This window comes from Dendrobium catenatum, unplaced genomic scaffold, assembly GCF_001605985.2.
Source record: "Dendrobium catenatum unplaced genomic scaffold, ASM160598v2 fragScaff_scaffold_1125, whole genome shotgun sequence".
NCBI lineage: Eukaryota > Viridiplantae > Streptophyta > Magnoliopsida > Asparagales > Orchidaceae > Dendrobium > Dendrobium catenatum.
The window spans coordinates 1200655-1272326 of record NW_021319587.1 but is presented as its reverse complement, the minus strand read 5'-3'; the positions used below and the strand labels follow the sequence as shown (position 1 = coordinate 1272326).

The 71672-nt window shown below is 35.5% G+C and overlaps 8 protein-coding genes and 1 long non-coding RNA gene across 15 annotated transcripts in view; 5 read left to right on the top strand and 4 right to left on the bottom strand.

The window, feature by feature from the left end:
• LOC110095560 overlaps window positions 1-17842 on the bottom strand; it is a 26301-nt gene extending 8459 nt beyond the window's left edge. Inside the window, exons 1-5 of one of the 5 annotated variants that reach the window (XM_028698701.1) lie at window positions 17631-17842; window positions 17291-17527; window positions 15418-16377; window positions 14515-14793; window positions 14305-14396 (exon numbers count right to left, since the gene is read on the bottom strand). In XM_028698701.1, the coding sequence (XP_028554534.1) occupies window positions 14305-14396; window positions 14515-14793; window positions 15418-16341 (1295 nt within the window). In that variant the 5' untranslated portion in view covers window positions 16342-16377; window positions 17291-17527; window positions 17631-17842. The remainder of the gene's footprint in view (window positions 1-14304; window positions 14397-14514; window positions 14794-15417; window positions 16378-17290; window positions 17528-17630) is intronic. The other 4 variants (XM_028698702.1, XM_028698700.1, XM_020821154.2 and 1 more) reach the window with 4 other exon arrangements.
• A 5310-nt stretch (window positions 17843-23152) lies between these two features.
• Window positions 23153-32475, bottom strand: LOC110095585 (60S ribosomal protein L38). The gene is made up of 3 exons (XM_020821187.2): window positions 32333-32475; window positions 26163-26346; window positions 23153-23420 (listed from the first exon to the last, which is right to left on the bottom strand). Exons 1-3 carry the CDS (start codon window positions 32333-32335, stop codon window positions 23398-23400), a joined length of 210 nt encoding a protein of 69 aa, XP_020676846.1. The 5' UTR covers window positions 32336-32475; the 3' UTR covers window positions 23153-23397.
• Window positions 32476-40905: 8430 nt separating this feature from the next.
• Window positions 40906-41536, top strand: LOC110095587 (polygalacturonase-like). Its single transcript, XM_020821189.2, has one exon. The coding sequence runs from the start codon at window positions 41039-41041 to the stop codon at window positions 41513-41515; it is 477 nt and encodes a 158-aa protein (XP_020676848.1). The 5' UTR covers window positions 40906-41038; the 3' UTR covers window positions 41516-41536.
• A 683-nt stretch (window positions 41537-42219) lies between these two features.
• On the top strand, window positions 42220-43129 carry LOC110095586 (polygalacturonase-like). Its single transcript, XM_020821188.2, has one exon. The coding sequence runs from the start codon at window positions 42255-42257 to the stop codon at window positions 42807-42809; it is 555 nt and encodes a 184-aa protein (XP_020676847.1). The 5' UTR covers window positions 42220-42254; the 3' UTR covers window positions 42810-43129.
• Window positions 43130-45811: 2682 nt separating this feature from the next.
• Window positions 45812-49351, bottom strand: LOC110095555. Its single transcript, XM_020821146.2, has 4 exons — window positions 49194-49351; window positions 48316-48614; window positions 47118-47354; window positions 45812-46176 (listed from the first exon to the last, which is right to left on the bottom strand). Exons 2-4 carry the CDS (start codon window positions 48559-48561, stop codon window positions 45910-45912), a joined length of 750 nt encoding a protein of 249 aa, XP_020676805.2. The 5' UTR covers window positions 48562-48614; window positions 49194-49351; the 3' UTR covers window positions 45812-45909.
• A 5698-nt stretch (window positions 49352-55049) lies between these two features.
• LOC110095550 lies at window positions 55050-55598 on the top strand. The gene has a single exon (XM_020821142.2). It carries the CDS (start codon window positions 55050-55052, stop codon window positions 55596-55598), a length of 549 nt encoding a protein of 182 aa, XP_020676801.1.
• Window positions 55599-59136: 3538 nt separating this feature from the next.
• Window positions 59137-61625, top strand: LOC110095551 (carbonyl reductase [NADPH] 1). Its single transcript, XM_020821143.2, has 3 exons — window positions 59137-59664; window positions 59741-59926; window positions 60684-61625. Exons 1-3 carry the CDS (start codon window positions 59392-59394, stop codon window positions 61074-61076), a joined length of 852 nt encoding a protein of 283 aa, XP_020676802.1. The 5' UTR covers window positions 59137-59391; the 3' UTR covers window positions 61077-61625.
• Window positions 59449-70181, bottom strand: LOC110095552. Of its 3 annotated transcripts, none has more exons than XR_003702107.1 (6): window positions 70045-70181; window positions 63718-63842; window positions 63533-63643; window positions 62578-62713; window positions 60791-61011; window positions 59449-59579 (listed from the first exon to the last, which is right to left on the bottom strand). It is a non-coding gene; the product is annotated as an uncharacterized LOC110095552 (long non-coding RNA). The 3 variants fall into 3 exon arrangements; XR_003702108.1 differs by having other exon boundaries at window positions 63718-63834; XR_003702109.1 differs by lacking the exon at window positions 62578-62713.
• Window positions 70182-70293: 112 nt separating this feature from the next.
• LOC110095559 lies at window positions 70294-71100 on the top strand. The gene is made up of 2 exons (XM_020821152.2): window positions 70294-70440; window positions 70606-71100. Exons 1-2 carry the CDS (start codon window positions 70362-70364, stop codon window positions 70833-70835), a joined length of 309 nt encoding a protein of 102 aa, XP_020676811.1. The 5' UTR covers window positions 70294-70361; the 3' UTR covers window positions 70836-71100.
• The last annotated feature ends 572 nt before the right edge of the window (window positions 71101-71672 follow it).

The window sequence follows — 71672 nt, the reverse complement described above, 5'->3', positions numbered from 1 at the left end:
TAAATTACCTCTCATGGCTATGACGTGATTTGGTGTCACTAACAAAGGTGATTGTTGAAAAGTGGTCCATTTAAGGTGATTTAACATTGTTGAAAATTTTCATCCCCCCCCACCCCCCGCGCCCGTGGCCCACCCTTTTAGCACGAGTAGAGAGCGGAGGATGGAGTGTGGAGTGATTGGAGTTCTCGCAGCTCGTTGGGCCATCTAAAGTTCTCAACTTCTCGTCATCTCGTGATTCCTCCGACAATCTGACTTCCCCTACGGTCTGTAATCTCATGAATAACTTCGATATTTCGGATGTTTCAGATTTCCATTGAAGGTGTGAAAAATTTTTCTTTAAGATTTCGAAAACAGGTTTTTGATTGAAGATCTATTCTTTCAGTTTGCCATACTTTGCCCATTTGGATTTTGGGATTTGAAAGTGAAGTTGAAATGCTTTTGGAGATAAGGATTTTATGATTTTACTATTTTAGATGTTTCAAACATTAGTTAATCTGTTATTAGGGAGTTTCCAGATTTGTTGTCTTGTTGTTTAATATGTTGTTGAAATGTAACATGTTAGTCTAGAGATTAGGGTTTGTTGTTGTGACCTTGTTATGTTGGTCTGGAGATTAGGGTTTGGTTATTTTCTGTTATGTTTTGTAGTTTTGACTTGTGAACTTGTTATGTTGGTCTAGACTCTGAAGATTAATGTCTGTTGTTATGTTTTTCTGTTATGTTTTGCACATTTGTTGTCGTGAACTCGTGATGGCTATGTTTTTATGTTTATAGTGAGCTGCTCTATTACATAGTTATAGTGTGGTGTAGTGTTGCTATTGAGATTTGGGTTTATTGTGATGTTTCTGTACTAATACTAATACTTGTTTAGTATATTAAATTCATTCTTGCAATTGTCTTGTGTATAGAAGGATTTCATTGGGTCGTTTGGCGGGTCGTGTCATGACCCGGGTTGGGTTCGGGTTGAGCAAGTGGACCTGTATAGTTAAATGGGTCCGGTTTGGGTGATCCCGTTTAAGCCCGAGTCAGTTCATATTGGACTTGAACCCCGACCCGTTGATCCGAATTGACATCCCTATTGGACATATTAATGGCAAAACATTTTCTTCCAACCAAGATGATGACTTAGCTAATACATTTAACCAAAAGAAAATAATACCATAATCAACTAAGGATTGTGCTTCTACCTAGAGCAGTTCACTTAAAGGATGTCGCTTCTATTCTTGTTGTAGATCAAAAAGTTTGTAAAGGATGAAATCCTGGTGTAGCTTACTCCCAACTCCATCATCCTGTAGGGGATTATTGACCTCTTCAAGGCTCATAATGCCATTTTTCACGGTGAAAGTATTTCATTTCTTAAACCTTTAGTAGTTGGAAGGCTTATGGTACCCTACCCCACACCATCGTAATATGTTGAAGACTGTGGGGCAATGGTATTCAGTGAAGAAATGACTTGACAATTATTCATCATCTCTAACAAGAGGCGGCCAATTCTAACCTCCTCAAAGAATTCAACTTGAATTTTACCACATGAGATAAGGGACAAGTCTGTCTCTTGTTGTTGAAGACCCATTAAACCATTTCCACAGGTTACTCTTTATAGAAAAATCCAATAAAAGGAAGGAGAACCTTGGGGTTGCCCAGAATTTCTATAGCCTCCTCATCCAATTGAGTGTTATTCTCCTATACCTCTACTATGTTAATCACCCGATCCAATTGTTCTTTCACCATGCTAAGGTAGAATCACCTATAGGTCACCAAGTCTTCCTAAACTATTGTTATGTAGCACAAGTGGAACATAAATACCAGTTGTTGAGCAATGGGTAACCGAATATGAATTCTACCACATTGACGGCCGACATAGCAAAAAGAATGCCCTTCAAGAAACAAAGTACTTATCATCCCCAGCAGTTTGAGCTCATCAACAAACCTAACGAGACCACCTATGGCACCAAGAGGTTCCAAATATCTAGCCATCTAGAAAGCTTAGTATGAGAAGATGACATTCATTGAGCTACTCGTATCAATTAAGATGAGAATCACTACATAGTTGTTCATAATAGCTCAGATGATGATGATGGAAACATCATATATATTATGGGTGAGGGGGAGGCCGTCATCATAAAAGAGATATTAAAAGATGCAAGAGAATGAGTGAAATGTACATAATAGCTTTGAAAATGGTGCATTAGATAATCGTATCAACCACTCAATGATGTGAATAATATTGTGATTCTATCATTCTATGGGCGGATTTGACGATCAGCCTTTATTCAATATTATTGGCTTTAGACAGATGAGATACTAGCCATGCCAAGAAATTCTTAAATGGCATTCCTCCAACAATTTCTCCAAAAGTGCTTTAAGCCTCAACAGTCCATCTCATGACAACTTACAGTAAACACATCTTTGAGTGACTAGAATTTCTTTATGAGGGTGACAGGATGATGTTAGCAAGCAAAAATACTCCTCTTGAATGTTTAAAAAAATTGCAACGCTCTCACAGTCAAACATAGGAAATGACTGATTAGAGCTCATAGAAGTCAAGGTCCTCTGGGCCTTAGGGGCTGTCAACTAGGAAATAAAAAAAATAGTGACGAAATGCCAATGTAGCACATAAAAGACAAGTTATCAGGTGGAAAGTGAATGAAACATATTAGTGTTGCATCCGAGTGTACAACATGATAATTTCTTAGTGGTCAAAAGTCAAAATTAAAGCCAAGGCATCATCAAAATTGTTTAGATGCTCAATTGGGTTGCTTTGACCGCTTGAATAAGTTGAGTGTCATCTCCATAAATTTTGCAAGCAAAGACCTTTCTAGAATCAACATTTGGAAAGGTGAGAAGTCCGTCATGTAGTCAGTAGGCAGAGAATAACATTCAGATTCCTCTTAAGGATGCCTGTCTAGTTGGTCGAAAAATAGAGAGAAGCGAAAAAAAGGTATTTGTGAACTATATTGTTAGAGTTGTTGGAGTCATCAGTAACAATGACATAAGGCCTGAGTATAGCTCCGAGGCAAGGTTATACTAAGATTACTAATATTATAAATGCTTATACTTAAGTAGAGATTTGGATATGCGTTAAAAATTTTAATTCTGGAATGACTTAGAAGAATTAATAAATTAGATATCTCTTGAATAAATAACTTTTTAAAAGATTTAAATAGACATTTTAGTAGATTTTAAAAATATTCATGGTGATTATGAGTTTGGAGCGATTAATAAAGGTGGTAGGACCATTTTAGATTTGCTCTAACTTAAGATTTTGTAATTGTTAGTACCCTATTTAAGAAAAGAGATGGACATTTTATCACTTAAAAGAATAGATATAGTAAAACACAGATTGATTATTTTTTTATAAGAAATATAGATCGTTTAAAGATTGTAAGTTATTTCAAGTGAAAGTTTATGTACCCAACATTGATTATTATTTTTGTACTTTAAGATGAAGTGGCTAAATATAAAAAATAAAATAAAATATTTTCCTAGAATTAGATAAGGGTATTTAATAGATACTAAAAAAATATTTTTTTATAATAAGATTTAAGTTCTCAAGATTTTGATTGTGCATAATGAAACTAATGTTATATGAAAAAAGTAGCTAATAATATTAAGAATGTTACAAAGCATATGCTTGACAACAACAACAACATCAAGCCTTTATCCCACTACGTGGGGTCGGCTACATGAATCCTTTTTCTCCATTTTGTCCTATAAAAGTCAAATTCTAGTTTAAATCTAATAAAGAAAGGTCATTCCTAATATTTTCTAACCAAGTCTTTTTAGGTCTACCCCTACCTTTCTTAACATAAGTCAAATCTAATACCTCTACTCTCCTAACCGGGTCATCGAAAGGCCACCGTTTTATGTGACCAAACCATCTAAGGCGACTCTTTCTAATCTTATCTTCTACTGGAGCTACATCCAACCTTTTCACGTATATGCTATTTCGTATCTATCTCTAAGGGTAAAGCACTCATCCACCTGAGCATCCTCATCTCTGCTACACTTAACTTAGATATATGTCTCTTTAATGGCCAACATTGCACCATAAAGCATTGCAGGCCTCACTACCATCTTGTAGAACTTATCCTTAAGTTTGAGGGGTACATTTCTATCACAGTAACAAGCCCGATGCATTCCTCCACTTCAACTATCCAACTTGAATCTGCTGATAATATCCCCATCTATTCACCATCACTCTGAACATAGATCCAAGATATCTAAAACGTGTACTCTTATTAATGAATTGATCGCCCAAAGTCACAATCCCCTCACTAGGTCTATTACTACTAAAATTACACTCCATATATTTCATTTTAGATCTACTAAGCGAAAACACCTTTAGACTCAAGTTGACCTCCATAATTCAAGTTTACATTCAACTCTCTCTCTCTAGTCTTAATCAACAAGAAGAATATCATCAAAAGCATACACCAAGGTACATCCTCTTGCAAATGTCTAGTGAGAACATCCATGACTAAAGCAAAAAGATAATTGGTGAAATAAAAAAGTACAAGAAAAGATAAAAAATTAGAAGTTTTGCTATAAATATTAGTTTAAATGTAAAAGCAACATGCAATAGAAAGAATTTAGGTTTTAATATTTTTATAATAGATCAGATATCAAGGAGGGTGAAAAGTGTAAGTTAAATTAGCCAAACAAAGAGATAAGAGAAGTAAGGATTTGGTTTAAGTGAAGTGCATTAAAGATTAAGATCAAAAAATATTTTTATTAGAAGAGAAAATTAAACAATAGGTACATGAGACATTTAGATAATTTTTTCAATGAAGATTATGAGAATAAGATTGACTTTAGCGAACTTAGCAGCCTTAACATGCTAAAAAAATAGAAAATTTATTTTATAGTTGTATTAGTAAAATTGAAGTTATAGAGATTTTAAAGAAACTGGACTATGAAAAATTAGTTAAACCTAATAATATTTCAATAAAGTTGTGAAAATATCTTAAAAGATAGAAAAACAAATTTTGGCTTAGTAATTTTTTTAATATTATTTTGAAGATTAAAAAGATGTCAGGTCAAAAAGATATCAGATCAGTAAAGAATGAGTGTGTTAATTTTATTTTTAAGAATAAAGGTGATGCACAAGAGTGTGTGAATCAAGGAATTAAGTCAATGTGTAATACATGAAAATTATGGGAGAGAGTGATTGAGCATAGATTACGATATGATACTAAGATTTCACAAAGTCAATTTGAATTCATACTAGGTAGCTCTAATATAGAAGCTATATATTTGTTAAGAGGTTTGATGGAAAAGTATAGAGAGTATAAGGAGGATCTACATATGAAATTTATTAATTTAGCAAAATCATATAATAAAGTTTCAAAAGAAGTGCTCTTGAGAGTTCTAAAAAGGAAAAAGAGTTAATAGCGTTTATATTCAAGTCATTAAGGATATGCATACAAAAATTGTTTCTTGAGTTCAACTGATGAGGGCATCGATAGACATTTTTTACGAGTATATCAGGCGTAGATCGATGGCTATGATCCACGACCTTTATTTTGATGCTTAATTTTTATTTTGATGTTTTATGTATTAATTGCTATTTACGGTTGTACCCTTTCTTTTGAGTCGTCTTGAGTTGTAGCCCCAGGGGCATTTGCGTCATTGTATTTTTATTTCCTTAGGCCTATATATTGTGGCCTCCTTTACTGTATCAGATGATGAAGATTGAAATGAGATTTTAGTTTTATTTGCTTGATCTCTAAGTGAGTTCATAAGAGGAGAAACCCTAGGTGGGTGAAAACAATACCTGTCAACCTTGGTGGATTCATTGGTTCGTGGTTCTTCTTCTTCTTCTTTTACCCTACACCACACTCCCTCAATTCCCCATAGCACCCATCGGCCTCTCCCTTCCACCACCTCTGTTTTCTTTTTTTTTTTTATCAAAAAACTAACCTCCTCCTTAAACCCCTACCGCTACCCCCACCCTGGCTCCCAAGCTGCCAGCCTCCAGTCAGTCAAGGCCCAACGGCCGGCCAAAATTAATACTCCTTAAATCTCTCCTAAAATTGTCACCCCCATCAGCCCTAATTTTGAGATTAATTTGAATTCAAATTACTTTCATTCCCCTTTAGGAAAATCTAAAATAAAATTCAAGATTTTCGAATTAAAGCTTTCCCTCCACTAAACCAAAAATAACCTCACCATAATCCTAGTTCTAGCCGACCCTTCACTCCTCTCCACCCATCACCTTTTTCCCCTTGTCACCCATGGCCAAACCCCTCTCCCCAAACCGCCACCCCTCCCTCTCTCATACCACTTAAATTCCCCTCCTCCCCTCCCTCTGAAGGCAAGTATGTATGGCCGATCATGAGATCGACCACGGCCTTGCTTACAACGCTCAAGGGGAGATAGATATCTTCCGATCTCCTTTCTACAAACTAGATTGGGAGTACGATGGCTCGGTGGAACGCTACGTCAACCGCATCGTTTACTGCCTTGCCGAGATGATCGAGCTTCAACGACCAAGAACACCTTGGCTCCTCCTCAGACGATCCTTGCCTCCTTCACCTCTGGCTACTTTCCCAATAATCAAGCTCCTTGGCTCTTTCTTCATAGTGGTTATTTCAAGTCTAGTGTGAAAGATCTTCATCCGCTAAGCCCTAGAACCATAGAGAGTGCAAACCTTCAAGGTGAACATCTCGTTAAATTTCGTAATGTGCCTTTGTATTTGATTAAGAGCGTTTTGGTTAATCTTCATGTGCTTCTTTGCCTAAGCAAGTGGAAGACTACGAATTTATAAAATCTTATTTTGATTTGACGCATAATTTTATATCGGTTCACTTTTAATAGATTCTCTTGTTAATCTCTCGTAAACTCCTTGCATGTATCACATCATCAACACTCTGTGGTTTGACAAAATATTTTCCTATTTCAATTGGAATACAAGAATGATCAATTTTAAGCTTGTATATTTTTTCTTTACTCATGAATGTTTTTACTAGACATTTACAAGAGGATTTACCCAAGTATATACATTTTGCTAATAATATTATTTTGTTGATAAGACTAAAGAGGGAGTAAAAAGAAAACTTGAAAATGCCAAAGAAGCCCACCTTGTGACACCCATGGGAAATTAATATTCATGGGAGAAATAATTGGAAAAGTTTATTTAGAGAAAGATGGCTAATTGAATTTAAATTGGAGATGAAATTAGAAAAAATTTATTTAAGAAAATGGGGTTGATTTGAATTCATAATTGTGTGAGAATTATGAAGGTTTTATTTAGAGAAAGATGGCTGATTTAAATTCAGATTTGGGAGGGAATTAGGAATGTTTTCTTAGGTGAAAGAGGGTTGATTTGAATTCAGATTTTGGAGGAAAATATGATAGTTTATATATAAGGATAATTAGGTTGTTTTATTTTCATTATGTGATTTGTGTTTGTTGTAGTTTATGTTTTGTGAGTTTCCTAGTGGCATCTAAGTTTAATGGGAGAGTCGATCTACCTCTCGAATATTAGATCACTTGTATATTTCTTTCTTATTAAAAAGATAATAAAAAATAAACCCCTTTTGTATTACTACAGTTTCTAATTGTTTCTTCCATTGTCTTTACTTCTAATACATATCAAATTGGTATCAGAGCGAGGTTTGTTTAGAGATGACAGCAAAGAAGGTAGATGCTTTGAAAGGTAAAATGGAGAAAATAAAATCCATGGTGGAGGAGATATTCTCAACCATCGAAGAAAGGTTTTCAATCATAAAAAATAGGATGGAGAGACAATTTAGAGGATTGGAGGAGATGTTGAAGAGATGAAATCCAAAACTCCACCAGCTGTTCCGATTGCTAAACCCCACCACGATTTGACCGGGATTACTTTGGCTAAATCTAAAGGGAAAGTGATCGAACGATAAGAGTTCAAAGAAGAGAGCTCCTTTCAGCAAGAATCAACTCCTAGAGCTCCGATAAGAGGCATAATAGGGTTTTCGGATGGGGGACAGTAGGAAGGGAGTTTTATGATGAAGGTGGTTGGGTGACCGACCACTATGGGAAGCGGTTTGGACGAAGGGAGTGGAAAAACGAAGAATAAGATGGAAAGTCGAGCCATGGGGATCAAATCATGGGAGGCAAATTGATGTAAGGTGGTATTCCCACCCTCGATACACAAGAGAAATATGGATGGATCACAACAATCGCTACACTAGAGGAGGTTGAAGCTATTAGAGCGATAGGGATCCTTGGGTGGTAATCATAGGGTCACTGCATCCTAGTCCTAATGAGAGTAAGTTGAATATCTTGTAGCAAGAGCTACACCTATTAATCCCGGTTCTCGAGAATTTAGTTCGTATGTTTTACCCATTCTCAGGAATTCTCAATATGGCACACCACAGTTAACTTAAAATTTAGGAGCTCTAAGGCTGAATATTGATGATCTCAACTATACTCAAGGGTCAAATGTAGCAAATGGCATAAGTTTACCCCCAGGGCATGATTATATGTCAAGGAAAGGCTTTCATGATTCTACTAAAACTGACTAAGAATGGAGCATTATTCATATGATCATCTAAATCTTGAAGTTCCAATAATTGTTGAACTACCTAGATAATTCATGACTTTTATGCAATCAGAGATACTAGAGAGCTCTTTTACAACTTCCATCGAGATAATATCCCAGCCAAGTCTATTATACACAAGTGCATCGTACATTTTTTCCCCTTCATAAAAATTATCCTATATCTACTTACGATATTATGGTGGTCAAGTGGAAGGATTTGGTCATATTAAACGAAGGCCTTCTGATGAACTGATTAGGAAAGTTGAGGTATTAGATTTGACTTATGTTAAGAATGATAGAGGTAGACCTAAAAAGACTTGGTTAGAAAATAATAGAAATGATCTTTCTTTATTAGATTTAAATGAGAATTTGATTTTGAACAGGACAATGGCGAAAAAGGATTCATGTAATTTGCCAACCCCACGTAGTGGTACAAAGGCTTGATGTTGTTGTTGTAATAAAAGTTGACAATTCGTTCTCAACATAATGGGTTTATTGTTTATAAGGTACTTATCAAGTGGAAGGATTTGCCAAAACACGAAGCCACATAGGAACCTTACAAGCTAATCAGGAGACAATTATTATCCTTCCACCCATAGGAAAATATACTTTTTTTGTGGGGGAAGTATTTATACACTAGGGGGGCCACCTTGTGGGGCCCAAAGAAGTTAATATGCACTATGTAAGGAGGCGAAATCAAGGGATAAATATTTAGGAAAGTTTATTAAGGAAAAGATGGTCAATTTGAATTTAGATTGGGAAGGAAATTAGAAAAGGTTTATTTAAGAAAATGATAATTTGAATTCAGATTTGGGAGGAAATTAGGAATATTTTATTAAGGGAAAAATGACTAATTTGAATTTAGATTTGAGAGGGAAATATCCCTTTTTTCACATTTAGTGGATTGGCATACCATGAACTTCCTCATCACCTCGAGATATGGGAGAAAAATATGATGGTTTATGTAAGGGTCAATGTTTAAAATTGCATATTCGGGTATTGAGGTGTTTTTCATTCGTGAGGCGAGGCGTAAGCTTCAAGGCGTTTTGATGCGTAAGCCTCAAGGCGTTTTGATGCATAAGCCTCAAAATCAAAAATTGCGTAAACATAAAATGATAAATTTTTTATATACTAATGAGTGCATAATATAAAACATAAAAAAGCATAAGATATGAAGTGAAATCAAAATATCTCAATAATAAGACAACATGAAATATAGTTCAACTCAAAATTATATCATTCCCAGATCCCAGTATTCTTTTCATTAACATATAATTCCAAATTCTAAAAATAAATAGCAATGACATATCACATAAGAACTCATAAGTCATTATGCCTCATGCCAGTGAGGCGAGGCGGGCCTTAAGCTAGGCCTCAACCAAGTTGAGGTGCAAGCCTCATAACAAAAACTCGAGGCGTAAGCATCGAGGCGTTTTTTACTGGAATTGCGCAAAGGCGGGCCTCAAGACGAGCCTCATATTGTGCAATTTTAAACCATGGTAAGGGTAATTAGGTTATTTTATTTTGGGAGAATGTGATTTATGCTTGTTGTACTTTTCTTAATAGTTGTTCCTAACGATGTCTAGGGTTTGTGGGAGAGTTGATCTACATCTCGAATAATAGATCGATTGTATCTTTCATTATTGTTGAAGTATTATTCAAAATTAGCTCCTATCTTCAAATTCATACAATTTTATACTTACTACCTTGTTTTTACTTCCAAATGCATCAGTCAAATTTAAACTCTAACAATTTTCATTTGAATAGATCTAAAATTGAATACATAGAGTGAAATTTTAGTATTAATAAATCTAGTGGTGGGATTATTACTTTGGGTGATAAAGTCGTTAAAAAAAGTGCATGTTTTAGACATCTCTGGTCTATTGTTCAAAACAATGGTGAAATAGATGGAGATATTATTAGTATAATTCAAGTTGGATGGTTGGGGAGGAATGCATCGAGTTGTTTGTGTGATAGAAAAGTGTCTCTCAAACTGAAGAGAAGACTTAATAAGATGGTGGTAAGACCTGCAATGTTTTATGACATTGAATGTTGGCCATTAAAGAGAAGCATAAAATTAAGTTAAGGGTTGCAAAGATGAAGATGCTTAGGTGGATGAGTAACTTTACACTTAAGGATAGAATGTGAAATAAGTATATACGTGAAAAGGTTGGAGTAGCTCCAGTGGCAGTAAGATTAAAGAGAGTGACCTTAGATGGTTTGGTCACATAAAAAGTCGTCTTTCGATGACCTAGTTAGGAGAGTAGATGTATTAGATCGGGTCTATGTTAAGAAGGGTAGAGATAGACCTAAAAAAGACTTTATAAGAAAGCATTAGAAATGACATTTGTTTATTACATTTAAATGAAAATTTAACTCTTAATAGGACACGATGGAGAAAATTGATTCATGTAGTTGATCCCACGTAATGGGATAAAGGTTTGATGTTATTTTTGTTGTTGCATGACTATATATATATATATATATTGCAAGTCTCATAAATAAACTAAACTAATTGAAATAAGAAAATGCATGGTCGGACTCAAAGAGATCCTATAGGAGTGGGAAGGGGTTGTGCTCTACTTGAAAAAATAATCAAAGATGAAGATAAATTCTTATGCTTACTTCTTATTGGGTTGTTTTGACATTTAGTCAATAACAAAAACAAACAGAAGCTCATGTGTTTAGTTTGAGATAAAGTTGCTTTCTACATGGAGAAAATTGAAGACAAAGAGAAGCTCCTATCTTCAGCTTAGGATAGGGTTGTGCTTGCCTCATAGAGGATATAAAGATTTGGAAGAGAGAGCTGAGCCATTGAGATCGTGTGGCTTTCATAACGCCATTTACACTTTTCACATGAGAGTTTGCTAGAGAGATTGACTTAGGAGAAGGTAATACGAGGAATCAAGCAAGAAAAGGAGTTTAAAGGGGTTTTAAACAAAAAACTAAGTTTAAAAAAAAATCATTCAAATAGAAAAACAGAATATGATAGCTTTTATTTAATTTTAAAAAATATATATAAAGCAAGAGCTATGAGTAAAATGTGTTATGCGCCATACCGCATCAATAATGATCATAGCATCTGCTATTTGACTATTTACGCATTATTATGCCAATAGAAAAGACATGTGCATCGTTACATGATGGGCCTATTTAATTCTATTGACATGCATACCAAATATATAGCTTTGAAATCTTAAATAAATATTTTTTTAAGTTATTTATGTGTCAATTTAACTATACTTTTTACCCACACGCATAAAGCATGTGTGTTACTTGTTATTCTCCTAAAAAATCATTGATAGGTTCATTAAATATATCAAAGAATTCATAATAGTTATCTTCCATTAACAAGACCAGTAAAGCATAATAAATAACCAATTATCGTTCTCCAAATGCTTTAATTTTGATCTTCTAAGTTAGCAAGCACTCAGTAGATTATTTGCCGACCAAAAATTCACTAATATGACCCATAAGTTTTTAGAAGTTTCATAAAAATAGTTAACAATCAAAGGTGTTTTACGGTTATAAAAAATAGAACAAGCCATAAGTCCAAATGATTTACTAAGCTCAAGCCTTCCCCCTAACCTAACTCCCCCCTTTAAAATATTTGTGACACTTTCCTATAAGTAAACATTTGTGGCATATTGGTGTGTGACAAAAGAGATAGTAATGGAGGAGACTGTGTGATTAAGCCATCCATTCGTCTTCACTACATTACTTTATCTTTTCCATTCTCTACCCTCTCTTGCTATTCAATGAGAAACACCTACATAATCCTTCCCAGGTCTTCCTTGGCCCGAATGCCACAAGTCCAGTGACAAAGCACATGCACTGGGATAATTTGACAATACTGGAGTGCTGTCAGGGAAAACTTTATTGAGGTTCTATCGAAAAAACTACAGTGAAAAGATGGAAACCAAATTAAATATTTCTATAGAATTATTTTGTCCTTGCATTAGTCTTTAACAGCACAGATAAGAAGTTCCTGAAGAAGCTATCTAAACCTTCTTATGAATTGTTAAAATCCAAACCATACCTTGGACCTTAATCCCATGGGGATCCATGGGAGGCTCACCTGGATCATGCTGTTAAATCTCAGTCATCCCTTGACCCTTGATCCCACGGCTAGCATGGGGACCCATGGAAGGCTCACCAAGATCACATCGATCTCCTTCTATATTTGGATGGCTGATTTAGAAAGGATTACATTAAGGCAATTATACATGATTCTGAAGTTATTTGTTTCTTTATTAAAACATCTTGTATATATCAATAAATAGAGATAGTTTTGTGTAATAAAATTAAACATTCTCCCTATCAAATTCTCTGAATTTAACATGATATCAAAACCAGATTCCCACCACCAACCTTCATTGTCGGAATTCTAAGGAATATAGGTTTTCACCACCAGTCATCATTGTTGAAATTTTGAGGAGTACAGGCTCCCACCATCTACCGTCATTGCCAAAATTCTGAGGAATACAAGTTCCCACCACCAGCCTTCACTGCTAGAATTATGAGGAATATAGGTTCCCACCACTGACTTTCATTGCCAAAATTCTGAGGAATATTGGTCCTTCCACCGGCCTTCATTGCTAGAATTCTAAGGAATATTGGTCCTGCTTCTTCCTTCACGTGTCCAAGACTAAGGAGAGATTAAGTGGGAGGGCTCCTCTCACATGCAACGTCCAGAGTTGACTAAGCAGAAATAAGAGAAGTCGAGCGCAGGCCTCCTCTTGTCTACGTATGGAAAGAGCTGAGAGTTCCCTCTTGTGAGGGTTTAGGGCCGAGACAAGCAAGAGTACAAGACTTGCACTCCTTCCTGCGATCAAACCAAAGGGGGATCAGAGGCCTTGTATGTGCATGCACGAGGTTGATCGAACAAAAGTGTTCAGGTGGTATCAGATGATTTATTTGCATTGGGCTGAAGACTGGCTCGATCGAACAGGAGGAGATTTGCGTGCCAAGTCCTGAGCCGATGGGGACGTATTTTTCTGCTGATGTCCTTGAAAATTTTCGCAACTCTAAAAACATTTTTTTCCTATTGTTGTGCCTTCATTGTCAGCCTTCCCTTGTGGTTGTTATCCTATCAATAACCAATGTAGTCTTCATTACTTAATGCTTAATATAGCTTTCATTGCTAACATTTGCCACTGCAATGTCGGAAGTTAATTTTTCCCAAAGTTTTGATAAAATTGAGGACTCTAAAGGGACTTGATAACTCTATTTTTCTCAGACTAATTATCAAGCTATGAATGACAAATTGTATTCCCCAACTTGAGGGAAAGTGTTAAAATCTCAACCATCTCTTGGCCCTTGATCCCACGAACGACATGGGATCTGTGGGAAGCTCGCCTAGATCACACTATTAAATCTCAACCATCCCTTGGCCCATGATCACATGGCTAGCATGGGGATCTGTGGAAGGCTCAATTGGATCAGACCGATCTCCATCTATACTTGGGTGGCTGATTTAGGAAGGATTATATTAAGGTAATTATGCATGATTCTGCAATTATTTGTTTTTTAATTAAGACATCTTATATAGATCTATAAATAGGAATAGCTATGTGCAATATAATTAAGCTTTTTCCGTCTCAAATTCTCTGAATTTACATGAACTTAAGACACCTGCCGTTGGATTTTTAGTGCAGGAGTTTAATAATGATCTTTCCAAAGTTGAAGGACCTAAGTGTAATATAACTCTTTATTCAAACAAAAAAGTAAACTTAACTAGCTTAAGTAAGACTTCACTTTTGGATCGCATTTAAGCATATTACCTCAAGCATCGAACTAAGCTCTCAGCTGCAGAAGCTTCTTGTAGTGCCTCAATAGCAGCAAGTTGTGCGGCATCCCTGTATCTCATAACTTCCTAAAACAGAGAATATTTGTTAAAGAAAAGAAAATGTTGAAATAGAAAGGCATGGCAAAATTCGGAAAAATTATATTTATCAAATTAAAGAGCATATATATAATGGTACATGTTAAACCTTTCCAAGTTTCACTAGGGGCAGTGGAAGAGATGCCCAAGAAATGCTTCCATCTGACAATCTCTTGCTACTGGAGGAAACCTTAACCAAGCCACCAGGGGAAATATTATTAGTTATTGTAACATCCGATGTCTTCTTTACATTAGAAATTCGTGTCTTCACTGATTTGTTCACATCTTCCAAAGGTTCATTCAGGTTGCCCTTCTTTAATGGAGTTTGAGCCCTGCTATCTTCTTTTGGTAGTTGCCTCTCAACTGGCATTGATAGCCTTCGAGAAAACTGCCAACCAAATGGAGATGACATAATCAATGAACATTCAAGGTATTTTTAATATTTATTTTAGTTATCTGTTCCAGTCTCCTTCTGAAGATCACATTAAAATTAAAAGCTCAGATAACAGGCATAAAATGTAATAGTCCACCTACAACCCAAATGGGAAAGGAAAAGCCTAAAACTTACAGCTACAGCTAATACAAAGAAATTGAATGAATTTCCCCACTATAAAAATGGGCCTATTATAGATTTATCACGCATTCCATATCACTACATCTAGCATACCATATGACAGTTCCTGCATTTAAGGTTCTTGCTGCAATCTTTGCCCTGTTCAACAAGAAATTTGATACAACTCAGATATTAACTTTTCATATTAGATTCAGAAAATACATTCTCAACCAGATGTGCATGGCTGTCCAGAAAGCAAATGTTCATAAGAACAAAAGGATAAGAAAACAAAATGAAGGAAAAGCCTATAAGGCATCAACAGAGCCAAAGGGCAGGCTGGCTGCCAAAATTTAGCAAATCCTAACACCTAAAGCAAGCTATTGTACTATTCGCATTATGTCAATGTAACTGTTAATAACCTTCAAAGTTAGCAAAATCATAGACAGGAAGGAGACTGACCGTAGAGCTGCATGCTTCAGATTTCTTTTCTGTCTTTAATGGCCTGGGATTCGAGCTATCCCTCCCCTTTGTCTCTACATTACCCTCCCAACTCTTTCTCAAAGACTTGGGCCCTGGATCAATCCCTGGCACCAGATTTACTACTGAACTTCCAGCAAATGATTTCCTGCCAGCAGCAGTTGCCCTTAACACAGATGCTGCTCTTTCTAACAAGTTCATTCTTGTACTAGATGGCTTTTCTGGCACTTTAGCCTTTGAATGTTGTTTAACTCCATTAGTTAGCTTGTCAAAAGATGATGGTACTGAATGGCAACTTGTAGGGGACGAAGGAATCGACCTTGAACTCATTGAATTTGACTTTTCATAAATTTTATGCTTCTTCCCCACAGAATTACTCAAAGACAGATTTGACAGTGATGAACTAGATTGGCTGAGAGATGCTTTTTTCTTTTCCATTACTTCAACTTTGGTCGTTCTATCTACCTTCACTGAATTGGTCTTCTCTTTCCCCAGTGATGGACTCACAGTATCCTTAGAACTATTAAGGAAAGTGAGGGGGCGAGTAGCCACAAGATCCTCAGGGCTTCCCACGCAAGGATGGCGTCCGGGGACTGGCCTCACACCTCGAAGGACAGGTACAGGCATAGCTGCCTCGAGTCTATCAACATATATGAATTGGCCTAGCTGTATCTTATCACTCAAGATGAGGTCATCGTGCTCATCAGGAATGGAGACATAAGTAGCATGGGAGGAATCAGAAACCTTAAGATAGAATCCCTGATTTGAGAAGAGCTCACCACCAGCAAGTGCAGGAACTATGCTAACAACCTGGAGGAGAGATGATCTATGTTCGCCGGCAATTTTCACATCTGTATTCATGTGCTGGAGAAGCTTGATGAGAACACCTGGGACCAAAGTGGCCATCTTCTTTGCCTTCTACAGAACATTACTCTGAAAAAAAAATGCAAATCTTATTTTTTGCATGAATGCTTCAGTTATAACTAATGTAACACCAAAAAAAATGGTAGGTCCCAAAGAACTTTGCCTTTTGCTAAATTACAAAAACTAAGAAGTAGAATATGAAAACAATAAAACAAAAGCAGATCCAAAGAGAACAGAGTTAAAATTTTCAGATAGCTTAGGAGGTATATTCTCTTCAGATAAAGGACTTTCGACTGCAGAGAGAACTTTATAGTGAAAACTTAGGAAAAAAAACTTCAAACTCGAGCTGTTGCTGTTAGCAAAAACTGTAGAGGGATGCTATACTGGATTCTAACAGGTCGTACCAACGTATACACATGGGAAAACATTAGATCTTTCCGTTAATTAGCAAGAAATCAACACATTGAAGACAGTTTCACAATAACAGGAATTTAGAGAGAGAGAGAGAGAGAGAGAGAACCTAAACCAAATTCTATGCAATAATGGCTTTGAACAGTTAAACTAATCAATCCATACGAAGCAAAAATACCATGCTTTTCGCGAAATCCCTGGTAGATTTATGACCAAAAATGGACATTTATTAAAAAAAACCTAGCTTTTCAGCTCCAATACCTAATATCCCAAATTGCTTGTAGATTTGTGGGAAAAAGACGGGCATTTTGTCAAGAAAGCCAGCTCTGGATCTCCAACAACTAAAAACCCAACCGACATTTCTCAAAAAAAAAATCTAAATTTACAGGAAACAACCTAAAAAAACTGAATCTCTGTATCTCACTCCGTGTTTCCATACTATCAAGGGTCGAATTTACAAATAATCCATCACAAACAAAGAAGTCTATTAACCAGATGCAAAGCAAAGTTTAACTAGTACTGCGAAATCATACATTGGCCAAAAAAAAGAAAAAAAGAATCATCGCGTCTCCGAAAAAAAGCGCTTAGAAATGATATGAATCCAACGGAATCACAGTCACAGAAAACCAACTACTGGGCCTTAAATGTACACTTGCTTGAATTCCGCCGCAGATTTTCCTCACCAACTAATCTCTCCGATTCCAAGATCTCCTAAGAGGATGAGCACGCGGTCCCCGCCCCCAAGCCGCCAATACAAATCCGCAAACAGAAGCTGAAACGCCTGATAGAAAGCCAAAAAGAAGTAGAAAATCCCCTCCTGCCCGACAAAAGGCCAACCACGGATCACATCAAGAACCTTATAACAAACAAAGGAAGAACAATTTATAAGAGAGAGAAAGAGAGAAAGATGGATGCTTTACCTATGTTCTACTTTCGCCTCACCAGTCGCTGTCAGTCTCTCTGTGCGGCAGAGGTCGGTCGTATAGAGTGGCTGACACAAGCAACGATATATCTATATCTGTGGACTCTGACGCCAAACTTTCTTCTCTCTCCTCTCCGTCTCTCTCGCTGAAGAAGAAGAAGGAAAGACTACAGTGCACGGCTAGGCGATTAGGCTTTAATGGCCTGGTCATGTTATAGAGAAAATTATTAATTAAATATTGAGTTCAGTTAAGAGAAGGTAGGAGCTCCAAAGTTAATTATTATAAAACTATTTTATAAATTTATGTTTAGAAATTAAAATTTAATAGAAAATCATTCCAATAATAAATACTTCCACAAAAACGACTGCACTGTGTTTTTTTTTCAACTTTTTATATTTGTTTGGATGAAAAAGTAAATTCAAGTTAAAATAAATACAGTATAATTTATTTTAGCTTATTTTAATTTGATCAAAAATGTTTTGTATCCAAGTGCTTCCTTAGCAAGTCATGGTGACCACCATCTTCACCACCACAATAATTTCGTCAGTCCTCAGCCCGGTCACCGATTATCACTAGAAATTTTGTCAGACCTCCGCCCGGGCACCTATTGTCGCCAGAATTAAGCCCGGCCACCGACTATCACAGGAATTTTGTCAGACTATGTCTACCACCAAATATTGTCGGGATTTTGTCGGACCTCAGCCAAGCCACAAATTGTCGCTGAAATTATGCCCGGCCACCAAATGATGCTGGATTTATGTCCAACCACTGGTTGTCTCCAGACTTCCGTCTGGTCACCAAGTGTTGTGAGACTTACGCTCGATCGATTATCGCAAGATTTTCTCCTGATCACTGTCATCGACTACTATCCTTCCAACCTCTGTTATTAGACAACAGTCTTTCTGATCACTGTTGTTCGCCAAATACATTCCTTTCGATCATATTTAGAAAAAGAAATTAAGCCCGACCACCACCACAATAATTTCGTCAGTCCTCCGCCCGGGCACCTATTGTCGTCAGAATTAAGCCCGACCACCAACTATCACAGGAATTTTGTCAGACTATGTCTACCACCAAATATTGTCTGGATTTTGTCGGACCTCAGCCAAGCCACAAATTGTCGCTGAAATTATGCCCGGACACCAAATGATGCTAGATTTATGTCCAACCACTGGTTGTCTCCAGACTTCCGTCTAGTCACCAAGTGTTGTGAGACTTACGCTCGACCAATTATCGCAAGATTTTCTCCTGATCACTGTCATCGACTACGATCCTTCCAACCTCTGTTATTAAACAACAGTCTTTCTGATCACTGTTGTTCGTCAAATACAGTCCTTTTGATCATATTTAGAAAAAGAAATTATAAAATATATATTAGATAGAAAAACTAAAAAATAAAATATATTTCATTTTAAAAAATATTTATAAAATATATTTTATTTAATGATTATAATTATTTTATATTTTTTATTAAAAAATTAATTCTTACTACAGCATCACACATGTGTGTGCCCGATAATGAGCGCTCATGTGCAACAATAATTGATATCGCTTGCAGCGACAATGGTGATCGTTGGTCAATCGATCAACATGACCCATTTTGGGTTTGATTTTGGGCTAAATCATGTCTATTTTTTTTATGTTCTAGACTCAATTTTTTATATTTTTAGAGCCCTTTAAAATCTTTATGATCATGAAATTAGAGTAACTAGGTAAACTTTTTAATAATTTTTGTTTCCATTGATGTGCCGACTTTAATAAAAGTTGAGATTATAATTTTAGAGAATTTATTTGGTTCATATCTCGAGGGGATGTTCACGTTAATGTCTAGGGAACAATCGCACCTCCTCGTATTGTTTTTTAAAATTATAATTTTATACAAGAAATTTTTTTTTTAAGATTAAATATATATTTTTAAACCACTTTGTATTCAAACAAAGCACTTGAGATAAGGCTAAAAATTTTGGAGAATTGATTAAAGGATTAAACGATCTCCAAAATTCACATGCTTATAATCAAATGGAGCAGCTCGATGAGATTAATCCAATAAGCTAAATATCACTCAAATTTTGAGGCCATTATAACACTTAAATGCTGAATAAATTATTTAGTAATCAAAGGATTTGAGATGAGCTATTCTATGGAGTGTTATGAAATTTTGATTAAAATTATCAAAATGTTAATCTTCCATATTAGACTTGATAATGGAGAAAGCTTTGAGATATAAAGAACTCTAATGATCTACCCGATGTTCGAAGCTTACAGTCACTATTAGCTATCACTGAACCACTGTCATTGGACCAAGTCGTTGTCGGACTACCATTGTTATCTAACCACTATCACTCATCTATGATATTTCATTCTCTATCATTTGAGAGTCGCCATTAGACCGCTGTCTCATGATCATCATCTACTGTCATGCTCCCTCTGCTTCTTCTCTTACAATATCTACTATAACTATAGGAGATTAAACAAGTGCTCTTAATTTTATAATCACATCTTTTTCAGTTGTAACGAAAAATACATTGCAACCGAGTGACTACGGTTTGAAGATGACAATCAAACAATGATAGTTTCAGGATAGAAAATCAATCGATGATGGTTGAGTGAAAATTATCGGGCGATAACAATCGATTGCAATGGTGGAGCAAAATCACAGTTGAGCAAAGATAGTTGGACAAAGCTATAGTTGGAGGCAATCATCTACATTGAATGTTACACTAAGCTATAAAGTTCTTTAGATCTTCAAACTTTCTTCATATTCATGATCCCTTTAATATAAAAAATGAGAGTCTATTTATAATTTTGTGAAATGGCATTTTGATAATTTTAAACCAAACCGTCAAACACTATTAGGTGAACCTTATTAACTCTCTTAATTATATAACGTTTTTTACTATTTAAGTGTGTCTAAAACATTAAAACCGAGTAATCTTGAGTTCATTGGATTATTCTTGTCGAGATGCTCATTTTTATTATAAGCACACATAATCGAGATACTCATTTTTATTATAAGCGCACATAATTCAAAGATCATTAATTTGATCCATTAAATAATATCATAAAATTTCCAATTATGTTTTAAGCGTTTGATTTTGGCTCATTTGGACTGATCAAAAAACTTTTTTTTTTTTTTTTTTTGTCATTGGGATTTAGTTAAAACATTTGTTTTTATTATAAATTTACTCATGCTTCATTTGGGATAACTTTTTTACTATTTTCTAAACAACCTTTTAGTATAAAAAATTTTAGAATAATAAATTTTTTTACTTGAAAGCTGTTTTAGGCCTAGTTTGGGATGACTTTCTTATTACTTCTTAAAACAACTTTTTGGTACAAAAATTTCAAAAGTTGTTTTACGAAGCAACAAGAAAGCCGCCCCAAACAAAGCCTTAGAAAGTAGTAAGAAAGTCATCCCAAACGAAGCCTTAAATTTGCATTTTGTGAAACTGAATTTACTTTTAAAAAATTTCAATTCAAAATTTGCATTTAATTTTGTGGTTGATCAGATAAATTTTTGTAGCATATCAATTTATAATTTAAAAGAAATTTTAAATTAAAGAATGCTTATTAATAATTTATGTTTTAAAAAATAAAATTTTGAAACAAAATAGTAATACTGATCAAACTTTTGCGTCAAAACGAATTAGAAAGCTTCTTTTTTTTTTTAAATTTGAAACGAATCCAATTAGTTGAAAGATTAGTTTCCACCTACGACCACAGTGGAGAAATCACAGCCGTACAAAGGGTGTCTTGAATAAAGTAAACGTATCACCATCGTCAAAATGTCGTCGGTGGCCGAATGGCTGGATTTATTGACGCGTCAAACTTGTCCGGCGGGGAAGAAATTTAACGTCTTTTTTTTAATCAAATTTTTATTTTATATTTTATTTAAAAATTAGTTATTTATATTAAAAAATGTATTTGTTCAGCAGATTTAGGTTTGATTTGGGACTATTTTTTAACAGCTTTATGAAGCAACTTTTTAGGCGCGCATTTCTAATATTTTAGCATTTGGCGCGACACAGAGTAATGTTACGGTATTAGAATAAAGATTCTGAACTTGCTTGGCAAAATATTTGCGGTGTATTCAAAACCCGCTCTAAATACACTGCAACTTTGTTGTTTGAAAAGGTGTGAAATTCCAACTGCATTTCTTAGTTGATGTTCGACTTTGCCTCATTCATTTTTGGCAAGCCTTCGCTCTCGCGTCCTACTCGCCCAAGAATTTCCCACCAGGCAAGAAAGAGGGAACAACCCGTGGGAACACTTCTTCATTTATTCCTCTTGCTTCACGTGAGGAGTCGTTTTACCCCGGATTTGCTATTTCTCCAATTCCGTTCGGCTCTGATACTTGGCATGAGGACGTTCACTTGATTCTGCAAACAAGAAAATCCACTCCCTGCACGCCAATGGTAACATATTTGCGGTGTATTTGAAACCCGCTCAAATCAAGCGAATTCTAAATATACTACAACTCTCTAGCGTGAAAAGGAGTGAAATCCCAACTGCATTTCTTCGTTGATGTTAGACTTCGGCTCCTTCGTTTCGGCTAGCCTTCGCTCTCACATCCTACCCACCCACTAGGTTAGAGGGTTAGAGAGAGAGAGAGGTTCATTTATTCCTAAACCCTAAACATTTAAAATTTTAAATTTAATCCCTTGACTTTTTATATTGATACCCATATAATCCCATAAAATGTCTAATTTAATCCATATTTAAAAAAAAATCAAATTGATACTTTAATATAATTAGAAAATATTTTGATCATTAAAAATAAATCAAAATCAAAATGACCAATTCACCCTTTTTCTCATCATTAAAATATCCAAACACAAATAGGAACAAAATCAATTATTTTCATCAACATCAAACATCATTATATGTAAACAGGCACAACTTTTATCTCTGTATGTTTTAACAATAAAAACCATCAGGCATTTATTCCCTAAAAATATATATATGAATAACGCATTTTCAGGTTCTATAATGCTTAAAAATACTGAAAAATGTGGAACTTTTCTTCCTGCAATCAAAACCATCAAAGATATGCATGCAAGAACAAAATTTATGTAACTGGGAAGGCTACATACAAATTGAATTTGGAAAGCTTAAAAGAATTTCATAAGCTACGACTGTTAATTACTATTATTATTGTTATTAAGGCTTCGTTTGGTACGGTTTTCTTGCTACTTCTTAAAACAACTTTTTAGCAAAAAAAATAAATTTTATGTACTAAAAAGCTGCTTCATGAAGCAGTAAAAAGCAATCCCAAATGAAGCATAAGACGTCATTTGGGATGACTTTTTTTTTCTTAAAGCAACTTTTTAGCGCACACATTTTATTTTTTGTACTGAAAAGCTCCTTTTAAGAAGCAGTAAAAAGATCATCCCAAACGAAACTTAAGTTTAATGAACAAACAATATGAAAGTTTTCCAACAGTTTTGGCTCACTTCCTCCTGTTCTTATTGCACTAAGAAACAAACTACATTTGATGGTTATTTTAACAAACTAAAAAATAAACAAAAACCATAGGAGAATCTCATTAAAACAATTTGAAACAGATAGTCTCTAAGCAAAGCATAGTAGGACTGTGATCTATGAGTTCAGCATGATTGGGTGGATGAAGAATAAACCAAGGTCTCATTGCAAAAAAGACGAATATAAGTTTTACAACTCCATTGAAAAGGAAACAGGAACATGACAAGGAAAACTTAAAACTTCTGCCAGATGTTAACTAGAAAGTAAGATGATAGACTCATCCTTACAGATCCTGCACGCTCAAACCTGCAAAATAAGAGAATTAAAACCTTGAGATCTATATTTCGGAGAAAGAATAAAGCTATATAATGTGCTGTCTATACAAATCTTCGAATGAAAGACAATGATACTTAGACTTCGAAAAAAAAAATTTTTGCTACTTGAAGCAGCTTTTTAAGTACAAAAATTTTAAATTTTTAACTAAAAAGCTACTTCAATATACAGTAAAATAGCACCATACAAGCATGTTTGGCAACCTTTCTCACAAAATCACAATAGTACTGCCAGAGAGCATTCTTGTCCAACAAGAATGCCGAAAAATATAGCATCTCAAAGGGAGCGTAATAGAGTCGAGCCAACTTAAGCTTTGCTCTACAAATAACTAGTGAGCAAAACTTGATAAACTAATAAATCAAATTTGAGCTAACCTGAACTCAATTAGTAAGCTGAATAGTTTAAAAATGTTTAATATAAAATACATTTAAAATTCATTAGAATTCAATAGTTTAGGTATAAATTTATTACAATATTGTAAGAATTATATATTTATACTTTTTTTCAGGTTGATATTTAATGATTTCTCCTTTTTTTATTTTTTATTATAACAGTTATTTAAACCAGATTCATCTTCTATCTTTTATAATAAAAATGAGCCAACTCGTTACCCAACTGAAACCCATGGAATTGAGTTCAAGGCCAAACTAGAACTCATTTAATTCGTCAAGCTCAAGTTCAAATTACGAGTGGCTTGATATCAATTCGACTCATTTACACCCTTATCCAAAACTAATAAACCCATTGTGGTATACCACACCACTGACAAATAAGAGCCTTAAAATTCACATGAGAAGCAAGCCGAAATGGAGTGCAACTATATTATCAGATCTAAGTACCAAGAAGGCCCGTTTAGGTACCGGCGCTAGGTGCTTGACAACTGCAGAACACTCAGGCCTGCAAGTATATTCTTGACTATCTAATTCATTCACTACAAAATGAATTAGTCCTCACTAGCATGCCCCAAAATATAAAAACATACGTAGTCGACGATGATATTTGAGCAAAGCAGAGGTGATGTTCTACCCTGATGCCAATTTGGCCCGGTGTCAAGAGAAAAAAATGGCATAGTTAGTTTCAAAAGAGAAAAAGGCCTCTGACTACTACTGCATAATTCTTAGCAAGGTTGGGTTGCTTCCTCTAAGTACCACCATTTTTTTCTCTAATTAATCCTACATAACAAATCAACAAACAATTTATTGAGTGGAGGAGCCGGGATTTAGAATGAGAGAACAAAAGAGTTTATCACTGGTTACGAGTGAGTAATGTTTTCATTCCAAACATATCTACAATAGAATTTATAAATTGTTTAACATAATCATCAAGGCATAACTTGATTTTATGCGCACACAAAATGCCTCAAATGTGAGCTGCAATGTCGCCAAAAAGGCTTGCCGCTTTTGTAACTGAGGCCTATGCTTTGAAGCTTTCTGCATCTAGGCATCTGAGGCATGCCTCTCAATGAGTTATTGTAAAAAATAATTATAGTAATACATTAAATATCTAATATATCTTATATTATATCTAATATAAGTTATATTAATATAATATCTTATATTATGCCTAATATATATTCCATTAGGTCAACCGCCCCTCATTCGCATCCCCCCATTTGCATATTTAAATTTTAAGTGTGCGCTTACTTTGAATCTTATTTCAAACTTTCATTTTACAAAGAATAGAGATTTATTTTATATGCGATTTTGTGATTTATGTTTTCATGATATGGAACTAAGTATATCTCAATAAAGATTATGAGAATACTATTGGATTTAATGACCTTAGCACCCTAAATGAAAATAGAGAATTTTGTTTTTATCATCATATTAGTAAAACCGAAATTAGAGAGATTTTAAAGAAAATAAAATGTAGGAAAGCAGTTGGACCAGATGTATTCCAATAGAAGTGTGGAAATGCTTAAGAGATGGCTTACAAAACTTTTCAATATTATTTTAACGACTAAAAAGATGTCAGATATGTGGAGGAGTGTGTTGATTCCCATTTTTAAGAATAAATGTGATGCACAAGAGTGAGTGAATTATAGAGAAATTAAGTTAATGTGACAATTTAAAATAATGGGAGAAAGTCATTGAGCATAGTTACAATGTCACACTCATGTTTCTCACAATCAATTTGAATTCATGCCGGGTAGGTCTACTATGGACAATATATATTTTGAGAGAGGTTTGATGGAGAAGTATAGAGAGAATAAGAAGAATCTACATAAGAAATTTATTGATTTAAAGAGAGAGCATATGATAAATCCCAAGAGAAGTGCTATGGAGAGTTCTAGAAAAGAAGTGAGTTAATAATGCTTATATTCAAGTCATTAAAAATATATATGCAAGAGTTATTACTTGTGTTCAAACATAAGGTTGTTTGACCAAGTATTTTTCTATTTCAATTGGATTACATCAAGGATTAACATTAAACACATATCTTTTTGCTTTAGTCAAGGATGTTCTTACTAGACATTTACAAAAGGATGTTCACTGATTTATGCTTTTTGCTGATCATATTCTTCTTGTTGATTAGAGTAGAGGAGTTGAAAAAAAACTTATTTGTAGAGCTAACTAGTATATAATAGAGTATTAATTCACAACAAACAATTAACAAAAGCTGGATAGACAAATGTCAAAAACCATTTAGATATGTAAAGCACAATGCCCGGGTATACATTATAATAAAATAAAAAAACTTATCAATATAGCTTACCTGGGGGAAGAGATTGCTTGAGCTTATCAGCCTTCTCAGAGTCAAACACACACAAAGTGTAAAGATACCTCGAGCATCTAACCTTGAACTTCACAACACCCTTGCTTCTTTTGATCTTAACAGAACGAGCATCCTTCCTTCTAGCCGTAAGAAGGAAATCCTTGATCTCGTTGATCTGCTTCGGCTGGATCAACAAACAAGTACAAAAATCAACAAAAAAGCAGAAATTTATTCAAACTGATTAAGAAATCTAATCTGTTTTCTGAACTGGCAAAGTCAAATAGAACGTTTTAAAAGTAATATGAAAAAACGAACGAAATAAAACATTATTAATTTAAAAGAAAATGGCCAACTTATATGGATGACCACATTGTATTGAAATTCCAATTTTCGCATATATTTTACTAATCAAATCATTCCATGTAATCTAAATATCCTCACTCGTGTGTTTCATTCTAAACCATTTAAAAATTTATAAGCTTTGAAATCACAAATATCATTTCATGCAATTGGAGTCAAACATTGGACAAATTTGTGACATTCAATTAATGTTCAAAATATTTTGAAGTTCTTCAAATCATGTACATAATTCATTTTAATAATATTATAAAGAGAGTAGATGATTTTGATTTAAAGTTTATAATAACAAGCTCTAAATGGGAAACCCACACACATAACGGACTACACAAAAAGAATGCAAACTACATAAAGGATTCAATCAGAAAAAAATCGATTATATTTGCATTAAGGCAAGCTATGCTCGAAGAAGTTTCATTTTATGGGGCATGCCAGGAGTCAAATTTTGAAATAAAAATTGCAACATTCCCAGAAAAAATCTGCACAATAACTCCTGACAAATCAGGATTGATTAAGTGAAGTAACAAAACCCTTTCCCAAGTAAAAGTGCATCACATTCCCCTTCTTGTATATATTTGTGAGGGAGTTTAGCAATAATTAATTTGAAAACTCGAATTAGCTTTTGGGTAAAAGATTGTCTTATAATTGAATCCACCTCTTATAGAGGAAAAATTATAGAATAAAAAAAATCTTATTGACCAAACCAATTAAAAGGCTCACAGTTCGAAATTTCAATCATAACAAATTAACAGAATAAAAAGATAACAATAACACATTGGCCGATCTAAAATTGAAAGGCATGGCATCTTCTTTGTTTCTCCTCTTCAAAAATATTACAGTAAAAGAAGCATCAATAATGCAACATTCCATATTCTATTAGCAAATGTGGAAGAAGCACAGTTAATTCAAGCAGGTTTTATAGCAATAGCAATGGCATACAGGGGAAGAGCAAATTTAGCACCAAAACTGCATTTCCAATTCAGCAGAATAAATCATAGTACATTCAATTGGCTTAATAACGATAACACCAAGCAAATCGTGGCTTTAGAGTGAAATTTTATGGGGCGTAGATAGAAAACTTCTAGAAATAGAACCAATGAAAATATAAATTGAACAGAGTCAATCAAAACATGATTAACATAATTAGATTGATGGACCTCATAAACAGAGTCAATCAAAATATGATTAACATAATTAGATCGATGGACCTCATAAACAACTCATCTAGAGCATGGAGCATGAACGCCACAAAATAAACATCCTTTTGATTTAGAAATAGCAACATAAAATGCAGGAAAATACACCATTGAAAAATTAAGGGTGTAAAAAATGGGTTGCGGGTTGGGTTTGGGTCAAACAATATACCCGAACCTGATCCATTTTTGCAAACGGGTAAAAAATTCCAACCCAGACCCGACCCACCGGGTTACCGAGTTGACCCGACTCGACTTAATTCGCGCATAGCATAGAGCAGGCCGCGTTGCGAGAACAAGGCGAGACGCATGAGGTACGGGCAACAGGCGAGCGAGGAGAGACATGCTGTGTGGGGGATGTGGTGAGGGCGAGGCGATTGGTGAGACGTGCTAGCCGAGGGCAACGATGTAGCCGTGTGGGCACGAGTTAGCCATGTGTGGTGCGCGCATGAGATGGACACGCGGTGTGAGGGTGAGCTGGGCACGTGGTGCGGAACAATGAGAGTTTGAGTGAAAATTGAAAAGTGTGAGTATGAACAATACGCATATCATTTTTGGATTAACGGGTTGACCTATACCTTACCAGATTTTTCAAAACGGGTCAAAAAATGGAACTCTACCTGACACATTTGCTAAAAGGGTTTACCCAAATTTGGATTTTTTGAGTCGAGTTTGGGTCCGATTTTTGGGTCGTGTCAAATATTAACACTCATAGTAAAAATCCTAGAGGCACACTCAACCAAGTTGATTTGAAGGTGGTTTGCATCCAAACCCTAGCAACACAACACAAGCTTGTGGAAAAGGAGTTATATATCCTTGGTCAATCTTTCTATAGCTTGTATCACCTAAATACCGGTAATGCCCCTTCTATAGATAGAAAAGCAACTTAGATGTTTTGGCTAGGATTTTTTTCCACAATTGCAAAATAAATCCATGGTTTTTTTTGTATTTGAATGGTTGAAAAAGAAATATATTACTTAGTTTAAGGAATAATAGAGATGGCAACCTACAAAAAAATGGGCTTTGTGGCTTCGTGGCTTCGTGGCTTCGTAAAATGGGCTTTGTGGCTTCGTGTAGGTGTGCAGGACATGGATGATAAAGGATTGTGGGGTCGATGACAAGGTCATGCGAGCGATGACAGGAAAAAGTTAGGGTCACATGAGGATGTCATTGTTGTGCGAGGTTAGAGTCGGCAACTCTAAGATCAATGGCTACAAGGTCGTGTTTGTTCAATGAGGATGAGGTCATGCAGCATGGACAAAGAGGTGCATGTAGAGAGGTCTTGTATTTGGAAGTCACTACTTTTTAATGAATTCCAAATTAGTCAAAAATTGACATTTTAGGGAATTACAAATATACTATTAAAATACTATAAATTTGTCTTACTTCAATCAAACACGTAAAAAAATCAACATATATATTTCTTTTACCCTACAAAACTACAAACCTAATCACCAAAACAAATAACCCCCTAGTGACAACTTAGATTATGCATGTTTATGTTTTGTTTTTCTTTTTATTTATTTATTTTATTTAATATTTATTTAAAATAAATTTAGATATTTTATGTATTTTTTTTTTTAATTTCATCATCATCATTAGTCATATATTAACTATTTTAGAGTCACCATTACAATAACTTATTTTTCATTTACTCATATTGAGTTTTGCAAGTACTAAAAACTTCTCAACCCAATTTGAAGTTCTACCCATGTAACATTAGGTTAAACCCATTTCTTTTATAATTTCATGTTATTAAATTTATTAGTGTGTCTAACAAGCATATTATCTACCTTTCATTATACATGTCCAAATCATCTAAGACTTTTTTTTAATAACATTACATTTGATAAATATCGCTCCACATTTCTTCGAATATAATCGTTCATTAATTTATCCTTGCTAATTTTATCTCACAATTATCTTAGCATTCTTTTTTTGAAATATCAACTTAAATAGTATTGACTTCTTTACATACACCTTTTAAATCCATATATCATCATTAGCGTAATTGCAATTTTATAACATTTACCTTTAATCCTCTCTAATATAATCTTATCACAACTTCCAAGTCACTTCTACATTTAACTGCTCAACTTAAATATTAGAAATTATATCTATATATACCACTAAACTTACACCTAAGATAGCATTTTCTCGCATCAATTTGAAAACTACTATAACTTTTGACTAATTATTATGATTTTTATCACTATTGTTAATTTACAGTAGTCTTAACTATTGCAATTTGTAGTTTGTTAAAATCACTGCTAAAACCTTTTTTTCTAAAGCAAAGCACTCAAATCCCCTTCCATTCCAAACCATAGAAGCTCTCACACCTCTAGTCCCTCTCATCGATTGCCTACTACCTTCCCCATTCCATCAATCATCAAAACTATATTCACACTTATTTTATTTTATTTTATTTAAAACACAATAATCTAATTCACTTTTAATTGGACAACTACCATTATTTCATCCCATGGAATAGAACCATTAAATTGGTAGAGATTTGCATTAGAATTGTTTAAAACACATTGATATTCATCAATATCATACTTGTTAATGGCGAATGGCGCACCATGGCGCAAAGGTTTTATTTGAGCCATGGCGCATAGCGCACGGCGCGGCGCGCGCCATTTTGAACATGGCGCAAATTATAAAATAATAAGCATGAATATGAAATATCATTAAATTGAAAGACAAACTATCATAATAACAAGCAAACAATGGCAATACAAAAAAATAACAATCCAACATAATTTCAAGTCCAATAAGTAGTCAATCTTCATACAACAAAAATATATTTAAATGAAAGAAAATAACATTAAGAAGATAATAATATGCAATCTAACATTTATCTTAATACTTTTAATATATTTAAAAATAAGAAAATATATTATCTTAAAAATATTTATAATTACATTAAAAAAATTTTAAAACAAATGGTGCGCGCTATTTTGCGCCGTGCGCCATGGCGCGCATGTGGCACAAATAGCGCGCGCCATTTTGAAGGTTTGCGCTGCGCCATGCACATGGCGCCATAGGTGTGTCGCGCCGTGCGCCATGACGCGCGCTATTTTGCGCCATTGACAACTATGATCAATAGGGTAGCTTTCATTTCCCGAAACTTCAAGTTTTGTATGAGAAAAGTATAACAAATTTAGTGCAATAGAAATTGTACAAAATAAAGCATTATTATATTTAAAGAAAACAACCAACTGACATTGATGCCAACATTATATTAAATTTTAAGTTAATCAAAATATTCAATACATTCTAAATATCATTAACTAGTGTGTTACATTCTAAACCTTTCAAAATTTTGTATGCTTTGAAATAAAAAAAAAAAAATCCGTGCATGCAATTGGAGTCAACAATTGAGCATTTTGTGAAATACAACTAATGTTCAAAAGATTTCAGAAGTTCCTGAAAATATGCATGCCATAACTTTTAATGATATTAGTAAGGAGAATGGTTTTGATTTAAAACTTATAATAAAAATATCTAAATGGGACACCAGCAAACACAATGGTCTTCACAGAAAGAATGCAAATCATTCACAAGGGGTTGAAACCCATGACAATCAATTAAATTTACATCAGAGCAAGATAAGCTAGAAGAATTTTCATTTTATAAGGCATTTTAGGTGTAAATTTGATAGAAAAACGCTGCACTTTCAAAAAAAAAATTCACGAAAACTCAGGCCACATCATAACTTGATTAGTGAGCCAATTAAAACCTTTTGCGTGCAAAAAAAGCATAACATTCACCTTTTTTATTGGCCTGCCTAAAAAGGTGAACCCAGATAATTTCTTGTATAGAAATGAGCGGGAGTGTACCAATAATCAATTTGAAAACTTGACATAGCTCTGGTTAAATTATTGCGTCTTATCACATATGATTCAATCCATTTCTCATAGAGGGGCAATCTAGAATAAAAAAGACTTATTTCCAAAACCTATCATAGGAACCATAGTTTCAAGTTTCAATAATAACAAATTAACAAAATCAGCAGGTAACAATAACAACATTAGCCTATCAAAAATTGAAAGGCATGTTCGTCTTATTTGTTTATCCTTTAAAAAAAGGCTGCACCAAAAAAAGTATCAATTAAGTTACAATTTTTCAAATTCTTTTTGTGTAAGTTGAAGAATTACAATCAACTAAATCAAGTTTTATATCATAGCAATGCCTTTCCAGACAAGAAAATTTAACATTTAAAAAAAAAACATTTCCAGTTCAACAAAATAAATCATAACACAAAAAAAAGGGTTTCATTACAATAACACCAAAAAAATACAAGTGGTCTTTCATCACCCATTAAAGTTTCAATATTCATGAACGATCCTTACCGATCATAGCTTCAACTCGATCTATCATTAAAAGAGGGAAAAACTAAGCTTCAACTTAATCTATCATTAAACGAGGGAAAAACTATGGGGCACAGATAGCGAACTTTTGGAAACATAGCTAATGAAGATATCAATCAAATTTGTTTAAACTAATTAGATCTACGGACCGCATAAAAAAATTCATCTAGAGCGGGGAACATAAACACCACAAAATAAAGTTGCTTCCTTTCGATTACATAGTCAGAGAAAACGAAGGGAACGATACCATTGCGAAAATCTTCGATGAAAACTCTTAGCTAGGCGATGCGAAGGCGCCGGCGTCTCCTAACCCTAGCAACGCTACACCAGCTTGCGAAAGGGAAGTTATATATCCCAAGCTACCCTTTTCGATAGTTTTTATTACCTTAAATGCCCCTGCCTTCGCTGTGCGGATGCGGTTGCTTGCAATAATTCAATATTTGATATTAGAGAATTTACATAAATACCACGTCATGTCATCATTGTATACATCTTATATTTATATAATATTTTAAAAATAATTTTAGATTATTTTAAAAATATTATTTTTATATCATTTAAAATTTTAGGTGTTGTTAAATAAAATTAAATTTTAAGTTGGATGTATAAATATTATACATTAAAAATTATGAGATAGGTAAGAAAATCCTCTTAATATTAAATACATTGTAAATTTTATTAAACTATTTATATCGCAAAAGAAATTTATGAGAATAATTTGTTATTTTTGGAAGACAGGAAATAGAATATATTATTTAAGAGATGGTAGCTTAGTAAATATTTGACAGGACCCGAAAATTCGACCTAAATCATACCCAAAAATTTTGGGTTCGGGTTCCCCGAACCCGAACTAGTCAAATCAGAACTTGGTAGGGTTTGGATTAGGAATTTCGACCCGTTTGTAAAATAGGGTGGGGTTTGGGTTGACCTAGAAACCAAAAAATGACTCGTGACCCATTATAAATAGCAAATGTTTAAATGAGTAAACCGTGACCCACTGACCTGTGCCTACCCAGTTGTTTGCACGTTCCTAGCTGCAACTCACGATTCAATGCCGACTGAAGCCAATGTCGCCGTATCGTTATCTTACCATCTGCCTCTCTTCCTCGCCTCCTCTTCCTCTCCTAGTTTTCCGCCACCTGAAGTCGACGTGGCGTCCCCAATTGTCTGAAGTCCAAACCCTAGCCAGTTAGCCTTTACCCCGACGACTCACCACTCCCTCTCCCACAGCCTGAAGCTAACACCTCCTCTCTCTCTCTCTCTCTCTCTCTCTCTCTCTCTCTCTCTCTAAAGCTGACATCGCCGACTCTCCCTACTCCTGACGATCCCACTGTTCCTCGCAACCTCCCGACCACATATTTATGAGATTTTTCTCATTCGTTGAATAAGTACCGCGACATTTACGGGTAAGGTCGGGTTAACCCGAACTTGATGATTTCGGGGTTCAAAAATAGGTCGGGTTTGGGTTGACTCGAATAGTGGGTCAGCCCCGGGTTGGACCCGAACCCTATGAAACCCCTAAATTTTCTTATAAAAATTTTTGACTTAGAACAGTCAGTATTTATTTGGAGTCATAATAAATCTAAATCGCAAACCGTCTCTGTTAGAACATATATACTATTTTGTTTTAGCTTCACTAATTTTTTTATAATTTTTTGGCAATGTTGAATTTTATTAAGAAATTAGTACGTGTTGGCACAAGTGAGGTATTTAGGACCGTTAGATATCTGTTTTGTAAATTGATTTCACCATAATTTTCTAAATAAATTATTTTAGTTTATGAATATTTTTTAAAAATTTTTAAAATTTTGGTATTTGAAGTTATAAAGGAATTTAGATAAAAATAATATTTTAATATTAAATTATTAGAAAAAAATTTTAATGCTTTAATAAAATATTAGAATCCACGTTATATATATGATAAGCATTATTTTCACTTCAATTTTTCCAAAGAGAGATCAGCTAATGTAAAATAAGATAAAAGGAGGAGAGAGAAAGAAATAAAAGTCTGATTTTGGTCGACTTCGGGCTATTTTTGTCCGTCGATCTCGTTGGGAAACTTGTTCATCTTGAGGTAAAGCACATAATGTCCACCTCAATTTTAAAAAATGTGCAAATTTTAGCGAATATCTAGATTAAAATTTTATATCCGTTAGCAAAAAAAGGGGTTAATTTTGCATATGTAAAGCTTTCACCGCATAACTTTTTATATGTTATAGAGATTATGATTATGCATAATTTAAATATTTTCTAAAAAATTTAAACATGAGATTTTGAAATTTGTAGGGTTTTTATTGAATAGAATATATTACAAAGAATTTTAGGCAATTGCCCCCCTAAAAGTTTTAACTTATTATGGTCTTTAGACAATTGTCCCCAACATAATTAAACACATTGTGTAGAGGAATTATTGTTAGGAAACGATGAATTAAATACAAAGAGAAATAACAAAGAGGATCTAAAAATAACTTTACAACCAAAATTTATTCAAGAGACGCTGTCTCTCTTGGACCCCCGATATATTGTTTACTAATTTTGATTTAAGAATAATTGTCATTATACAAGATGTTGATGATATTTTTAAAATGTATCGTATATTCAAGTACAAATAATCATTACTCACTCAAATGATAATGATTATATACATTTTTACTTATAAGGTTGCCCCATGAAAATTAAAGCTGGTTCGGCCCTTGGATGCTTACATATAAGCATCCAAACACAGCTCTATAACCGGATTCCGCACAAAATAATTTCTCCTTGGATGGACGGTCTTAGCTTCGGCTTAGGCAACCTGGAGCTTTTGGCCGGTGATTCTGCTGCGAACTCTGATCATTCAACGCAGCATATCAAGCTTTCTGAGTCCAATTCTGTTTTGGGTGTCTTTTTATAGGGTTTAGTAAAGTATTTCTCTGATTTGGGAATTTGTATTCTTTGGAATTGTTTTCTTCGGTAAATTTCCCTTTCCTTTCTTCTAGTTCAGCATTCTCAAATATTTATAGCAGCTCTTATTTTGTTAGCGGAATTACTTTCCGGCAAACCATGAGAAACAATGTGCAGAAACCTATTGTTATGGATCAGAATTATTTCCCAAGCAATGCTAACTGCCCTAATCAAGTCACTGGTGGGAATGGGAAGACTGAAGACCAATTGTTGACTGACTTGGGTTGTAGAGCACAGAGATAAAGATCAGTGGAGCATTGTTCGACGACGTGAGGACTCGTCGGCGGCGGCGGAGTCAGACAGGATTGACTGTAACCGGAGTAATCCGTGTATTAGAAACAAAACAACAAAATTACCATTTATAATTTTCGGTTTATGTTATGTACTGTAGATAACGTGTACTCTCCTGATTGGTTCTTTTTCTCTGAACCGTACTGTCTACTCTCTATTTATAGAGACCTATGGCTGTCACTCTTGATATGAAAAATAGTATTCTCTTTTACACTTTATACAAGAAATACTCTCTTTCTTTTAGCCATCGTGTTCTTCATGGTATCAAGAGTAGGTTGCATTCCTGGCAATGGCTCAATCCGCATCTTCTCAGACGGAAGCTCGCATCTCTGCATCCACGCCGGATCCGGCGGAACAAAATATTTCACCCAATCTGAAGTTTCTTCTTTCCAACATCAAGAAGGTCGTCACGATCTCGCTCGCCGCCGATAACTATTCTCTCTGGCGGTCTCAAGTTCTCGAAATCATCTCTGCTAACGGCTTTCAAAGCTTTCTTGACATATCTCCCGGCCCTCCTCCACCGACTGTTCAATCCAACGGCGGCGAAAACATCTCGAATCCCCTCTTCTCCAAATGGCATCTCACGGATCAGAACATCGCCACCTCCATCTGTTCGACGATCTCAGCTCAGGTTCTTCCATATGTGATCAATCTTGATACAACGACATCAATATGGATCTCTCTCCAGAATCGATTTCAAGCGACAAACCGATCCAAGGTCATTCAGTTGAAGAACGAACTTCACAACATATCATTCAAGAACTCCAACATGACTCAATACCTGACTGATATCAAATCACTCGTCGATCAGATTGCTGCTGCAGGCGCCACGGTAGATACAGAAGACATAATTCTGTATATTCTCAATGGGCTTCCCCCACCGTATCAATCCTTCAAAACGTCTATACGGACTATGCTTACACCAATTTCACTTGATCAACTGTACCCCCTTCTGTTAAGTGAAGAGGTTAATATAGCCTCTGATGCTGCCAAAACAGCAGGTCGGTCGGATCCAACCATTGCCCTGTTCAACTATCGGGGCAGAGGACGGCGAGCTCGCGGCAGAAACAACTCCAATAACTCAAATGGCCCTCGCACATCGACATCAACTTCAGTTATCTGTCAGATCTGCCTCAAGAAAGGCCACTCGGCGCAAACGTGCTGGCATCGTCTCAACCCGCAATACACCCCGTCCTCAAGAACCACCAATTCAGCACTTCTTGCAGGAGCAGACTCTGTCGAACCAAGTTGGTTCTTAGACTCGGGCGCCTCGTCTCACATTACCAACTCTCTTGAGAACATGACTATCTCCACACCTTATCAAGGGTCGGACACGATGACCATTGGCGACGGCAGTTCTGTCAATGTCTCCCACACAGGGGCGGGTATACTCCCGACCCCTTCCCGTAAGCTGAATCTCTCTCATATTTTGCTTTCTCCATCTATACAGTACAATTTACTTTCCATTTCTCAACTAAACCGCGATAACGATATTTCGATTGTCTTTGATCCTAACGGTTTCTCATTAAAGGACATGAAGACACAACAAGTCATTCATCGCGGAACATGTGATGATGGACTATATCGGATCCCTGTCGGCAAACAGTTACCGCGATCAACTGCTCTTGCGGCCAACATCTCGTCGGCTGTCCTCTGGCATCAACGCCTGGGTCACCCAAATAAACGCATTTTGAATTCTATTTCTTCCTGCAATTCTGCTGTATCATCACAAAATTGTGACATTTCTTGTTCTTTCTGTAACTCGTCCAAATGTCATAAAAATGTTTTTGATAAAATTGAACGAAGCACTCAATCCTTACTGTCTTTAATTCACTCTGATGTATGGGGCCCAGCTCCGGTTGAATCCAATCAAGGATTCCGCTACTACGTTATATTTGTGGATGATTATTCCCGGTTTACATGGCTGTTCCCATTAAAAACTAAATCTGAAGTATTTGATACATTCATTCATTTTAAATCACAGGTAGAAAATTACACTTCCAGAAAGATAAAGATACTTCGCACGGACGGCAGGACGGAATTCGTCAATAACTCTTTTAGTTCGTTTCTCAAGCATCATGGCATTATACACCAACTCTCATGCCCGTACACACCTGAACAAAATGGTGTGGTGGAGAGAAAACACCGCCACATTATCGAAACTACTCGGACATTACTTGCCACAGCCTCCGTTCCTTACAAATACTGGGCCGATGCAGTCACCACGGCAGTCTATCTCATAAATAGACTACCGTCTCCAACCATTCAAAACATGTCGCCGTTCGAACGCATTCACAATCGCAAACCTCAATACACCCATCTCAGAGTGTTCGGGTGCGAATGTTTTCCCCTCATCCCACCGCAAGCTCGTCACAAGCTTCAGCCAAAGGCCACCTCGCATGTATTTCTGGGATACTCCGATCTGCATAAAGGATACAAGTGCCTTAGCATTAAAACCAACAAGATCACAATCTCTCGCCACATTACATTTCAAGAACAAAGGTTTTCGTTTAGTGATTTAGCGCACTCTGTGTCCACTAACAATACAGAATTATCTCCAGCAGTGTTGCTCCCCACCTCAGTTCCATCTTATAGCCCACATCATGTGCAGCCTCACCCTATAAGTCAAAATACTGCCCCCAATATAGGTACCTCCACAAGCTCGTCTATTCCGGTGCCTGTTGTTGCACACCAACCGGCTCCGTCCTCTCCTCAGTCTCTTGTTCCATCTCATCATATGGTAACACGCAGCAAGACGGGTTCACTTCGTCCCACGACCAAGTTCAATCTGCTTCATCTGTACAATCAACCAAATACCTCTCCCGATCCAACTAACTACAGTGAAGCATCAAAACATTTTGAGTGGCGTCAAGCTATGGCCAATGAGTTTTTGGCACTTCAAAAACAAGGCACATGGACTTTGGTCAAGCCACCGCCAAATGCATCCATTCTTGGATGTAAATGGACCTACAAAACTAAGAGACATGCTGACGGGACGATAGCTATGCACAAGGCTCGGTTGGTAGCTCAAGGAAATCATCAACAATATGGGCTCGACTATATGGAGACGTTTAGTCCGGTAGAAAAACTACCAACCATTCGGATCTTCCTCACCATCGCACTACATCATCATTGGCCCGTGCATCAACTAGACGTGGCTAATGCATTTCTTCACGGCCATATTACGGAGACTGTCTATATGACTCAACCGCGAGGATTTGAAGACAGTACACATCCCGATTACGTCTGTCATCTCAACAAAGCTCTCTACGGGCTAAAACAGGCTCCGCGGCAGTGGTACAACACGTTCACAAGCACTCTTCTTCATCTCGGGTTCTCTCACAGCCAATCTGATCCCTCCCTCTTCGTCTACAATCACAACAAATGTCGGATTTACCTCCTTGTATATGTCGACGACATTCTCATCTCTGGGAATGATCCAACTGCTGTCACGACTATTCTTGCCAAACTAAGTCAGCAGTTCAATATGAAGCATTTAGGCCCTGCGTCCGAATTCATAGGTATTAAAATTACTAAATCTGACAATTGCTATTTTTTGTCGCAGGAGAAATACGTCCACCAGATTCTCGCTCAAGCTCACCTTTCGGATTGCAAGGAACTTGCAAACCCGTCATGCACAAAAATACCGGACTCGTTCAATCCGGAACCATTTCTGCACAATAGCAATCTATACAGGAGTCTCACTGGCTCTCTACAGTACCTTACAATCACTCGTCCTGATATATCCTACAGTGTGAATCAATTGTCGCAGCACATGCATGATCCACAGCCTAAACACATCTATCTTCTCAAGCGCCTACTTCGTTACCTTAAAGGTACGTCTAAATTCGGTATTCCCATTTCAGCTACTGACCTTACTCTTCAATCATTTTCAGATGCTGACTGGGCCGGAGATCCGGATTCACGAAAATCAACATCGGGCTATTGTTCATTTCTTGGCAATACTCTCATCTCCTGGACAGTAAAGAAACAACACACAGTTGCTCGATCGTCTACAGAGTCGGAGTACCGGGCGTTGGCCGCCCTCACGGCAGATGTGCTCTGGATCCGTCGCCTGCTATCCGAATTTGGTACTCCTCAGACCGATCCAACCAAGATTTACTGTGATAATACCTCCTCCATAGCACTTGCAAACAATCCTGTCTTTCACGCAAGAACGAAGCACATATAGATTGACCAAAAATTCGTTCGTGATCATATCCAGAATCACAATATATCCGTTCTTCCCATTAGTACAACCGATCAGGTCGCTGACATCCTCACAAAGGCGCTATCTACACCAAGGTTTCAAAAACTTTGAGACAAACTGACGATCATTCAGGATCCATCAGTTTGCGGGGGAGTATTAGAAACAAAACAACAAAATTACCATTTATAATTTTCGGTTTATGCTATGTACTGAAGATAACGTGTACTCTCCTGATTGGTTCTTTTTCTCTGAACCGTACTGTCTACTCTCTATTTATAGAGACCTATGGCTGTCACTCTTGATATGAAAAATAGTATTCTCTTTTACACTTTATACAAGAAATGCTCTCTTTCTTTTAGCCATCGTGTTCTTCACCGTGTAGTGGAATTAAGCTCAGGAATATAATGCTGAGGTATATATTGTGGAGCGAAGGAGCTCTCACCTGGATTTGTAATCCCACCTAGCTGCCTTTGAAATTTTTAATTAATTAATCATGTTGATATATTTGAAATTATTTAAACGAGTGTAAAATAAATGAATAAGATCAATTTTTTCTTTGGTTTAAAACACAAATAACTTGTACTAAAATTGAACGACGACGGTGGTCAGTGATGACAACTGTAGCAATGACAAGCAAATAACAACATCATCAGGTTACGGCGGTTGATGACTACGGGCTATGACAATAGTTGGTAGCGGAAATCAACAACAACAACAGAGTCGGTTTATATTATACTTGACAAGTTAGTCTGCATTCCTTCTTCGTTAAACCAAACACCTAAATTCCTGAAATCCCCTATATTGAAAATATGTTACACCAAACAATGACAAGCAAATGGCAGCATCATCGAGTTACGGCGGTGGATGATTGTGATGGCTATCGGCGGTCGATATCGAAGCTCAACAATGATGGGCAACAACAATAGTTGGTATCGACAGTCAATAGCAATAGCAGAGTCGGCTTAGAGTATAGTTGACAAGTTAATGTGCATTCCTTCTTCGTTAAACTAAACACCTAAATTCCTAAAATCCCCTATACTGAACATATGTTGAGATTTATAATAATTAAAATTTGATCTGAAATTCACGACCTAAATGTTTTCCATTGATGTAAAGTGCAGGTGACAAAAATTCAGGAGTTTTAGCTTCCCATTGTCATAACTTTAGCCATTACCAAAAATATTAATGGTTGGAGACCGTTTTTTTAGATGATAATTTACTAAAATGTTAATTGAGGAGGCATAATTTTAGCTATCTTAAACACAATTAAATGATGGTTTTATACTATAAAATTATAATTAATTGAGAATGTGGCGGCGTCTGACTTAAAACTTAATTAATTCATTGACTTTTATAAGATAATGAAGAGCCTGAAATGGCAATGAAAAATATGAAATTGAATGCTGTAATTACTCCTTAATTACACTAATAAATCTCCTTCTCTTCATCTCCTACCTATGTTATATAATCACACATACCTGAAATCATTCCATCATATCGCTTTCTTCAATGACAATGGCGCTGCAATTGCTCAGTAGCTTTCTTCCTCTGCTGCTGCTCCTCTGCTTCACCAACCTGACAATGGCCGCCTACAACATACTGAGCTTCGGCGCGAAGCCCGATGGGTGGAGGGACTCGACGCCGGCGCTGTTGGCCGCATGGGGAAAGGCCTGTGGAGACAAAAAGCCGGCGACTTTGGTCGTTCCCAAGGGATACTTCTTAGTCAGTCGAGCTTTGTTTCAGGGCCCGTGCAAGAATAACAACATTCGCTGGCTCATTCATGGCACCATCGTCGGAGACTCTGCTTACTCCGGCGCCTCCGAGTGGATCACTTTCAAGTACGTGGAAGGACTGTCCCTCTACTCCGCCACATTTGACGCTCGCGGTCAGTCTCTTTGGTCCTGTAAGGCCGCCAATCGCAGCTGCCCCACCGGCTCCACGGTACCTCTAATGACAGTCATCTTCCATTATTCTTTTCTTCTATAAAAAAGATGTCCTCATAGCAGATCTAAGTGTCATCCAGTTTGTGTTCATATCAGTAAATCATATGATATAAAAAATGTATGTTAATCTCAATACAATATGGATGTCATCCAAAATTATTATGATATTATAACAAAAATTCCAAAAGGATAAATTTAGACTAAGATTTCATTTGAGATAACTTTCTCACTAATTATTATGAGAATTTTGTAGCACAAAAATTTCTTATAAGGACATTTCCAACCGAAAAACTTATTTTTCACTTTACACTTCAAAATATAGTATTTATCTTCAGCCAAATTCTATTTCATAATCCAAAAGAAGAATATTTTGGATAAATTCTTGTATCAACCTAAAAAAATGGCATTTGTGAACAAAGTCATGTTAATATTGACGTCACACTGTTCACGTAGCAAGAATGGTGGCGATTTTGATGTTCGGGTGGAGCATCTGATGGACGAAAAATACATTTAACGTTCAGTTGAAGATGACTGTGGCTAAAAACTATCTCAAATGAAATCTAAATTAGTGTATCATATGATATACACAAAGCTCAACATAAAATGGACCACATCTAAGATGTTCTTATGCAAATCGAGTCATAATGGACTTAGTACTGAGATTATGATATGCATTAATTTCAGTGTAAAATGAATGGCATAATCATGAGGGAAATTGCTTCGGAACATGGTGTGTAATACCTTCCACTGTAATCTCCATTGTTGTTGATGATGATGAATTCATGATTCAGGCATTGACGATTAGCCAGTCGAAGAACGTGACATTGAGTGGAGTAACGGTGAAAAACAGCGAAAACTTTCAGATCGCAATCATGTTCAGCCAAGGAATAAGAGTGGAAGGAGCCACTGTAACCGCGCCGGTCGATAGCCCTAACACCGATGGAATCCACGTCCACATGTCAAGCCTCGTAAGCATCACCAACTCCACCATCCGCACGGGCGACGACTGCATCTCTCTGGGCACCGGCGTCACCAACATCTCCGTTCAGGACATCACATGCGGGCCGGGTCACGGGATCTCCATCGGCAGCTTGGGCGGGTCGCCTGGCGACACCATAGTGCAGAATGTGACGGTGAGCTCAGTAATCCTCACAGGAACACAGAATGGCTTACGAATCAAGACTTGGGCGAATCCATATGACGGATTTGTTAGCGGAATTGTTTTCCGGCACGCCATCATGAACAATGTGCAGAACCCTATAATTATCGATCAGAATTATTGCCCTGGCAATGCTAATTGCCCTAATCAGGTAAGTGCGTATATATATCATAGGTAAATAAACTGCTTAGTGCGGAATGAGAAGACTAATCGTTGATTGATCGATTTTGGTTGCAGAGCTCAGGGATAAAGATCAGCGGAGTACTGTTCGAAGACGTGAAGGGGTCGTCGGCGACGGCGGTGGCGGTGAAGCTTGATTGTAGCCGGAGCAATCCGTGCAGTGGAATTGAGCTTACGAGTATAAATCTGAGCTATAATGGGAATAAGAGGCGAATGGCCGAGTCATTCTGTAGAAATGTGGAGGGAAGGAGCTCTGGATTAGTAAACCCGCCCAGCTGCCTATGAGATTTTTATTTAATTAATTAGGTTTAGGGCTTAATTATTGGGATTAGAGTAATTATGAGTGAGATTATGGTTAATTATTATCGTTAATTAGGGAAGTCTCCGGCTAGCTGGTTAATCGCCATATTTTGAAGTGCTTGGCCGGCTACGTTCTGAGAGAGAGAATTAATTATTTTGTGCGGATACTGAATGTCGTTCGGAGATCAATCAGAAATATCATGTTACTTTGATGTGACGCATTCTGATTGGTCTTCGAATGACATTCTACGTCTGATCTCCACACAAAATAATAGAGAGAGAGAGAGGATGTTCTATGTAATTCTATTTATCTATTTGGAATTTTAGAAGACTGAATTTTAATTTTATTGTTTTTAAGTTAATTGATTAAACTAAAGTGATTATTATTTTTGATTTAAAGTATAATAGATGTAGTGTAAAGTTCAATAATGGCAGTTGATTATAAGGACGACAGTAATAACAACAAGCGAACAACGATAATGATGGACAATTGTAGCAACTATCACGATAGGCAATAGCGGTCAGTAACAGCTGGTAGTGACAACGGTTGGTAGTGGCGAACAACGTCACAAATAAAGTAAGCTTACAGTTTACTTGAAAGTCAGCTAAAATCGAACGAGTTTTGAATACATAAAAGGGAACTATGTAATGATTTTTGAAATTATCAAAATTTAATTGTACATTCTCTTCTCATCAAACTAAATACTAAAATTTCTAAAATTCTTTACTTTTAAAATATTTTACACTCATTTTTTCATCAAGCACCCCCTTCATGATTTTGAGATTTATAATGATTAAAATTTGATCTTAAATTCATGACATAAATTGTTTCCAATAATATAAAGTGCAAGAAGAGGCTAAGGTTTCGTTTGGGCAGCTTTCTTATTACTTTTTAAAGCAACTTTTTAGTTCAAAAATTAAAAATTTCACAATAAAAAAACAGTCACTTCGTTTGGGACGACTTTCTTACTGCTTCTAAAAGCGGCTTTCTAGTACAAAAAATAAAAATTTTGTACTAGAAAGCTGCTTTAAGAAGCAGGAAAAAAGCCGTCTCAAACGAAGCCTAGGACTTTATTTGAGATGACCTCCTTACTATTTTGTAAAGCTATTTTTTAGCACAAAAATCTCTAAAGTTGTTCCAAACGAAGCCTAAAATTTAGGAATTTAAATTACCATTGTTGTAACTTTAGCATTGCAAGAAAAATTAATGTCTTGAGAGATGATAACAAAATTGCAGGAGTTTTTAGATCGTCCAAGATTGTAGAAGTTGCCTTTGGGACGGTTCATAAAAATAATAATTAATAAGTTAATTGGATCGCCATAATTCTAGCTATCCCAAACACAATTAGTATGATGGTTTTATACTATAAAATTATCATTGATTGAGAAGATGGCACCATCTGATTTGGGGTTCGTTTGAAACAGCTTTCTTAAAAACTGTTTTAAGAAGCAAGAAAAAAGCCGTCTCAGGCTTTGCTTGGGGCAACTTTTTTGCTTGGGGCAACTTTTTTGTTGCTTCTTAAAGCAGCTTTCTAGTATAATTTTTGTACTAGAAAACTGCTTTAAGAAGCAACAAAGAAGCCGTCTCAAACGAAGCCTTAGGGAGCAGATATCTTGCTGTTTGTAAAGTGGTTTTGTAGTGGAAAAATTTCTTGAAAAAAAAAAAAATAGTGATCTAAAATTGTCCCAAACAAAACATTAAACTTAATGGGGATGATTTTTGTATTATTTTCTAAAAGAACTTTTTAATATCAAAATTTTTTGAATTTAAAAATTTTGACCTTAAGAAAACTATTTTAAAACAATAAAAAAATGTCCCAAATAAAATCTTAATTAAAGCGTTGACTTATTTAAGATAGTTAGGAGTCTAAAACGGCAATGATATATATGAAATTGAATGCCTTTCTTAGTGTGGTTATGTTTTACTTTTATTTACTTATAATACAATGAAAGTATAATAAATTATTTATAATTTGAAAAGTCGATTGCTATTTGCTCACTATGGCAAGATACATTTTAATTGATTCCACATAAAGGTGTACACTAACTTGAACTTGATTAATTAATCGAGCTTGAGCTCGAGTTTTATTCAATGAGTTTCTGCTCACAAGCCAACTCATTTATTATGAAAAAAAGAAAGTAATTATGACTTAAACAATTGTTATAATAAAATGATAAAAGAAATAAAAAATTATTAAAAAAAAAAAAGAATCACTTCGTATAAGAAAATGAATATAAATTTTAAACATTTTCAATAATTTTGTATTTGAAATCTTGAATCGTAATATAATTTAAATATATTTTATTTTAATATTTTTTAAACAAACCAGCTCATTAGTTAACAAGATAAATATAATTTATTTTAATACATACCAATACACACTAATACCCAGTAATACACTAGTCCACGCGTCATATTTTCATTGGAATCTGAATATAACTCTACGTCTGGTGTCCGCATGTAATAATTTATCCTATCTAAGGCTTCATTTGAAACGGCTTTCTTACAGTTTCATAAAGCAGCTTTTTGTAAAAAAATAAAATTTTTACTAGAAAATTGCCATCCCAAATAAAACCTAAAACAAAAAATGAAACATTTTTCAACTCCTAATGATTACCTTCTGCTTGCATTCCCAGCATCCAAGCATAAAACAGCTTATGAATGAGTACAAATGACCCTTCAAAAAAAAAAAAAAAAAAGGATTAAACTTGAGATTCCTTCATGGAGTTGAAATAAAAGTTTAAACTTACAGAGAATGAAATCAACAACTTGGAAAGAGAGAAATGCAACAGCTTGCCTATGCTCCTCCTGATCTCGATTCTATCATCTTTCTCTTCATAACGCGCACAATTTCCTCAGGCCTGTGCCACCATGTCGGAGTCATCACAATCTTTCGAACCAACCAGTCCTCACTCTCCTCTTCTGTCCACGAAAGTTTTTCAAAAGCCCTCTTCCATTTATCCATGACTCGCTTCAATCTCATGGTAGGCACACCACCTAAAAGATATTTGATGTAGTCCCTCGCAAGCTTGGTTAGTTCTGCACCTTTGATTATGTTCATATACTGCATCAGCAAAAGAAATTACTGATCAATCCATAAATCTTTGAGGATAGACTAGCATATTTTTCTGAGTCATGAAATGAAAGAATAAGATGAGCTTCTCCCAATCGAGAGATTATTTTGTGCGGACACTGGACGGGCGAACCGTCCGGTCCGCGCTTGGTACCGAGCACGGTACACTTTTGGGTGACGTGGGGCATTTTTGTTGGTCTTTGGACGACATTCGTACTCCGCAAAGAATAAAAATTCCTCCCAATCAGAGTTCTGATCTCTTTCTCGTTCCTCGCCTAATTTTTAGAGTTGCCAATAAACTATAATCACCGGCGAACTAAAACCGCTGGTTATCCCTTGCCTAGCAATGATTTCCATCAAGAACAATACAAAATTCAAAGCTTTTGAAGATGAACTACTTGTAACGGTCATTCATGTAGAGCAATACTAATTGATAGGGTTTTATAATGAATTAAATGGGTTAGAAGTTTAATAATTTTAATGGGTAGCTTAAGTTGTGTTAGTGCTTGATAGCTAATAGAAAGTTAATGGGTTAGGACGTCTTTGGAATTTATAAATACTCTCTAGTGGGGGTAGACTTAAAAAGACTTGGTTAGAAAATATTAAAAATGATCTTTCTTTATTATATTTAAATGAGAATTTGACTTTTAACAGGACACAATGAAGAAAAAAGATTCATGTAGCCAACCCCATGTAGTGAGACAAAGATTTGATGTTGTTGTTGTTGTCGTCGTCTATCATTCTAATGCCTTCTCCGCCCACCCAATGTTTTGAGTTGTTATTCTCGAATATGCCGTTCTTTGTGATCCCAATAATGGGATCTTATCATATTCATGATATGATAGCATGCTCAACATAGCAATAAGGATGGTTCCAAATTTAGTAAACATTAGTAATGAATGCCATAAGGAAAAAGTGTTTGAGAAAGGTACCACAAACAGGAAGGCAATGGTGGCCAGAACCACTTGCAATGTCTCATCTAAAACTCCAGCAAAACCTTCATCTTCTGTACCATCAGAGCCGCCACCACCACCTCTTCCAGGAGGATTTCCATCACCACTGTCACCGCCAAATTCTCCTTTTCGCATCTGATCTCTTAACATTTCTTGGATTGTTTTTTCCTTTCTCAAGCCTTTCAAAGCATCCTTCAGTGAATCCCATGAAAAAGACTGCAATGGTCGGAAAAATTACGCAATAACTAACCCAAGGAAGCTTTTAATATAGTAAAATGAGGTGACCAAGCAACCATCACGCTTGCAATGGTACCATGTGCTCTATTTCCGTTGCTCAAACCAAATTCAAACAAAAATTTTGTTCTTATTGGCACAGGGATGAGTAAGCTTAAAGAATTCAGCTTAGAATACAAGTTAAAGTTTTACTTAATATGGTTCTTGTTTTCTGAAACTGATAATTCGAAAACCATTTTGCAAATAAGCTTGAGAAAGTATCTCCCCAAACATATTCATTTAAAACTGAAATTAAAAAAACAAATCTCATAATTAAGTTAAAGATTTACATATTAAGTATTAAAATGACTTTTAAATTAGAATTTGACTCTTAATAGGACAAAATGTAGAAAAACAAATTCATGTAACTGGCCCCATATAGTGAGATAAACATTTATTGTTGTTTACTGAAATGACCAATTGGAAAAATAATTTGCCAAACATATTGAGAAAGCATCTCTAATAACATATAATTCATGTAAAAATGGAACAAAAATATCTCATAATTGGGTTGACAAATGTAATGGTATAATACTACCATAGGAGATTTACATGCATATCATTAAATCCTAATGTATTTCTATATGTAATGTCTAAACTTTTCTATTTACCTATATAATACCCTAACATCTAAATGTCAATAAATAAATGCATGAAAACATGTATTTCACTTTAGAAAAGCTAAAATTAATAATATTTCTCATGTTATTTAAAGATCAAGGCATTATATAAAAAATATATAATGATTTAGGTAGCAAATATGTAAATACAAAAGAACTTAATGGCATGCATGTAAAATACCCCCTACTACTATTGACCTAATAGAGAAAGAAGTTGAGGTAAAGAAGATGCACATCAAAGATACACCACAAACAAGACAATTAGCTTTAGCTGTGCCAATTACCTTGTTTTCACCCCTTGAGTTCCCTTGCCCTCCAAACAAGCATATTGGAGCGCAAGCTTTGCGCTTTGGAAAACTGTGAACAATACTTGGCATTTTATGATGTTTGAATGTTTGAGTTGGAGAAATACATGAAGTTGCCACATGAAGAAACGAAACCCGAGATACAGAGCAGGTTCGGCTAAGCCTTGTAGCAGGGATGCTAAGTTTCAAAGTGGTGTTGAATACATTACTATGTGTGCAGCTCATCCCTTGTCAGATCTTATGGCAATTAACAGAAGTATGTTGACTCGAGCATCAAACTGTAATTAGCACAAAAAATGATCAGGATAAGCAAAGCCTAATTTATAAAGTGCAAACAGCACATTACTGCCTACAGAACAATAATTTATTCTCATCATATGGAATTCTATTGTTGCAATGTAGCTCAAGTGCGATCAACTGTAGGTTGCCGGCAAGGTATTTGATGAAAAGCCGCTTAAGGACAATGCCGATGAAATTTGTTCAGTGTTGGAACAACTAGACAGAGTCGAACAAAAGCTATTTGGGCTTCGGGAAATTATACAGGACACCTTCCAAAGACTGTCTACGCTAGAAGCACAATCTAAACAAAACAATATTGAAATCCTAAATTGCTGACGACGAGCTACAACAACTAAAGGACTGTTTGGAAGCAGGATTTAGGCCGGATTTAGGCAAGATTTGAGCTAAATCCAGCCAAACGCCAAAAAATGCAAAAACTAAATCTTCCGGTAAGTATTAGCTGCACATCACGGCATTTTCGCCATTTTTGCCCTAAATCCCTGAATTCAAGAATCCGATTTTTTGGTGGATTTAAAGATTTAAACGAAGAAGCGAGGAAAGGGGAGAATTATCGTTACCTTCGCGGCGAGCTCCTGTAGCAACTTCCAATCCGACAGCAACAACGTCGTCGTCCGAGGCGGAGAAGCTTCACGTTAAGCAAACAGCAACGAAGAAATGAAGAGGAAACTAATTAGATATTACAGATGTAAATATTTATTTAATAATTAATTAGTAATAAAACATTTAACTGCTTAATTAGATAATTAGGGATGAGAGCAATTAGGGTTTCTTACAAACCCTAGGTGGTTCTTTGTCATTTTTTTTTTCTTTTGTTGAGTGGGCCTTCCTCTTCTTTTCTTGTCATGCATGGATCTTTCTACTAATTTTTCTCCGCCTAAATCACTTATGGATCCAAATTTTTCATCCGGAAAGTCCCTGTCGGGCATAAAGGCTTGGAACGGGTTATTGATTGCAAGACAATCTTCCCCAAAACAATTTTCTATTTCTTTTGTTTCTTCTGCTGATAATCTTATTCTCTTTCTGAAGAATATATTTCGGCTGCCTCTAAAAAATGGGAAATGACAGTGGTAGGATATTCTTTGTATAAGAGACTTTACTTTAAAGCTTTGAAAACTGCTATGCTTAGGACCTAGAAATTAAAAGGTAAACTTACTTTACTTCTGTTATAATGAAGGATTTTTTTAATGATGTTTTCTTGACTTGAGGATTATGATTTAATTTGGTCGGTAGGACTTTGGTTCTTTTTTGAAAAGCCTTTTATTATTAAAAATTATTTCGACCAAAACGTGAAGAATTTGTTTCTATTTCTCTTTGGATAAATATTTTTAATCTTCCTTTAGTCAGGTGGACGCTTAAGGGGCTTTCGAAGATTGCGAGTCTGATTGGGATTCCTATTGCTGCAGATTCCCTAACAGCAGAGCAAGCTAGACTTACTTTCGCTCGGGTTTGTGTTTCATTCAATAAATAATCTATTCTGCTTGATGAAGTTAATATTTCTGTTATTGATAATATTTTCCCTTTAAAAGTTGTTTATGTTTGAAAGCCTTTTCCATGTATGGGTTGAGGTTCTATTGTTAACCCCTCTTCTTTGTGTCCTACAAAACCCCAAGTTTCTAAGGATAAATTGGAGCCTAGTAAAGGAAGTAGGGATAGCAAGGTTTGGAAGTAGGGCTTCGCATCCTTTGCATCCTTCTCAACATTCTCATTCTCAAACTCAAATTAAACCACAATTGTATCCTCAATCTAAAACTAATGCAAAATCTCATTATGATCCCTTTTCGAGAATTTCTCACTCTTCTCGGGATTTAGATGAGTTTTAACAAAATTTGTTTTTGGAACTAGTAATTTAAGGACTTCCGGTGTTTTTTTCGAATGCAATTAATTTAATAAATGTGGAAGTTTCATCTACTAGTATTAAAGATGTTTTATCAAATTTAAATTCTTCAACAGACAATCTTCCTTCTGATTCTTTAGTAAATTCTTCTATTGTTTTATCTGCTTCTCATATTATTTCATCTTTGTCTATTTCTATTAAAGATTTTAATATTCATTATAAGTTTCAGGTATTGCAAACCATGAAGGGCTCCTTTGCTGAGAAAAAGGAAGGTGAATCTGTAATTGCTTTATATAATAAGAGAGAGTCTTCTTCTAATGATCTTGTTAATGAACAATCTGTTTTTAAAGTTTCATTAGCCTCTAGTACATGTACTATATCCAAAAAGGCCAAGAAGGCTACAATTTTGAACATTAAGCATTAATGAATTTTGCTAATATTATTTTCTGGAATGTTAGAGGCTTTAATAATTTGGACAGAGTTAATGCTTGTAAAGATCTTGTTGGAAATTTTGATGTGAATTTCTTTTATATTCTTAAAGCTAAGATAAAGTTGATGATCCTTGATTTGATGCTAAGCATGAGTTTTTTCAGCAAGAAGATAGTTGTCATAATTTTTATTTTTCTAATGTTGGTAGGATTTATTTTACTAATATTCTTACTATTAGTCAACTCATTCATGGTTCATTAAAGATTCGTTCTTCTTCTATTATTATTAATACTATTATCGTAATTTATGCTTCTAATTGGGCTGCTGAAAGAAATAATCTCTAGAAGGATATTCTAGATTTAGCTTCTAATATTTCTTCTCCTTGGATTTTATTAAGAGATTATAATTGTTGTAGATTTGCAAATAAAAAGCTAGTGGTAACTTTCTTCCTAGTTTTAAATTATGGGAGTTTAATAATCTTATTTTTAGTATAAAACCCTATCATTTTTCTTATTATTTAGTGAAAAATTTCAATTGTTTTGATCATTCTCCTCTTATTGTTTGTAATAAAAATAGGGCTTTTATGTGTAATAGATTTCTTTTTAAATTTTTTTGGTGGAAAAGGTCTAAAATTTGAGATTTACTTATTGAGGTTTTTGTTAAGTCTTCTGTTGGAAATCCTTTTAATGATCTTTATTTCAAATTGAGTAATCTTAAAAGTATCATCAAGAAACAGTCATGAGCTTCTTCTAAATATGTCTCTATTATTATAGAGACTCTTCCAAAATAACATGGTTTTTTGTTTAATTAGATTCAAAGAGATCCTTTGGATCATAATCTCAACTTAGCTTTAAAAGATGTTAATGGCCTTCTTAACTTTAATGTCTTTATGGTCTTCTTGGATTATTCAAAGTAAAAAAAGCTAAATGGTTGTCTTGTGGAGAAGATGATTTGGATTTTCTTTATTATAAAATTCGTTGCAGACAAAACATTAATAGGACAAAGGCAATTTTTTCTTCTAACGAGATTGTCTCGGATCTTAGGGGCATTTCTGAAGCTTTTGTGCAACATTTTTTATTCTTTTAAATTGGCTTTAGCCTATTCTAATAATATTCCGATTGATAATGTTATTCCTGATATTCTTATTTCTTCCTTTATTATTCCAGTTTCTATAGAAGAGATTAAGAATGTTGTTTTTTCTGATCCTTCTTTAACTCCTGGCCCTGATGCATTTACTTCTGACTTTTATAAGAATTCTTTGAGTGTGATTCTTTGTTTGGGTTATTTTTAAAATTCTTTTGAGATTAAATTTTTTTATGCTTAGACCTAATGTATTCAGCAGTTGAAATTTATTTTTTCTTTTAACATAGAATCAAATATTAAAATTTTTTATTTCATGATTGCTTGTTATTATATATACTTCATTTGGAAAGAGAGAAATAGAAGAAAGTTTGAGAATAATCATTAATTTGTTGATTTGATTTGCAGGCTTATTAAAAAATGCTACTTTGATAAAAATTTCTCACTGGGGTTCTTTTCATGATTGGCCCTAGTTTTCCCAACAAAAAAGATAATTATAATTATTATTAGTAATTATTTTTTTATTAAAATATTTAGTAGTGTAAATGATAATTAAATGCATAATTATTTCAAATAATAATTAAACACTTCATTAGATAATTACTGCTAAAATATTTATTAAAATAACGTCTAAATAAATAATTAGTAATTAAATTATTAGTTAAATTATTGAATAATTAAATTAACTTCTAATTATATTATTTATAATTATTACTTATTGATGTTAATTAAAACTAAAATCAATAAGTAACTCAAATTTAAAACACAAATATCATATGATTTAACAACCTTAAATCTTGAATAGCATTGTCAAACAATTTTTATGAATTAGGATTTAACACTCTCAAGGATTGTTTGGCCACTAAATTCTGATTTATTAAATCGTGAGTGTTAAATCTTGAAAACTATTTGGCAAGATAACTATTAAATCCTGTTAAATCTTGAAAACTATTACACGTATGTAACTTTATGCTATTTCTTCCATATATTTAAAACAACTCACTGCTAAGATATTTAGCCGGAGAGCCCGACCTAAAGGATTCTGTGCGGAAGCTGAACGCCGCAGGAGACCAACCAGAATGCACCACATCACCCATGTTCTCAGTTCCGTGGCTCGGTACTACTCGGTACCGCTGACGTGACTATTTTGGTTGGTCTCCGGATGACGTTCTACGTACGACCTAAAGGAGGGATCCTCTAGTTTAGAATTTATAATATAAAGAATTTTAGGGGGCATTTGATTGCTTAAAGAAATCAATTAAATAAAAATAAAAACTTTTAAAACAATAAATTTTATTCCATGTTGAATTTAGTTTAAATTTAATGATAATATTTAAATTGAGGATAAATTTTAAGGTGTTAATTATTTTTTTCTTTTTTGAGTAAAAAAAGCAAAAAGGAAAATATTGAAATTATAAATTATTTTTATTATGATTAAGTTGAAATAATAATTTACATTTTATTATATATATGTTTTTAAACTTTTACCTAAAACAGATAATAAAACATTCTTTTATTTTCTTGGTTTTGTAGTTATTCTTAGAAATTAATTCCCGTTTTAATACACAACTCTCCTTGGCCTATTGGTTGAGAGCTTAGGCTTCCAACTAAGAGGTCCAAGGTTCGAGTCTATGTGTATGCGTTGTGTGTGTGAGTTTGCCTTAAATGGCCTAAATGTCCCAAAAAAAAAATTCCTGTTTTAATAGAAAATGTAAAATAGTTTTACATTTTTTTTAATTCCCACTTTTAAATTTAATTTTAATGATATTCCTTTTACTTAAGAAGATAATAATAATTAAGCTCCCTCTTAAATTTTGTCCTCAAATTGAGTATAGCCAATAAATAAATTTCTAAAACTTAATGGTTTTATTTCACATGTAAAATAAATGAAAAAAGCTGTTATTTGAATTTTTGCCGACTATGTCCTCTACAATTCTAGGGTGTCAATTATTGAGCCGACTCGATAACCCGACTCAGAAAATGCAAGTTCGGGTCGAGCAGTCTAATAAATGGGTTGGATTCAAGTTCCAATTTTTTGACCTGTTTAAAAAATTGGGTTGGATTTAAGTCAACCAACTAACTCGAATTTGACACGGATTTAACCAGTCCCCGTCCGATCTCACTAGTCAGCCCCGCGCAAGCTCCTTGTGCAGAACTGAAGCAATTACGCTCGCACCAAATCCTTGCAATTGTGTAGGCACTCACAACGATGCAACCTCACTAGCACCAGTGCAGTCACACAATTGCGTGGTCCTGCCCTCGCACAGTCGTGCACTTTCACACTCGACCTTGCCCGCAGTCGTTCTCACGTAGTCCAGCACACGACCCGAGCTCGAAGCTTGCGTGTCGCACACGTTGGTTAGCGGATCGAGTTTGGTCAACCCGATAACCCAACAAGTCTGTTATGGGTCTGAATTTCTGACCAATTTGTCTAATCAAATCAGATTTAGTTTGGATTAGTTGAAGGCAGATCAGTTTCATATTTGACTAGAACTAAATCCGAAAAATCATTTTGGCACCCCTACCAAATCCTCACCATCTATGGCTAATGGACCTTAGCATATCCACCATACAAACCAAACGACTCTATCACATGGAGAAAAAAAAAAAAAAAGCTTTATTCTGTATATATAAAAAAGCTTTACATTATTAAATGATACCAAAATTTATTTCATTTTCATCAAATGATAAGATTAGTTTTTTTATTAGATAATTTTTAATTTTATTCAGTTAAATGAACCAAATTTGAATTTTTAACGGATTTTTTAAATCTAAATTGGATATTAATTCGAGTAAAACGACCGTTACCATTCCAATTTAAAAACATGGTTTCAAAACTAGCCGTTGCAAATGTGCTGTCCCATCTAACCCCAACGGTCAAGTTTCGATCTTTATTTTCTTTTTCCTCTTTCCCTTGCCTTCAAATACCTCACCTCTCACGCTCCATCTGCAAATTCTCCACCGTTTCACTCTCACTCTCAATCTTCTTCTTTTCTTCTCCAGTTCTGACAACTTTTAGTCATATTGCTCAATCCGCTTTTTCAAGAGCACCGCGATCTCTCTCTATTCCATGGGGTTATCCTCTACAGCTTCGTCAGACATGAGCGCCGCTCACTACCGCACGCACAAGATCTTCCTCCTGTCAAACTACATCCTCCTCGGTGCCGCCTCGAGCTGCATCTTCCTCACTCTCTCACTCCGCCTGATCCCCTCGGCCATTGGCTTCCTTCTCATACTCCTCCAAGCCCTCACCATCGCTGGTGCCATCTCCGGCTGTGCCGCTGCTAACTCAACCTCCAACAAGTGGTATGGCACCCACATGGTGGCCACAGTGCTCACCGCCATCTTGCAAGGCGCTGTGGCTATTCTCGTCTTTTCGAGAACATCAGAATTTCTTCTCGGCGGGCTCAGGTCTTATGTGAGGGTGGATGATGGAGAGATCATATTGAGAATGGTGGGTGGCCTCGGAGTGGCGATCTTCTGCTTGGAGTGGGTTGTTCTGGCTCTGGCTTTTGTGCTAAGGTATTATGCATATGTGGATGGAGATTGTGGAAGAAGGAATGCCAAAGTGCAGAGTGATGAGGAAATGAAGAACTGGCCTTGGCCTTTTCAGGTTTGATTTTGTTTTGATTTGAACAAGAAGACAGTGATTTAGAGGTTTGTTTGATATGTACTGGGAGAAGATTTGGATTTTGTCGCTTGGTTTGTTTAATTGTGTTCTTTTGAATTTGTTCTATTGTTTGCTATGAGAACTTTGGCTATATTGGTGTAATGACTTCTTTCAGAATACATATATTTGGTTCTTCAGCTCTGATTTTAGATGTTTTGGTGAAATTTTTTAGCCCTCTTCCTCTCTTTTTTTATCAATAGATGATAAAATGAACTAATTAGGAGAAGAAAGGGTAATGACAAGGCTAATTAAGAACAGAAATCCTGTACTGAATAAATTCCCTGATGTTAAGAATGAGGCACAGACTATGTTATTTGAACAAGTTGTCTTCTTTTTCAGTACATTTCGTAGTGAGATTTTGTTAGTGGAAGATTTTAGTTCTTAGTATGTGAATGGCTCAAATACTCTGTGTTTTAAAGAGTTGGGTTTCTGTTTTTGTTATTGTTGTATAAGTAATAGTGTGAAAACAATGAGGAAAGCGATAGAATTTTAGAAATCAAACATTGGGTAAAAGCTCTATAAATTCTCTTTCTCAAATGAAAATAATGTAATTATATATATGACTTCAACCTCTTCTTCATATTTAAAATAAGTGAAAACAAAATCTCTATATTTTAAAATATATGTTTCAGTCTGGAAATTGCATCAACTTCTTCACTGTGCATCAATCTTTCAGTGACGGCAAAAAAACATGGCCAGGGAGATATAGTAATCACTTTTATACTCATCTTAATCACTTTTCCTTAGCTTAAGAGGCACATTTCCAATGTTCTCCCATAGCATTTCATGCAATTTCATGAAATTCTGAACATGAAATTTAATTTTATATGATTCTACATTGAAATGGAATTAAATTTGTTATTTCAGGATAGAAAAAAATAGAAGGATTGTGAAGATGATATGAAGCCCCTTCCATTCCAACTAATGATTAGAGGCTCTTTATAAGATTTTCATTTTGACGGTTTTAAAAAATTGATAGGAAATCAAAGATTTTAAGACAATGATTTTTGACTTATACTAATATACTTTTTAGTACAAAAAATTATAGTTCAAAAATTTTTTCGTACTAAAAACATACTTTAAAAAGCAGTACAAAAATTATCCCAAATGAAGCCTTAAGAAGGCCTAAAGATTGTCTCTAAGATAACCACGATCAACTTTAATTGAGCTAAGCTCGAATTGAGTTGAGTTAGCTTGCAATATCTAAAATAAGCAACATAATTAGATGGCATTTTGCTTAGAGGTTATTTGGTTTGATAAAAAGTGAGTCTAAAGTATTTTAAATATAAAGGTTTTAGAAATTTTGGATCTTGGTTTGATAAAAAAGAAAAGTTGAGTAAAATTTTGATGAATTCTAAATTCATTGTGGTTCCTTTTTGATGAAGTAAGAACCCATTATTTTTGGTTGAATTCCAAAATGCACCGCAAGCTAACATTGCTCTCAAATGTTGGCTACCCGCTACTCATTCACCACTCTCGCTATTCACCATGATTTTTAAGTTTTAGATTGCATTCATTTTACTTCGAACCAAATAAAAAAAAAAATTAATCACCTACATTTAGTTTACATTTATCTAAATAAATCTAAACATATCAAATATATTGCATTCCTTTTATACAATATTCAGTTGCTATTTTAGAAATCTTTAAATATTTTTCTCATTATTAAAAATAATTTTCTTATTATTCCTCTCTTCTTTTTCTTTAAAAAAAAAAAAGGGCTAACCTAATCTCAATCAAATAAATATGGGCTCCGTTTGGGACACCTTTCTTGCTAAAAACTTTTAATTCAAAAATTTTTAGTAATACAAAACCGTTTTAGAAAGTAACAAAAATATTGTCTCAAACTAAGGCTTCGTTTGGGAAGATTTTTTTACTGCTTTCTAAAACAAAGTTTTAATAAAAAAATGAAAAAATTTGTACTAAAACTCCGTTTTAGAAATCAATAAAAAAGCCGTCCCAAACGAAGCCTAAATCATAGGCTTCTTTTGGAATAGCTTTATTGTTGTTTTTTAAAATAATTTTTTAATACAAAATTTTTTTTGTGTGAAAAATTTCTTTATAAAGCTACTTCAAAATATTATGAAAAACTGTTCCAAACGAAACAATAGTTTTTAACAAAAAAGAACTCAATCGTTAAGGACTTTGCTTAATTGCGTGCTGCATGTGCTGACATTCCAAAGACAGCAGCGTTGCCTCAATATAATATCTTCAGAAAACAAAAAGGGGAGCTTACAGCATTGAATCAACCGAAAAAAAAAAAAAAGGAAAAGAGATTTCCACGTGAAGCTCATTAAGCATGCTAATTATACTAATTTACTAGATCTTAGGCCATAATTAATTAGGCCAAATGACATAATTTTAGCTAAACACGCGTATAAAGTAAGCTATACTGTCATCATCATCAGCCAATTTATTATTATTATTATCAAGGGTAGAACAAGTCTTAATTTTCAGAGGGAAGTGGGGAGCAATTGCCTAAAAAACTCTTGTTATAAAGACTAAAAAATAAATAGAGGAGGACAAATTACCTAAAGAATCATATAATAATTTTTTAAAAAAGTTTTTAGGGTAGTCAATTGCCCCCCCTTGAGCTTATAGTGAATCAACCCCTGATTATTATTATTATTATTATTATTCAGGAATGTAGGTATCTACCTACTGACACTCCTGTAGAGGAGTCGCCTGACGGAACAACTAATCTCTCGACGGGCCTAGCTGCAGCCAACTCCACAGTTGACGAAACACACACTCATTTTCTCCGCACTTATTATTATTATTATTATCGGGACATTTATGCCAATTAAGCCTTCTTAAAGTTAAATTTTATTTATATATTTTATCAATCAATATATAGATTGATTATCAATATATTGCACTTATTTTAAAACTAATCTAATAACTTTAAGGCTCGTCAAATCAGGATATTCTAATAAAAGCCTTAGAAAAGTTAGTATTTCATCAATCAATATATAGATTAGTTATATATGTATTAATTGCACTCATCTTAAAGCTATTCTAATAGTTTAAAAACCAGTTTGATCAAAATACTATAATAAACAAAATTTTGCTTACATCAATTTAAATTAGAGCTATAATACTAGAGAAATTATTTTGTACGAAGTCTGAACGGGAAGAACCGTTCAGATTGTATGTACACATTTGTACATAATGTGTACGTACACTCATATATCCGAACGGTTCTTCCCGTCCAGACTCTATTACTGAGGACTGCATAGGATTATTATAATAAAAATAGCCATGTGGTTCATTGCTAACCATCATGAATGAAATATAAAATCAAGGAGTTGCCATTGAACTAACCCAATTACTTTTAATCATTCATTCTCCCACGCACAACCAAAAAGAAAAAAAAAAAAAAATATATATATATATATATATATAATAATATAAGTCACTTTATAAAAAAATCCAAATATATATATATATATATATATATTCATGAAAATACTATATAAGTTCCACTCTATCTTGAACACCTTATCTTCCTCAAGAAAAGCCACATTGTCATTGCTCCAAGAGAATTTTCAAGGCCTCACAATCCTTCATGGCTAAGTAAGATTAGCACTTCTAGCTAATATATTGTTGTATTTATATATCTTAGGTTTCGTCTGGAACAACTTTTTTACTGCTTCTTAAAACAGCTCTAAAAAGCTGACACAAACGAAACCTTATATCTTATCAAGATTACAAGCTGTTTATATATATTAAAAAAAGAAGAATGTACACATGCAGATGGTGGACAGAGAAGACAGTGGCTATTGTGACCGGAGCAAACAAAGGGATAGGTTTTGCTATTGTGGAGAAGCTTGCAGAGCTCGGATTAATGGTGGTTCTCACTTGCAGGAATGAAATCAAAGGGATAGAAGCGGTTCTTTGCTTAGCCAAGAGAGGCCTCACTGTTGAGTTCTGCAAATTAGATGTTACTAGCCATGAATCAATCTCCAAGTTTGCTTGCTGGCTTAATGGCAGATTTGGAGTTCTTGATATTCTTGTCAGTACAGTATATTACACATTAAATTCATTTGATGATTCTTATATTATTAGTTATAAGTATGTATATGTTGCAGGTGAATAATGCTGGTGTGTCATTTAATGAGATTGATAGCAACAATGTGGAGAAGGCAGAGCTTGTGATCAGAACAAACTTCTATGGGCAGAAGATGCTCATTCAGGAGCTTCTACCGATGTTCCGGCGGTCGGCGGCGACGAAGAGTAGGATACTCAATATCAGCTCCCAGCTTGGCCTTCAAAATGTGAGTATGTCTCTTGAATTTATTTTGAGATGAGTAAGATTTCGTTTAGGACGGCTTTCTTATTGCTTTGTGAAACTATTTTTTAGTGAAAATATATTTTAAAAACAAGAAAAAAGTGGTAGTTTAAGGCTTCGTTTAGGACGGCATTCTTCTTGCTTCTTAAAGGAGTTTTTTAATATAAATTTTTTAACTACAAAGATGCTTTAAGAAGCATCACGAAAGCCGTCCCAAACGAAGCCTTAAGATGTCCCAAACGAATTAGAACGGCTTTTTATTGCTTCTTAAAATGGAATTTTAGCTAAAAAATTTGTAATAAAACTCCATTTTAATAAGCAATGAAAAAACCGTCCCAAAATAAAACTTAAGGCTTTGTTTGGGACAACTTTCTTTCTACTTTTTAAAGCAGCTTTCTAGTATAAAAATTTTAATTTTGTACAAAAAAGTTATTTTAAGAAGCAGAAAGAAAACCGTCCATAACAAAGCCTAAATCTAAAGTTTTGTAATGCTACTAAAATTATGATGAGCAACTAAGGGTTCGTTTGGAATGGATTTCTTTCTGTTTCTTAAATCACATTTTTATTTTTGTATTCAAAAGCTACTTTAAGAAGCAGAAAGAAATTTGTCCCAGACAAAGTCTAAATTGAACACCTGGAAATGCATGCGACTAAATAGACGACACCTAAAAAGTCTATGAACTATTTGGAAGGTTTAGTATATTTAGTGAATATTACTTATTGTATATACATTTGCATTGCAGAAAGTGAGTAATCCAGCACTGAAGAACTTGCAGAAAGAGGAAGAAATCTCTGAAGAGAAGATAGACTATATGCTAAATAAATTCGTTGAAGATGTGAAGAAAGGAACCTGGAAGGAAGCTGGATGGCCTATGATTTGGACTGATTACTCTGTCTCCAAGCACGCAGTAAATGCTTACTCCAGATTGCTCTCTAAGCAGCAGAAAGGCCTAAACTTGAGCATTAATTGTTTCTGTCCGGGATTCACAAAGACGGCCATGACTGGAGGAATGGGAACTCATACTGCACAAGAAGCAGCTGAGGTTGCAGTTAGAGTTATTCTGCTTCCACCTGAAAAATTGCCCACTGGAAAGTTCTTTAAATGGCTCAGTCCATCGTTGTTCTCTATGTTGTAGAAGAAAGGTGACAAATAATTTATTGAGTGCAGACTACAGAAGTACACAGATGGAATACACAATCAGTTCAGAATTTGCATATAAATTAATCATTACATATAACTTTAGGCAAGCATTTGAGTCCCAGGTTTATACTAAGAATGATAATCCTTGTATAAAGGATCATGTAGCCACGCCCCTTAAGGGATTCTGCCCTTCTAATGTTTCTCCTTTGCTTCTTCATTCTACCCCTTACCTACCTCTTATGGCATTCATTCATCCAACTTTTGTAGCTTGTCTTCTCTCTACCAAAATGTTATTATCATATATCAAATTCATCTAATTCTAGTTGTCTTTTTTAATCACATATAGAGAGCTTCATATGATTTGTTCTAAATTCAAAATCAATGATTTCAATTTAGATTTTAGCCAAGTATTAGACAAGTCCATTGGACCGGTCTAGCCAATCCTACAAGACCGGGCCATGCGAAACAATCGGAGAAGTTCCACCTCCTGTATGCTCGATTTGACCACCCAAGTCTGACAAAGCTGTTTAGGAAGGTTTTTGATGGGAGTTAGGAGGGAAATTTCAAAGGAGGGGTTGTTTAGAGATTTCCTTTTGAATTGTATGCATTAAATAGTTTGTTTTCCTAGGGTTAGAACATCTTGAATTTGGCTGAAATTTGAGATCTCTTAGATTTTTTAGGCTCTAGCGGTGTGTAGAGATTTGGGAGAGATAAATCCTCCTCTCGAATAGAGGATCAATTGTATCTTGGTATTTCCGTTTCTATTTCATCAAATAATACAAATTATCTTATGTTTTCCTGGTTTTGTGTGGATTTTTGTCGAGAATTTTTGCTGTTTTTCAAAGATTGCTAGGAAATTCTTGAGATCAAATAATACAAAAATTCAATTATGAATGCATTTTTATTACACTTTTGCTGTCCTTTTGCAAAAGCGCAGCAAAAGCATAACAAATATTCAATTATTTAGTAAATATTAAATATTTGCTACCCTTTTACTGACCTTTTGCAAAAGCGCAACAAAAGAACAGTAAAAGCGCAGCAAATATGGACAATTCTCTTTGTTTGGTGTCCGCATATAATAATTAGTCCTTTGCCTTCTCTATCAAAGTGTTGAGTTGTTTCTTGTTCTGAAAGAATGCAAAATGATTATATTCATTGCTATATGATTATATTCAATTAGTTCTGAGCTTAAGGAAAAAACGGAAGTAGGTTAATGGATAAACAATGGGTGAACGTTACATCATATTTATGCAGCAATGAGAATGCAATTTACAGTTAAAGATCACTCAAATAAATATATTTTCAACAATCAATATGCTAAATCATCAAACAATACGATGTTGGCCAACCATATTCTCCTACACTGTGCTCCTCTTCTATTTACTATGTCACACAAAAAATGTGCTGAAGCATTGCTATTTCCGGAATTTGCTTATCAAATAAAGATATGCACATTTTTTTCTGTAGCACAAGTTTGAATCAAACAAAAAAAGCACCTCATTTCCTGAGAGACGCCCATCTGGGACTAACAAACTCTCTTCACTTTCATTTTGATCATCCTCAAGATTTTCAATGTCTAGATTCATCTTTCTTGTATTCCTCACAGTCCAAAAGACATTGACTTGGTTCTTCCTGCATAAAAGTTACACATAATAACAGCTTTCTTAAAAGTACTAACTATATGTGCATAAAATTGATATGTTCTATTTCTTCCAATGCAAAATCACTTCATTAATTTTATCTGGTCAAGTGTTCTCCAAATATCACAAACATTCCATGAAAGAAATTCAAAGTTAATTCTACTAATGGTTATTTGTATGTGTATTTAACTGACATCTATTCTCTTCAAATCCAAAATCTAAGTATCATAAACCCATGAAATAAATTCTAATTCAATTTGAAGTACCCTGGAGTATAAAAAATCATAGATTTTGTTGTGTGCCAGAACATTTGCGGCGGTAGAGAGATATAGGGTTTAGCATCCTAAAATATGTTCCGGTCCTTTGATTTGGGGTCATTTGGCTCAAATATGACCGGTTTTGGTGTTGTTTAGTTCGTTTCATTGAAACATTTAATCTGACTATAAGTTTATTGAAATAGGTGGTCCCAATTTTAATTTTTGAAAGTTTTCCATTCACATATGTTTTGAGATTCGTGCCTGATCAAACAATTTTTGGTGACTTATAAGATCTCTTATAAAGTAATATAAGCATCCGTCAACAAAAGTATTGCTGCTCCACATACACAAAAAACCAAGCCTGAAAAATGCATGAAATGACATGTCCCTGGATTAATGATTTTGGAAATGAAGGGTAGTTTTGAACAAGCTTTATGATCATAAGCTTAGAAACCAAAGTTAGATCATCCTCCAGCCACAGAGAACCGAGGCATGGTAAAAAAAATAAATGGATGTTAAACCTACAAAATGGGAAAAAGAAATATTCTGCTTACAGATAGTTAGCTTCTCTTTTTGGATCTCTATCAACTTCTCAGCATTTTGTTTATTTTTCACAATTGTCTTGGCTAGCTCTTTCTTTTTCTAACTTCGCTTTTTTCTCAGCCCTTTATTAAGGAAAGCAAATTTCATCAGTAGAAATAAAGCATAATGAGAAAACAAATTGCGATATGACGAACACCTAAGGGATTAGCTCCATGCATCTCAGTAGAGCTCCTTTCCATAAATCTTTTTGGCGAATGAACGGATTTCTGTAACATTCAATGGTCTCCCAAGACTCTGAGATCAGGGACATGAACTGAAGGCCTCATAAATGTTGTCAAGGAATAGTGTCAACATAAGTAGAAAATGGTTGTCTAGCAATAACAAGCATTGAAAATGAACAAACTCTTTACTTTTTTAAACTACGAATGTACCAACTTCAATCGGCAGCAAATTAGCATTTAATTTTTACCATAAATGCAATTAACATTGAAAGAAACCTTAAAACCCTTAACTCACTTGAAAGAGTGGAATTCCTTTCATGAATTGTTTTTACATCTGATGCGGTGAGCTTTGAAAGTCATTTTTTATTTTATTATTTTTTTTACATAAAAGCTTGAAATTCCATGTCTGCAAGCTGAAAAGGCAAATAGCCTGAAATTAATCTAAACTACAACAAGAAGTGACTATCAAGGAAAACTAGCTGGCACGAAAATCAATGGAGAACTAGCTGAACCCATCACCTCCCAGCACCAAAAGCACTTCATGGATTCATCTTCCAGCACATCAACATCCTCATTCCTTACCCCACACAGTGTTATCTTACCTTAAAAAAGCATAGAATTGCGAATTTAAGAAAATGCTATTCCTAGCTAACAAATTTGTAGAGTAAGAGAGTTTTGCATACTAATTTTGCACAAATATCCAACACACGAATAGATAAAAAAGAAAATACGGGTGTCATTAAAATTCTCATGTGGAAAATTTGAAAAGGGGAATTACAATGGGGCTTGACCCAACTAAAATGATTCTACTATGTGAGTGTCGATTACATATATTTGTTTGTCCCATAACTTGAAGACTACATGATTACAAAAGTATGGAGAACTTGTAGAAGATATTGCGGAGTTGGTATGAGGCGAAATGTGTTCATATGATTGTATTTGAATAATAATGATCAGAGATTGATGGTTAGGTAGCGGCGGTGCAACGACAATGGTTGAGTGGTGGGGTTATTATAATGAAAATCGGACGATGGACCATCGTCCAACGACGGTCTGATGATGATGGTCAAATGATGAAGATCGAACAACACGTGTCAAAAGGTGGTATGACAAGAACCATCGGGCAGTGAAGGTCTGACTGTTTCGATTGGGCCACAAAGGATTGATGGCGGCGATCGGGTGGTGGGCTGATGGCGATGATGCTCAAGTAAAGCTCTGAGATTTCCTCCACCTCCTTATAAAAGAAAAGGATGCTCACCTGTAGCAAACGGGCAAACTGCAAAATTTAGTGAAGGAAACTGTTGTCCCTCTTGTAGATGAAGCTTATTGGACGAAACTATTAAAGGTTACTTGTACTAGGTCATACATTAGTGTCATAAATAACCCGTATAGTATTACATGTGTTTGTAATGAAAGCTAGGCTATAAATAGCCGGCTCGGTACCCTGTTAAGTAATAATAATATTTCCTTTTGTTAAACCATGTCTCTGTCTTTATGGTATCAGAGCTCGGCTCAAGTAGTTCTTTCTTGATTCGCACAGCTCGCTCTCCATCGATCGTTATCCTGCCATTTTTTCGCGTTCTTCGCTAGATCTAAAGAAGATCGGCGTTAACATGGAGGATTCAGGCACATCGCTATCATCAACCCCAAATGATACCATCGCCAAGGAGTACAATATACCGGCTGCTCTCAAATTTGTGATCTCGAACATCAAGATCATAGTATCGACTCAGTTAACCTCTGAGAACTACGCAGTTTGGCGCTCACAAATCCTCAAACTCCTCACGACCAATGGTTTTTCAGAGTTCTTGGAGCAGTCGGCATCTCCACCGACCAGGTTCGTTGATCTACCTGAGGGGCGTCAAGAGATCAACCCGAAATATAGAGAATGGGTTCTTGTGGATCAGAATCTAGCAGCAGCGATCTGTTCAACGATCTCACCAGCCATTTTACCATATGTCATTAATCTCGATTCAACTTCTATGATCTGGGTGACTATCGAACGACGTCTACAGTCGTCGAATAGATCAAGAGTAATACAGCTACGCAATGAGCTACACAACATCAGAATGAACAATCAATCTATGATTCAATACCTTACTCAAATCAAGTCTATAGCAGATAATCTCTCAGCGGCAGGGATGAATCTTGATCAAGAAGATATCACCCTATACACGCTGAATGGGCTTCCATCTTCATACAATGCGTTTAAAATGTCGATCCGCACGATGCTTCATCCGATAGATCTGGATAATCTTTACTCGCTTCTGATTAGCGAGGAGATCAATATTCAGGCTGATTCGCTGAGAAATACAACTTTGCAAGAATCATCTACCGCCCTGTATACATATCGGGGTAGAGGAAAACGAACAAGAGGACGAAATTCATCTCAAACGTCCAGAACAAGCTCCGGGCAGCTAGTTCAGTGTCAGATTTGCAATAAAAAGGGACATACAGCAAACAATTGCTGGCATCAATCAAACCTGACCGTTAATCCTCCGGAGACACAGAACACCTCATCCAGAGCAATGATAGCGCCAACGGAACAAGAAAATCAGGACTGGTACCTGGATTCTGGTGCGTCAGCACATCTCACTCACTCTCTGGACAACGTTTCTCAAGCCATCTCATACAATGGTAACGACAATATCACCATAGGTGACGGCAGAAATATACCTATTGCACATTCTGGCAAAGGTATTCTGCCTACACCTAGCAGTAAGCTGAAACTTCAATCTCTATTTCATGTTCCAAATCTCTCATATAACTTGTTGTCCATTTTTCAATTAACAAAAGACAACAACGTCTCTGTTTATTTTGATACTAATGGGTTCATTATCAAGGACTTGAAGACAAATCACACCATTCTCTCGGGACCAAGTAGAAAGGGACTCTACCCGATCAGTACAATCAAATCTTCGATGAATAAGAAGGCGCTAGCTGCAGTCTCCAACCCGACTTCATGGTGGCATCAGCGTCTTGGACATACCAATTACCAAACGCTTCGTTTAGTTTCTAATACAAATAAATCTTTGAATATTCTCAAGAATGTTTCTGTGTGTGAACATTGTATAGCCTCTAAAGGCCACAAACTAATCTTTTCTCATACTGCAAGTCGTTCGTTAACTCCTTTACAACTTATACATACGGATGTATGGGGACCATCCCCAGTGTCATCTCATCAAGGATTCTTGTATTACGTAGCTTTTATTGATGATTTTTCAAAATTTACGTGGGTTTTTCCTATACACAATAAATCTGATGTGTTTTTCCAGTTTGTTCAATTTAAAACACAGGTTGAAAAACAAACCAACTATCAAATCAAATGTCTAAGATCTGATGGCGGGAAAGAGTACTTAAATTCGACATTTGCAAACTTTCTCAATCAACATGGCATTCAACATCAAACATCTTGTCCTTACACGCCAGAACAAAACGGATCGGCGGAACGTAAACATCGGCACCTCATAGAAATGACTAGAACTCTATTACATACTGCATCAATGCCATATACATTTTGGCCAGATGCTGTTCTCACAGCATCCTATATAATAAATAGATTGCCCTCCATACACAATAATCTCAGTTCACCTCTTCAATTGTTGTACAATAAACAGCCGAATTACACATTCCTCAAAATTTTTGGATGTGCCTGCTTTTCGTGGATACCACCTGTTCAACGACATAAGCTTGAACCACGTTCTCGGCAATGCGTATTTCTGGGTTATTCATCTATATCCAAAGGATATAAATGTCTTGATCTTAATACTAATAAAATTGTTGTTTCAAGGCATGTAATTTTTGATGAAAGTAAATTTCCTTTTCAGCATTCTGCTCCTCAGTTTACCATACCTGAACAAATGCCATCAAATCCGTCCATGCTGGTTCCAACACACGGCGCTGCACCTCCGGATATCATTCGTCATCCAACAACACATCACACTTCCCAGCAAACACCTAAGATATCTCAGGAAGCTGTTAACTTACCTCCTAACACATCGGACAGGACTGGCAATACACCACGTGAAACCATGCAATTCAGCGATCTGCCTGTCACCATACCAAACCTATCTAAACATCCCATGACTACACGTTTACAATCAGGTAAATTGAAACCCATTCAACGTCTTAACTTACTGCATATGCAGGAGTCCAATACTACAGACACAATGTCTGATCCAACAACGTATCAAGAAGCAAGCAAACACAGTCATTGGAGGGCGGCAATGGCAGATGAATTTTATGCACTTCAACGACAGGGAACGTGGGATCTTGTACCTCTTCCTCCAAATACATCTCTGCTAGGAAGCAAATGGACCTTTCGTACCAAATACAACTCTGACGGCACGGTGGCTCGGTTCAAAGCGAGACTGGTTGCACAAGGAAATACCCAACAATACGGAGTGAACTATCTCGAAACGTTCAGCCCCGTCGCTAAGTTTACTACCATTCGCACTTTTCTTACAATAGCTATTCATTATAATTGGCCGGTTCATCAAATTGATATAACAAATGCTTTCTTACATGGTAAATTAAATGAAACCATTTTTATGAAACATCCTAAAGGATTCGAGGATGACACTCAACCGAACTACGTGTGCAAACTCAAGAAAACAATTTATGGTTTGAAGCAATCTCCTCGAATGTGGTTTCAGATGCTCTCCACTCACCTCCAGTCGATTGGGTTTGTCGCTGGCAAAGCAGACAGTTCTATGTTTCTCTTCTCCAAAGACGATGTGCAACTGTTCATGGTCATCTATGTAGATGACATATTGCTCACGGGCAATAACAACAAGATGATCACATCCACCATAAATCAATTGAAGACCAAATTTGATATGAAGCATTTGGGTCTTGCCCACAGCTTTTTAGGCATACAGATCACCAGAACAAATAATTCCTTCTTTCTCTCTCAGTCTCAATATGCCAACAGCATCCTCGATATAGCTGGAATGTCCCAGTGTAAACCGTTGGCTAATCCATCATATACAAAACCTCCGGTTCCACAGGCACAGGAATTTCTCGGGAACGATCCTAAACTCTACAGGCATCTAGTGGGATCACTCCAATACCTCACGCTCACTCGACCGGACATCTCATTCGCTGTCAATTCACTTTGTCAACACATGCATAATCCGATGTCTTTAGATTTTCTGTTCTTACATCGGTTATTAAGATATATTAAAGGAACACTAACTTACGGTTTGCCTATAACGCAGGGTGATCTTGTGTTACAATCATTCTCGGACGCCGATTGGGCTGGAGACAAAGATACGAGAAGATCCACGACTGGATACTGCACGTTTCTTGGACACACTCTAGTATCATGGAGCGTCAAGAAGCAACATACTGTGGCAAGATCATCCACTGAAGCGGAATACAAGGCCATTGCTACGGCACTTACAGACATCATTTGGCTGCGCAGACTGTTACTCAACTTCAACATCTCTCTCACCAGGCCGACAACTCTTTATTGTGACAGTACATCTGCAATCGCACTGGCCAACAATCCTGTGTTTCACGCACATACAAAACACATCGAGATCGATCACTATTTCATACGAGATCATATAAATTCAAAGACAGTCAATATCTTCCCTATCTCTAAAAAAGATCAAGTAGCCGATATTTTTACCAAACAACTTTCTACCTCGCGGTACCAGCTGCTTCGCGACAAGCTCACGGTTCATCAAACACCATAAGCTTGAGGGGGTGTATTAAAGGTTACTTGTACTAGGTCATACATTAGTGTCATAAATAACCCGTATAGTATTACATGTGTTTGTAATGAAAGCTAGGCTATAAATAGCCGGCTCGGTACCCTGTTAAGTAATAATAATATTTCCTTTTGTTAAACCATGTCTCTGTCTTTAGAAACCCACCCCTTTACAGAGTTCAAACATTTCATTAAGCTCCTTTTGGCATTCCAAAATGAAGAATTCCATACCCTCGCCATTTAAGCTCCCAACCCGCATTACCTTCTGTAGCAGATTTTGAATCTGATTCTACTTTCTTAGATGCTTCCATGGGGAAACTACTACCATGAACCATTCCTTCGCGAATCGGCTCAGCTCTTCCGGACTCCTCCACTATAACAGCGTGCACGAAGCCACCAAAATCGATGCTTTCTAGGGTTTCTAGATCAATGAAAGAGACGCTCATTTAAAAAGGCCCTAAGCTAACATTGCATCAAATCCATGATAAAAAAGATACAGTTTTAGACTCCATTTCAATTGGATTAAACCGATTCAAGCAACCATTTCTCCAATAAAAAAATTCAGAAAAAATAGGGATTAACTCACTATAGAATCCATGATCCGAGAGTGATTCAGATGTCACCAAAGAAAATGTTTGATTGCTGTCAATTTGGGAACGTTCCATTCTCACCCTACACGCTTAGGGCTAGATCATCCGCCGAAGAAAAAAAAAAGCGTGGCAGAGATTTTTACTAGCGGAGCCTCAAATTCAAATATATATATATATATATATAAATATATATATATATATATTTATATATATATATATATATATTTGAATTTGAGGCTCCGCTAGTAAAAATCTCTGCCACGCTTTTTTTTTTCTTCGGCGGATGATCTCGCCCTAAGCGTGTAGGGTGAGAATGGAACGTTCCCAAATTGACAGCAATCAAACATTTTCTTTGGTGACATCTGAATCACTCTCGGATCATGGATTCTATAGTGAGTTAATCCCTATTTTTTCTGAATTTTTTTATTGGAGAAATGGTTGCTTGAATCGGTTTAATCCAATTGAAATGGAGTCTAAAACTGTATCTTTTTTATCATGGATTTGATGCAATGTTAGCTTAGGGCCTTTTTAAATGAGCGTCTCTTTCATTGATCTAGAAACCCTAGAAAGCATCGATTTTGGTGGCTTCGTGCACGCTGTTATAGTGGAGGAGTCCGGAAGAGCTGAGCCGATTCGCGAAGGAATGGTTCATGGTAGTAGTTTCCCCATGGAAGCATCTAAGAAAGTAGAATCAGATTCAAAATCTGCTACAGAAGGTAATGCGGGTTGGGAGCTTAAATGGCGAGGGTATGGAATTCTTCATTTTAGAATGCCAAAAGGAGCTTAATGAAATGTGTGAACTCTGTAAAGGGTTGGGTTTCGCCCTATAAGCTTCATCTAGAAGAGGGACAACAGTTTCCTTCACTTAATTTTGCAGTTTGCCCGTTTGCTACAGGTGAGCAGTCTTTTCTTTTATGAGGAGGTGGAGGAAATCTATGAAAAACTTAAAGCATGGGAAGGGAAGTTAGGGATCACCTTTGATACTTCATCAAAATCAGCTTGGTCAAGCACGAATCTCAATGCACATTTCAATGGAAAACTTTTAAACATTAATTCAGTACCATTCAAACTTCAATTTCAAAATATTATAGTCAACCTTATTGGCCTTGGACTGTCGGGTTCGACGTGGGGAAGGGCCAGGGATCTCTCTGGAGCTCTCACACAAAATTTTAAACGTTGAGGCGGTCTAGAGAGGGAGTAAGAGTCAAAAGTCAATAATTAGACAAAATATTTGATATTTAAACCCCTAGCCCTACTGTCAACGGCTTGGATTGAATCTAGAGTTCGTTGGGAGGGAAATCCCGCCTATTTGGCCGTGGAATTCATTTGAAATTCGAAGGAGTTAAATTAGAGCCTTCAAATGCATTAATTGGGCTCCTAATGGGTGATTATGACCCATTAATGGTCAAATTTGACCGAGTCAACATTTGACTTAGTCAAATCAGCCAATTGGGTCAATGGGGATGAGGGATTGAGCCAAGCCAAGGTTCAAGTGTATCTAAACTTGATTTGGGCTCTAAATGGGCTAAGTGGTCAACCTTGGTTGACTTGGTCAACCGGGTTAACCCAGGGTCCAAGTCCAGGCTCAACAGACTCGACTCGACTCACTAAACCCATTGGGGAG

Coding starts and splice junctions, on each gene's coding strand:
- LOC110095585 (XM_020821187.2), bottom strand. Junction 23,421..26,162: donor CAAGCAATCTCTTCCCCCAG/GTAAGCTATATT, acceptor CTTATTTTGCAG/GTTTGAGCGTGCAGGATCTG.
- LOC110095587 (XM_020821189.2), top strand. CDS start 41,039: ATGACAATGGCGCTGCAATTGCTCAGTAGCTTTCTTCCTCTGCTGCTG.
- LOC110095586 (XM_020821188.2), top strand. CDS start 42,255: ATGATTCAGGCATTGACGATTAGCCAGTCGAAGAACGTGACATTGAGT.
- LOC110095555 (XM_020821146.2), bottom strand. CDS start 48,561: ATGAGCTGCACACATAGTAATGTATTCAACACCACTTTGAAACTTAGC. Junction 47,355..48,315: donor ACTCAAGGGGTGAAAACAAG/GTAATTGGCACA, acceptor CGACCATTGCAG/TCTTTTTCATGGGATTCACT. Junction 46,177..47,117: donor CCATTGCCTTCCTGTTTGTG/GTACCTTTCTCA, acceptor TTGCTGATGCAG/TATATGAACATAATCAAAGG.
- LOC110095550 (XM_020821142.2), top strand. CDS start 55,050: ATGGGGTTATCCTCTACAGCTTCGTCAGACATGAGCGCCGCTCACTAC.
- LOC110095551 (XM_020821143.2), top strand. CDS start 59,392: ATGTACACATGCAGATGGTGGACAGAGAAGACAGTGGCTATTGTGACC. Junction 59,665..59,740: donor TTGGAGTTCTTGATATTCTT/GTCAGTACAGTA, acceptor TATATGTTGCAG/GTGAATAATGCTGGTGTGTC. Junction 59,927..60,683: donor CCCAGCTTGGCCTTCAAAAT/GTGAGTATGTCT, acceptor TTTGCATTGCAG/AAAGTGAGTAATCCAGCACT.
- LOC110095559 (XM_020821152.2), top strand. CDS start 70,362: ATGGAACGTTCCCAAATTGACAGCAATCAAACATTTTCTTTGGTGACA. Junction 70,441..70,605: donor CTCGGATCATGGATTCTATA/GTGAGTTAATCC, acceptor TCATTGATCTAG/AAACCCTAGAAAGCATCGAT.